The following is a 72,089-nucleotide window of genomic DNA, read 5'->3' on the forward strand; positions in this document are numbered from 1 at the left end:
GCTTATCTGGTCTGCAATTTTCGGCAAATTTAAAAGTATAGGGTAGATGAATAGAACAAGAAATCGGGAAATGGTGACTTTAATTGGGGCGATGGAGGAAGACGCTGTGCACACAATTCTCAAAGCCTCCATATTTCTGGTTAATATGCCTATCTTCTAAGTAGATATGAGATATTTGAAAGCAGAAGTAGTATTTTGTACTTCTGTCCACCAAAGGTATTCTGAGTGCCTAAAGTTTAGACAATAAATATTTTTAGATAGAGGCCTCCCAAAATTTATTTCCCACCTACTATGTACCAGAGATACAAGCTTGATTTAGAAAAGGCAGAGGAAGGAGCGATCAAACTGCCAATATCTGCTGGATCATATAAAAAGCAAGGGAATTCCAGAAAACATCTGCTTCATTGACTACACTAAAGTCTTTGCCTGTGTGGGTCACAACAAATTGTGGGAAATACTCAGAGATAGGAATACCAGACCACCTTATCTGTCTCCTGAGAAACCTGTATGCAGGTCAAGAAACAACACTTAGAACCAAACATGGAACCAGGGACTGGTTCAAAACTGGGAAAGAAGTACATCAAGGCCACATATTGTCACCCTGCTTATTTAACAGGGTACGTATGAAAAGTACACCATGCAAAATGCTGGGACAGATGAATCACAAGCTGGAATCAAGATTGCCAGGAGAAATAGCAACAACCTCAGATAGGCAGATACCATTCTAATGGCAGAACTGAAGAGCTTCTTGATGAGGGTGAAAGAGGAGAGTATAAAGGCTGGCTTGAAACTAAACATTCAAAAAACTAAGATCATGGATCCAGTCCCATCACTTCATGCAAATAGAAGGGGGGAAAGTGTAAACAGTGACAGATTTTATTTTCTTGAGCTCCAAAATCACTGTGGATGCAGACTGCAGCCATGAAACTAAAAGAGAATTGCTCTTGGAAGAAACGCTATGACAAACCTAGACAGTGCATTTAAAAGCAGAGATATCGCTTTGCAACAGAGGTCCGCATAGTCAAAGCTATGGTTTTTCCAGTAGTCATGTATGGATGTGAGGGCTGGACCATAAGAAGGCTGAGCGCCGAAGAACTGGTGCTTTCGAACTGTGGGCACAGTTAGGCCTAAGGGCACAACTAGGCCTGTGCACCACGAGTGCTGAAGCCCACATGCCCAGAGCCCGTGTTCCACAGCAAGAGAGGCCCACGCACCACCGCTAGAGAGCGAGCCTCACTCACTGCACCTAGAGAAAGCCCATGTGCATCAAGAAAGACCGGTCGCCTTGCTTTTTTTAAAAAGGAAGAGTGCTGACTTCAGCAATGCAGGTGTGATACAAGGCAGGAGGAATAGTATCTTGTTGAACGGATAAGTTCAGATAAGTTCATTTGATTTGGCTAATAAGTTTGCCACAGTTTAGCCTGCCTTGTGGCTTCCCTGGTGGCTCAGATGGTAAAGAATTGGCCTGCATCACAGGAGATTGGGTTTGATCCCCGGGTCAGGAAGATTCCCTGGGAAAAGAGAATGGCTACTCACTCCAGTATTCTTGCCTGGAGAATCCCATGGACGGACAGAGGAGCCTGGAGGGTTACAGTCCATGGGACTGCAAAGAGTTGCACACAACTGAGCAACTAACACTTTCACCATCAGCCTACAATACCAAGAAGAGGTAATGCGTGAAGGCTAAACTTCAGTGCGGTATACTGACAAAATTCAAGCAGATTAGCTGATTACTTCAAGGTGCGGAAGGCAACAACCTCCCCTTTAGGGGAAAAAGAAAATAGATTATCTCGTTTACAACTGTATCTCTAGCTCTTACAAGAGATCAGTTCAGTTCAGTCGCTCAGTCGTGTCCGACTCTTTGCGACCCCATGAATCGCAGCACACCAGGCCTCCCTATCCATCACCAACTCCCGGAGTTCACTCAGACTCACGTCCATCGAGCTGAATAAATACCTATCAGTTCAGTTCAGTTGCTTAGTCATGTCTGACTCTTTGCAACCCCATGGACTGCAGCACACTAGGCTTCCCCGTCCATCACCAACTCCTGGAACTTACTCAAACTCATGTCCATTGAGTCAGTGATGCCATCCAACCAATCTCATCTCTGTTGTCTGCTTATCCTCCTGCCTTCAATCTTTCCCAGCATCAGGGTCTTTTCCAGTGAGTCAGTTTTTCACATCAGGTGGCCAAAGTATTGGAGTTTCAGCATCAGCATCAATCCTTCCAATGAATATTCAGGACTGATTTCCATTAGGATGGACTGGTTGGATCTCCTTGCAATCCAAGGTACTCTCAAGAGTCTTCTCCAACACCACAGTTCAAAAGCATCAATTCTTCATAAACACCTATAGATAGAGTGCCTGATGAACTATGGAATGAGGTTCGTGACATTGTACAGGAGGCAGGGATCAAGACCATCCCCATGGAAAAGAAATGCAAAAAAGCAAAATGGCTGTCTGGGGAGGCCTTACAAATAGCTGTGAAAAGAAGAGAAGCGAAAAACAAAGGAGAAAAGGAAAGATATAAGCATTGAATGCAGAGTTCCAAAGAATAGCAAGAAGAGATAAGAAAGCCTTCTTCAGTGATCAATGCAAAGAAATAGAGGAAAACAACAGAATGGGACAGACTAGAGATCTCTTCAAGAAAATTAGAGATACCAAGGGAACATTTCATGCAAAGATGGCCTCGATAAAGGACAGAAATGGTATGGACCTAAGAGAAGCAGAAGATATTAAGAAGAGGTGGCAAGAATACACAGAAGAACTGTACAAAAAAGATCTTCACGACCCAGATAATCATGATGATGTGATTACTAATCTAGAGCCAGACATCTTGGAATGTGAAGTCAAGTGGGCCTTAGAAAGCATCACTTCGAACAAAGCTAGTGGAGGTGATGGAATTCCAGTTGAGCTGTTTCAAATCCTGAAAGATGATGCTGTGAAAGTGCTACACTCAATATGCCAGCAAATTTGGAAAACTCAGCAGTGGCCACAGGACTGGAAAAGGTCAGTTTTCATTCCAATCTCAAAGAGAGGCCATGCCAAAGAATGCTCAAACTACCGCACAATTGCACTCATCTCACATGCTAGTAAAGTAATGCTCAAAATTCTCCAAGCCAGACTTCAGCAATACATGAACCGTGAACTCCCTGATGTTCAAGCTGGTTTTAGAAAAGGCAGAGGAACCAGAGATCAAATTGCCAACATCCGCTGGATCATGGGAAAAGCAAGAGAGTTCCAGAAAAACATCTACTTCTGCTTTATTGACTATGCCAAAGCCTTTGACTGTGTGGATCACAATAAACTGTGGAAAATTCTGAAAGAGATGGGAATACCAGACCACCTGACCTGCCTCTTGAGAAACCTATATGCAGGTCAGGAAGCAACAGTTAGAACTGGACATGGAACAACAGACTGGTTCCAAATAGGAAAAGGAGTACATCAAGGCTGTACATTGTCACTGCTTATTTAACTTCTATGCAGAGTACATCATGAGAAACGCTGGACTGGAAGAAACACAAGCTGGAATCAAGATAGCCAGGAGAAATATCAATAACCTCAGATATGCAGATAACACCACCCTTATGGCAGAAAGTGAAGAGGAGCTAAAAAGCCTCTTGATGAAAGTGAAAGAGGAGAGTGAAAAAGCTGGCTTAAAACTCAACATTCAGAAAACGAAGATCATGACATCCGGTCCCATCACTTCATGGGAAATAGATGGGAAAACAATGGAAACAGTGTCAGACTTTATTTTTGGGGGCTCCAAAATCACTGCAGATGGTGACTGCAACCATGAAATTAAAAGACACTTGCTCCTTGGAAGAAAAGTTATGATCAACCTAGATAGTATATTGAAAAGCAGAGACATTACTTTGCCAACTAAGGTCCGTCTAGTCAAGGCTATGGTTTTTCCTGTGGTCATGTATGGATGTGAGAGTTGGACTGTGAAGAAGGCTGAGTGCCGAAGAATTGATGCTTTTGAACTGTGGTGTTGGAGAAGACTCTTGAGAGTCCCTTGGACTACAAGGAGATCCAACCACTCCATTCTGAAGGAGATCAACCCTGGGTATTCTTTGGAAGGAATGATGCTAAAGCTGAGGCTCCAGTACTTTGGCCACCTCATGTGAGGAGTTGACTCATTGGAAAAGACTCTGATGCTGGGAGGGCTTGGGGGCAGGAGGAGAAGGGGATGACAGAGAATGAGATGGCTGGATGGCATCACCGACTCAATGGACATGAGTCTGAGTGAACTCCGGGAAATGGTGATGGACGGGGAGGCCTGGCGTGCTGCAGTTCATGGGGTCGCAAAGAGTTGGACACGTCTGAGCGACTGAACCGAACTGAAATAGGAATATGATACCCTCCTACTGGAAGCATCATCTCCATATTAGTGAGAATGAGGGCTTCAGAGAGATGGAATGATCATCCCAAGGTCATTTAACAGAAAACTTTGAGTTCCAACTCAAATCGTATCCAAATGGGAGATTTCTGAGGTCTCAATATTAGTCATTCGACCAGACTGTGTTATACCGCTCAGATCTTAGACCCCAGTCTTACCGACACTAGCAAATAAATACACACAAAGAAATCAGTGACTCCAGCCTCTTCACCTGCCTTTGCCCCAAGCCTAACTCAGTCCACCTTCTGTCTGAGGCTCTCCGAAGGCTTTCATGAGAATCACTGAGTTATGTAACCATCCAGATGAGATTGTCCTTCCATCTGTTAAGGGCCATCAGAGCCCCTGTGCACTGAATTTCAATTTAAGGAGTTTCATGTCCCATCTGGAGCAAGAGGATTCATTCGAGAGAGAAAGAGATCGCTGTGATTTTAACCTGGTTTTAATGGAAATGACTCAATTCTAGTTTTAAAATTTAAATGACGTTTACACATGGTATGTTCCCAGAATTATCTTGCCAGTCATTGTTTTCAAAGTCACATTAGCACAGCAGTAAATGCTCTTTAAAAATAAACCATATAGACAAGAATTCTCATGGCAGCTTTGTTTGCCAGAGGAGAAAACTTGAAGCTAACCCACAAGTCTATCAAAGGAAATGAGATAAAGAGATTGTGTTATGTTCCAACCATGAAGCTATTAAAAAGGATGAAGTCCATCTACATGTGCCAAGGTGACAATATTTAACATCTACCGACAAATGAAAAAAGGAAAATGCAAGACACTATGCATGTCTCCAATACTAATGATAACAGCTATAAAGGTCAGTATGTGCAGATCACAAAATCTGGAAGAATATGCAACGAGCTATCGAGAGTAATGACTCTAGGAAATGACATTATGGTATAATTTCATTTTCGACCTTATTCATCTCTGTATCTTATAAACTTTTATAAGCATTACCTATCGCTTCTGTAATTTTTTAATGCTTCTGTCTCATTTTAAATATAAGTAGGTATAATAAATTTAAAATTAATAAGCTGGAAGTTTTCAATGACAATTTATATGGCAGCAGAGCATGATCCTTCTAGAGAGTTACCATGTGCCACAAGCATTGTTCATGCTCTTTGGTCCAGTAGTCTTTAATACAGAAAACCTTCATCTATACAGATGTCTATTACAGTTCTGTTGTATTAGCAGAAAGCTGCAAACAACCCAAGCGGTTACCAGAAAAAAAACAGTGAAATAAAATGCCATTCTCAAAATAGTATGCAACCTTTTAATAAGAAGTGTTAGAAGACTATGAAATAACATGAAATCCTTACATTATAATATGAAGGGTAAATGCAAGATATAAAATCATATATTCAAATGTGTGCAGTCAGATGTCTCAATGGAAAATGAACTAGAAAGAAATTTACCAGGGCTGAGAATAATGTTGTTTTGATGGTGGTGCTCATGTTTATTTTTCTTCCTTGCACATTTTCATCATTTTCAATTTTTCAATTACCTCTTACTGCCTGCATCATAGAAAATAATGCCATCAGTGCTGTTGATAGGAAATTAAAGAAACAGCAGCATTCTTATTACTGGCTTGGTGGAGAAATTCATATTTTTTCTTTTACTCGATTGTCAGGTTCATTTGAAGGAAAAACAAGTTCTCACCCTATGATTGGCCCTGGCTTCCCCTGTGCTCTGGTGCAAACCCTCCCCAGCCTCTTTGCTCCTTAACTGTGAAATTAGACCATGCCATCAGGCTCAATGAGAAACTGAATAGTTTATAAAAGATGAAATTCCCACAAAAGGAGGTCATTTCTTCTAATGACTAAACTTAGCATCACGTGTGAGCAACCAGTGACTGCTAGAGAGATTGACAGTCCCATGTCAGGACAACCGAGCTCCAGTGTCACGTGTGAGCAACCAGTGACTGCTAAACAGACTGACGGTCCCATGTCAGGACAACGGAGCTCCAGTTACAGTTAGGACACTTAGTGAGTATTCTTCCTGTGTTTTCTAATGGCTCCATGTTTCAACTTTTTCACTTGTGAAATAATTGTGTTGAACTAGAATCTGAATTTCAAATGCAGCCTTTTTCTAAAATGGAAGGAATAGGAAGTACCTTTTGGATTCAAGGATAATATTAGATAGCGTTACCTTTATTGGATGCATAAAGAAATGAATATATAAAGAAGGTAAGAAAGTCGACCAAGGTAGCAACTAAGCTAGGATTCCGTTCCAGGCCGTCTGACTCTTTCTCTTTAAGATTTTGTAGGCTAGGGAACTGAGGCTTCAGAGGACTGAATGATTTATCCAGAGTACACAGCAAGTTAGAGTTGAGGCTTAGAATCCAAATTTCTGGAGGCCCGTCCTACATTTACTTTACTTAAAAAAAAAAAAAAAACAGTTGCAGATTCAAGTTACTTATAACCCTCCATTTATAGTTGATTATAATCAATTATTGGTATTGCCTACCCCTCTTGTTTTATTTAATTTTTCCCTTTTACTTCCTATCCTCACTATAACTTAATTTGCCCTCTGGGGGTGTTTCTGAATCTGTTATGGCAGTTCACTAATTTGTTCTTTGGCTATATATTTTCTATTGTGTATCCTAGCTCTCAAATTGGATGTTTTAACCATTTTCAAAATATAATCATTATGTTCAGTAGATTCTCCTTTATAACCTCTCATTCCTACGTCATTTACCAAATATTCTCTATTTTAAATTTTTGATCAATTTTTTTCAATTCCTATGGGCTTTCCTTGTAGCTCAATCAGTAAAGAATCTGCCTTCAATGCAGGAGACCCAGGTTCGATCCCTGGGTCGGAAAGATCCCCTGGAGAAGGAAATGGCAACCCACGCCAATATTCTTGCCTGGAGAATCCCATAGACAGAGGAACCTGGCAGGCTACAGTCCATGCGGTCACAAGAGTCAGACACGACTTAGCGACTAGAGAGAGAGAGAGAGGATAGGGTAGAATGTGCTGTGGTAACAAGTGATACTGGACATGTCAGCAACTAATACACAGTAAGCTTTATTTCTCACTCGCAGGCAACTTTAGTTGCTTTTCTCAGACTGTGCCCCAGGCTGCTTCCACACTGAAACCCCACCATCTTGGAGGTCTTCACTGTAAGTCATAAAAACAGTAGCCCAATTACCATGGAGAACTCACACTCCATTAGCCAGAACTAGTCACATGGCCCCAACCCAACTGCCAGGAAAGCTGGAACATGATAAATGAGCGCATGGACTTTTGGTGAGCACCAATTATCTCCTTGACAAGGGTAGCTTGCTTAATTTGTTGTCTGTGAGCTCCTTTTCGCCTGGGACCTCACTGTCCCCCACCCCCTTTTTGGCTGGAAATATGTATCTGGGGAAAGTCCAGGAGCTGTACATTGGGTGTATTAGTCAGGGTATGCTAACACATATCCCAGGATCCTCCAAATACCACAGGCTTATCATATTAGAGGCATTGCTTCCTACTCATACCGCAGACCAACCATGCATTCAGGTGGGCAGCCCTCCATGTAGTAACTCAGGAAGCTTGCTCTTTCCATCTGGTGGGTTTCCCAAGCAGGCATGCAGAGCAAAGACTCATGGTCACCCTGGACCATTGCACTGGAGAAGCCCTAGGCAGAAAATAAAAGATACACAGTTCATGCTCAAGGTGAGATGCTCTCAGCAAGAAATAAGCCCCAGCCCAGAGGAAACTATTTGTTCTAGCCATTACTGACATCAGAGTTGGGGCTGAGAGGATGTAAGGCAGTATGTGAAAAGCGTCAGATACCCCAGCTTCTACCACATTGCTTACCTTCAAAGGACCGTGATTAAGCCTGCTCTAAATCCATGAATCCCGAGTTTAGCTGAACAACCCGACACACCTAGGATTGAGACGCATAAGGGAAAATGGCAAAAGCAGCCCCAATGTTCTTATCAATTTTAAGCCAATCACAAGCCTCCATTCAGTTCTCCTTGGATATTGAATGCCCTGTCATTTCATGCCCTTGCTATACCAGAAAGTTCTCCCATGCAGCTCCAAGAATTGTTCTCTGCAAGTGTGTGTGTGTGTGTGTGTGTGTGTGTGTGTGTGTGTTAGTTGCTCAGTCGTGTCCAACTCTTTGTGACCCCATGGACTGTAGCCCACCAGGCTCCTTTGTCCATGGGATTCTCCAGGCAAGAATGCTGGAGTGGGTTGCCATTTCTTTCCCTGCAAGGAGGAACCACTTACTGGCTCAGTCATCTTGAGTGCACATACGTGCCAAGGATGCCTGTGTCAAGTTCTGACATCCCCAGGACAAATCCCTACACGTATAAAAGTATGTCTTGCCCGGGTCAACTTTTTCTGGAATAAGGCATTTCTGCTTTGGTCTGCACAAAGTCTGCACATGAGATTTCCATTTCCTAGGAGCTTTACTTTCAAGGGAATAATGCAAGGAAAATGAAAACAAAAAGAAGACAGGAAAGCCTATTTTCTGATCTTCCGGATATCTCCTCCTTTTCACCTCTGAACTCACACCCCAGCTGCTTCCCTGAGTGACTCACTTGGCAGGGTTGGATCAGAGCTCACAGGATGTCCTCATCCATCTAGTCAGGAGTCTCCCAGGGGTTTCGATCAATGTGCCCCTTTCCTTAACCACCAGGACCCTTCCCTCTGGCCTCTGCAGGGTGGGTCTACGAGCAGTACTTCTGCAAGCTTTCCGTAGCCCTGCAGGTGACACCACAGCTGCTGCCAGGTGGGGCTCCTGGCGGCACCATTCCTCTTGCGTGCTTGCAGAACAATTCAATGCAATGCTAGCTTGCTTTAATATTAATAAACAAAATAAGTATTATACATTAATCACATACTGCAGACCAGGCACGACAGTATGTTTTGACCTTTCCTTTTAATTCTTACCTAAGAGGGAGGTGGTATTATTATGACAGAATTCTCTTTAAGAACGGGATAAATCAGTGTGAGATCAAGAAAGAAATCACCTAAGGTCATACAGTTAGTAAATGTCAATCTTAACCACTGTGCTATTTTGCAAATAGCTCTCAATTTTTGGAAGACTAGTGATTAGATCTCAATTTTTAGAAGGCAGACAACATTCCAGGACAAAAGTCTGCCTGTTACCTGAGAAATGTTAATATAACAGAGCTTGGCTCATACTGAGAGTTACACCACCTGTCTCTCCACAAACAAAACTACATAACAAAATAAAATGGGGTTACTGTAAAGAGCTCATGAAAATTTGAGCAGTTTAATCCTTGGGAAAACCCCAAAAGGGCCCATCTGGTTTCGAAATGCAAAATTGGCCAAGCAGAGTCTATGTGGAAAACTTTTAGACAAGATACACAATTGTGCTCAGACACTCAGCTGTGTCTGACTGTTTGTGACCCCACAGACTGTAGCCCGCCAGGCTCCCCTGTCCATTGGATTTCTCAGGCAAGGATACTGGAGTGGGTTCCAGGGAATCTTCCTGACTTGGGGATCAAGCACTTGTCTCCTGCATTGGCAGGAGAATTCCTTACCACTAGCTCCACCTGAGAAGCTCACTGTACACAATAAAGTATCAGGAAGGTTTGGAGTTGTCAGCCAGTGCTACAAAAGGGAAATGGACTCCAGAAGAAGAAGAGTGGGGGGTGGTCAGTGGGGGTATGCACACGTGGACAGAGCCTGCTCATCACTGCTGAGAGTGATGGGAAAACTTACAGAGAAAGCGACATCATTTGAAGTCCTTTTCTACATTTGCTATAGTTATCCTCAAACTTCATAAACATTTGGTAGTCAAAACAGCCTCATATTAGCACGGTTTTGGAGAAGGAATGGAAGAGCAGGTAGAAGTGACCCAACAGCAAAATTGATACTGTTCCCAACAATGATGAGATGCTAAGTTTCAGCAGCAAACCCACCTGAGCTGTGGAATAATTCTGTGTGTGTCCCAAATCCAGGAGACCCTTCGAAGGGGCAGAGAGAACTAGATGCTATCAGCAGATAGAACAGAGGGTGTGATATAATAAGAAATAAGTAGATTTGCTCTTTGTCCCCAATTCTTCTCACCTAAAGCCCTTGGAATCTCCAAAGTGGTGAGTGTCTTTTGTGCACTGAGCTCACTGGAGGCTGGGGGCCCCTGGATAGCTTCAGGACGGGGGCTGGTTTCCAGAAAGACGAAGGCATGGAACTTGCAGCCCCACTCCCTGACCTCCAGAGAAGGGAGCAGGGATAGAGGTTGAGAAAAATCACCAGTGGCCAATGAATTAATCAATCAATGAAAGCTCCATAAAAACCCCTAAATGACAGAATTCCAACAGCATCTGGGTTGGTGAACATAGCCACTTATTTAGTCAGAAGTACAATCGTCCCTTGGTATCCACGGGAGACTGGTTCTGAAACCTCTGTGAATACCCAGATCCATGGATGCGCAAGTCCCTTGTATAAAATGGAGTAGTACAAACAAGAAACAACCTGAGACTTGAAATCGGCTTCAGAAACTGAGCTCTGAAATGCATGTTGTCTGACACCAACTTCCCAGAGTCATTGGATTGAATTCTAAGACATCCAGTTGGTATCTGGAGAGTTGGAAAAAGTGGCTGTTGCGGAAAATATTCCCAGCCCTGTGAGGTCAGAAATGTGAGTAAAAATGGCTCAGAGAGGTTAGTGCCATATATTGAATGGGTGACCCTGGAAAAATGGAGCACCTTAAGTCAGTTGGTTTTCACTGGTTTATTAAAAATTGGATAAAATACAGACCAGCTTTTATGTCCCATAAAACATAGTTGCAAATGCAAACCACACATGTAATTTAAAGGCTTTTTTTAGTAGGCATGTTTTAAAAAAATAAAAAGAAATACATGAAGTTAACTTTAATAATATATTTCATTTAACCTAATATATCCAAAATTATCATTTCAACATGTAATCAATGTCTAAAAATACAGGAGGTATTTTGTATTCTTTTTTTTTTTGCAGTAAGTCTTTGAAATTCATTTTATACTTTACACTTACAGCTCTTCTCAGTTTGGACCAGCCACATGTGAAATGCACAAATCACTGAAGTTTCTCTGGTCAAGATTTGAAATGAAACTTTTTAATAATTTTTCATGGCAATTTGCATAAAAGATAGTACTATAGATTACCATATTTCCTATTTGCAGCTTCTTCTCTATGATAAAAGCAACATACGTTCATTTGTAGAAAATTTGAAAAAATACAAAGAAAAATAAATGCATCTATAAACCCCATTTCAGAAATAATCATTGTTAAATATTTTAATACATGTACTTCTAGGATAACCTATATATATATATTACTCTTTATATATACTCAGCACTTCAACCTAATTCATTTCTCCCCAACATTACCATAAGAGTTACCTCTTTAATCTCCCTGAGTCCAGTCTCCTCCATTTCAATCCATCTTGACTACTAATGCAAAACTAATCTTCCAAAAATGCTATTTTCTGGCTATTGAGGGAAGGCAGGTAAAATGAGAGCTTGCATAGCCAGGTGTGACTGACTCATTCTAACAGAAACATACACTCCGGGAAATGTTTCCTTCTAATGGAAATAGAATTACTCCTCTGTTACCTCTTTCTCATATCTAGCCCATTATGGTGACGCAAAGTCTATTGCAAGATACTTGATAAGATCTCAGAAAGATTTGAGAGTACAGTCTCTAGGAAAGGCTGGAGGCAATAGCAGCTGAGCTCTCTCCCATGAGTGTTACAGCTTCAGGCTATGGCCAAGTATACAGAGCCCAAGAACTACACTCTCATGCTGAAGTACAGACATCGAGACAAACAGGTCTCACAGGAAAATCAGTAAAGATGTAAGGCGAGACCATCCAAGCAAACTGAAGGTCTGGTTAGGGCTGCCTACATCAAGTATGTGTGTGTGAATGCTAAGTTGCTTCAGTCATGTCCGACTCTTTGCGGCGCCACGGACTGTATGTAGCCCACCAGGCTCCTCTGTCCATGGGATTCTTCAGAAAAGAGTACTGGAGGGGGTTGCCATTTCCATCTCCAGGGGATCTTTCCAGCCCAGAGATGGAATCCTGGTCTCCTTCATATTAGCGTACAGCCTTGCGGCTCTTACCTTATAAGCCTCTGACTCTCTTCCTTGGAACACTCATTTGGTTTTACCTTAATAGTGAAGTCGCTCAGTCATGTCCGACTCTTTGCGACCCCATGAACTGCAGCCCACCAGGCTTAAAAAGTGTCTCCCAAATTGCAATTTTGAAGACAGCAAACAAAGCAAAACAAAACAAAACTTTCATTTCCAGACTTTCTCAGTTTTTTTGGTTGACATTACATGGTGTCAGATGTAGATGCAGGCTTTCTGTTTTGTTTTTTTTTTCATTTTTGATTGACAATATTCACAACTGCTGCACATGGTGTCTAAGGAATTTACTATTTTGCCATAGTAAACAACTCACACATTATTGTTAAATGTATACACACATACATACAATGATTCTAATTCTTTACACTGGTAACTATGTGGACACTAAAAACTAAAACTGCAAATAGTTTTCCGATACAAAAAGATTTATGTGATTGTATTCCAATGTGTACAAATTAAATAAACTGTCAACTTAAATTTTGAAATAAAAATTTGATTTTTAATTGTAATTTTTTTCTTTTAAAGTAGCAATTCCAGTATTTTTGAAGAAAATATATGTTATCAAAGCAATCTACTTTTACATTTTTTGCATTTGCCTTATGTTTTTGATGTAAATCATTCAACTTTTGTTCAATGTGAGTACATTTCGCTTTTTAATTCTTTAGATCTTATAGATCTTTTCTATCCTAGAAAATGAACTATGTGAAAGTCTCCACTATACCAAGATAATTTGATTTTGTTGCAATGAGGGAAAGAAAAATTAATCTTATAGAGTAGGTAAAAATGCATAGAGTAGGAAAGGGTTTCAGTACTCATCTAAACACCACTGGTTCAGGAACTCAATGTGCCCCATGATAATTACATTCATCAATCCTTAATATTTTGCCAAGTTTCAATTATGTAAAAACTGTGTAAAACCATGAAAAATCAAGTTTTACACATTTTCTATTTTTTCCAGTCTGAAAGTGTATCTATCAAGTGTAAGGGAAGAAAAATTGTTTTTCCATCTTAGAGTCATAGGCTAGGGCCCTGTATATTAGGCTGATTAAAAAGATAGATTTACAAGAGAAAATCAGACAAGCTTATTAACACGTGCGCAGAACATACACATGGGAGTACTCAGAGAGGAGTTCACAAAGGAGTGGTCAGAACTCGGACTTACATAGCATCTTAGCAAAAAGCAATAACTTTGCAGAGAAGTGGTAAGACAGAGGGAAAGGACTTTGAGCACCTAGGGCAGCAAATTGTGGCAAGGTCAATATATGGAAAATGCAGAGTACATCATGAGAAACGCTGGGCTGGAAGAAGCACAAGCTGGAATCAAGATTGCCGGGAGAAATATCAATAACCTCAGATATGCAGATGACACCACCCTTATGGCAGAAAGTGAAGAGGAACTAAAAAGCCTCTTGATGAAAGTGAAAGAGGAGAGTGAAAAAGTTGGCTTAAAGCTCAACATTCAGAAAACGAAGATCATGGCATCTGGTCCCATCACTTCATGGGAAATAGATGGGGAAACAGTGGAAACAGTGTCAGACTTTATGTTTGGGGGCTCCAGAACCACTGCAGATGGTGACTGCAGCCATGAAATTAAAAGACACTTACTCCTTGGAAGAAAAGTTATGACCAACCTAGATAGCATATTGAAAAGCAGAGACATTACTTTGCCAACTAAGGTCCGTCTAGTCAAGGCTATGGTTTTTCCTGTGGTCATGTATGGATGTGAGAGTTGGACTATGAAGAAAGCTGAGTGCCAAAGAATTGATGCTTTTGAACTGTGGTGTTGGAGAAGACTCTTGAGAGTCCCTTGGACTGCAAGGAGATCTAACCAGTCCATTCTGAAGGAGATCAGCCCTGGGATTTCTTTGGAAGGAATGATGCTAAAGCTGAAACTCCAGTACTTTGGCCACTTCATGCGAAGAGTTGACTCATTGGAAAAGACTGATGCTGGGAGGGATTGGGGGCAGGAGGAGAAGGGGATGACAGAGGATGAGATGGCTGGATGGCATCACTGACTCGATGGACGTGAGTCTGAGTGAATTCTGGGAGTTGGTGATGGACAGGGAGGCCTGGCGTGCTGCGATTCATGGGGTCGCAAAGAGTCGGACACGATTGAGTGACTGAAATGAACTGAACTGAACTGAATGGTAGATAAGGGCTAGTCTGAGTGAATTGATCATATAGATTCCTCAGATGCTGTCTCTGGGCTGCTAAGAGTTCTCTCTGGTGACTACCTTCTGCCCTTCACAGTAGAGAGGGGAGGGGGACACCCTTTATAAACTTATGTCCTGCTTTTAGGCCAAAATGAGGGAGAACAGAGAGATTCTCTCGTATTAGCTTTTTTTCAAAAGCCTTCAGTTCAATATAACCTTCATGCCAAAGTGGTGTATTTTGGGGTGGCATATTTTGCTACCCTTCAGAAAGAAGAGGGATAAACCATATTTTACTTAACAGTATATTAGCTTGATTTTCTCTGGTATAGACCATTTACCTTTCATATGATTATTACTATATTTGAATTTGGGTCTACCGTTTTACTATTTGCTTTCGGTTTGTTTCCTCTGGTTTTTTATCTATTTTCCCTTTGCTGTCTCTTTTTGGGTTATTTGAATATTTTTTTAATTACATTTTACCTATTGTGTGTTTGGACTATGTCTCTTCAGATAATATGTTTATAGATTACTTTAGGGATTACAGTGTACATATTGTTTTTAACATTAGCACTTCAAGCGCAATGTAGAAAACTCACCACCACAAAGATCTCTTTACTTTGTAGTTACATTACACAGACGTCACCTTCAGGTCACCACATGGTAACTACACACTGGCCAGGCCCAGGGCCTCCAGGGACAGCCCTGCCACCCTTCACTCTTTTCTCCTTGGTGACCTCGGAGTGTATGAGACCTGCCTAGAGATCTCACTTCCTAGGGCTTCCCTGGTGGCTCAGAGGTTAAAGCGTCTGCCTGCAATGTGGGAGACATGGGTTCGATTCCTGGGTTGGGAAGATCCCCTGGAGAAGGAAATGGCAACCCACTCTAGTATTCTTGCCTGGAGAACCCCATGGACGGAGGAGCCTGCTGGGTTACAGTCCACGGGGTCGCAAAGGGTCGGACACAACTGACTGACTTCACTTTCACTTTAGAGATCTCACAGCGCCTGCTCTGTGAACCCAAATTGGCTCATGGAAGTCCCCAGGTCCAGTTGTAGGGAGACAGCAGGAGGGCCCTATGTCCAAACATATTCTCCAATTCAACTTTGTCAGAAAGTTCTGAGCCCTGAGGGTAGTTTGGTCCCTGCCTGAAGCTTTAATTTGTAGATATTTCTTTTTCGTTTGGCCTTTTAATCCCTGTATCTAGTCTTTCCATTTATTAAGATTTCTGTTAGGATAAGAGACAGAAACCTTACTCTATCTGATTTAAACAAAAAAAGTTTATTGATTTATGTAAATAAAAATGTTGGTTTCAATCTTTTTTTTTTTTTTTGTATCTCTTAGGCTGATGCCTTGGGCATTTCATTCCTTTGTTCAAGGAACACCTCTGAGTTCACACAATGGACCAGTAACTGAGATAGGTGCAGCGGGCATTCAAAAAGCTCACTGAACTGAACACTGCTAGTATCAGATATCCTTTTATACCAGTAGGTTTCATTTAACACTCAAACTGCCACGTTTTAAATTCCCAGATTGACTTTCTCACTTGATCCACTAATCGGGAAACAAAAGCTCTTAAAGTTTAGATTTAAATGCATTGACTACGTTAAGTGCTACACCCTAGACCTTGTTAATAATCTTTAAAATGCACTCCGGCGCCAACACTCTGAGGGACTTCGGTCCGGGAAAGTCAGGAAAACCCAGGGCAGTTCGGCGGACTTTCCACGAGATTCTAAAGGGCCCCAGGATAATTAATGTCTTTATAAGGACATCAGTGTAATAAATACGCAAATCGTAGCAGTTCCGAGCTCATTCCAGCTCTGTGAAGGCCCACGACCACCTCCTGGTCTCCCTGGTCGCCGTTACGAAGCAGGATGCGGGTTCGATCGGTAACAGACTCTGAACTGTGGTGTTGGAGAAAACTCTTGAGAGCACCTTGGACAGCAAGGAGATCCAACCAGTTCATCCTAAAGGAAAGCAGTCCTGAATGTTCACTGGAAGGACTGATGGCTGAAGCTGAAACTTTGGCCACCTGATGCGAAGAACCGACTCATTAGAAAAGACCCTGATGCTGGAAATGATTGAAAGCAGGAGGAGAAGGGGACGACAGAGGATGAGATGGTTGGATGGCATCCCCGACTCAACGGGTATGAATTTGAGTAAACTCCGGGAGTTGGTGATGGACAGACAGGCCTAGCGTGCTGCAGTCCATGGGGTCGCAAAGAATCGGACACGACTGAGCGACTGAACTGAGAGACTCCCCTCTCTTCCGGCGCTGGCTCCGGTTGACGAGCCCGGCTCCGCCCCCAGCGCGCGCCCGGAGCCCCGCCTCCTCGCCCCGCCTCCCCGCCCCGCCCCCAGCGCCCGAGCGGAGCCCCGCCCCTCTGCCCTGCCCCGCCCCCGGCGCGGGCCCCGAACCTCGCCCGGCGGGCAGGAAAGGGCGGGATCGGCGCCGGCGCCCGTGCTCGCTTCTGCCGGAGGTGTCGGGCGGGGGCCGCGCGTGACCGGCATGAGCGCGCTCCCGGGCCAGTGACCGCGTTGGGGATGGACTGCGGCTCCGTCGCGGCCGAGAGGCCGAAGTGCCCGCCGGGCCGCCGGCGGCTCCTGCTCCTCCTGGCCGCCGGCCGCGCTGGAGGCCCGGGCGGCCGCGGCATCCCCGCGCGCCGCCTCCTGCCCGCGCTACCCGGCGGTCCCGGGGCGCTGCGCCCCGGCGCCCGGGCGGTCCGTGGCGGCGCGGCACGTGCCTCCCCGTTGCTCCTCCTCCTGCTGGTGCCCTGCCCGCGTCGGGCGGCCGCGGCCCCGCGCCGGCCGCCGGCGGACTGGGAGCGCCCGCGCTCCGGACCCCCGGCGCCCCCGGGCTCCCCGGCCGGGCGCGGCGGCGTGTGGAGAAGCCAGCCGGGCCTGGCCCCGGGCCTCGCGGGTGCGGCGGGCGCGCTCCCCCGGTGCCTCGGCCGGGTGGCCGCCCTGGCGTCCTCCAGGAGAGGTGAGGGCCGGGCCGGGGCGGCGGGAGCTGGGCAGGCCGGCCGAGGTCGCCGGTCTTCTCCCGGGCGGGGGACTGTCCGGTCAGGCTGTCTGGGCCACGCGTTAACCTGGGCTTCCCCAGACGGGAAGGTCCGACCCCTCCGGATGCGGGCGCCGGGTGTCTGGCGCAGGTTGTGACTGATGGCTGCGGGAAGGCGGTGCGTACTTCCTCAGATCCCCTGGGTCGGGTGCACACACGGCGTGTAGTAGGCTAGCGATGGGAGGCGCGAAGCTACAGGAAACGAAGGGATTGTTTCACAGTTTAATTTCAGACCCTGTTTTGGGTACGTTACTGTGCCTGGCATTTTTCTAAGTACTCAGGGTGTATCGGTCAGCAAACTCTTTTACTTCTTGGAGCTTAATTCTAGCAAAGGAGATTATATGTATATAATATAATAACGTTATAATATACATAAGTATCATATATTATATATAATTATATATATGTATATAATAACATCTGATCAATGGTGTCGGAAAAAATAGAGGGGGTAAAGGTGGAGAAGTGGAGTGGTCCTCCAGTTACTCATTTAAATGGAGTCCTCGTAATAAGCTTCTTTGAGAAGCTGGCATTTGATTAAATTCTTTGAGAACGTGAGATCAATCACTCCCCTGCATGAGATGAGGAAAGTCTAAGCAGACTCAGTGTACTAGACTGAAAACTGTTGATTAAAAAAAATATCATTTGGGGTAACCGTTATTTATTAGCAAAAGTCTAACTTTGGGGAGTCTATACATATACATCAGCAGCTCTCCCTAACCACACTGATGGCTATTTGAAAAATGTTTTCCTCAACAGAAGTGCTCAGTAAATGTTGGTTGCTTCTGAAATTTAAGAATATCTTTGGCTGGGCAAGAAACTGGTTAGTTTCTTGCAAAGCGTGAAGGAGAGTTGTGTAGGAGACTGGGAAATGAATAGTCAGCTGTCAGTGTGCTACAGTAATTGTGAGTCTTTATTTCTGTACTTTGCCTTTTGTTGCTCTTTTTTTGACAAGCTAGTGACTTGTGATTTCTTTTCCTCTCCTGATCCCAACAGCTAATGAGAATTTTGTTTCTTGATCTTCAGCCTAGTGGTCTGTTTGGTGTCCAGGATTCTCTGTAGAGCTACTTAGACCTAAGGGTGATTTATGAATAGGAACTTTGTGCTTCTTCCTCTGTCCAGGGCTAACTTTGGGCTTCTTTCGTGTATGCTTTTGATGTGCTGAAGGTCCCCAAAGGAGAATTACATATCATAGCTCAGTTTCCTTGTTTCCTGGTTATTAATTCTGGGAATTCATAGTTCTTGGACCTCAATTTGTTGTCACAATAAAGAAGGAAAAGTGGGCCAGAGCTACTTCTGGTGCCAGAGTACTGCTGTGTCCCTAGGCCCTGCTCTGTGATGGAGGCAAGATGGATTTCACCTTCCATCAGCTGGGGTTGGAGGGTCAAGTGGCACATAACTAGGCCGTCTCCATTTTTCAGCCAATAATATTTATTTAAAATAAGCTTGCAGTATTGTTTTAAATTACATGAATGATTATTATTATTAGAAAAAAGGAATTTGGGACTAGAATAATCGTATCAAGCCAGTTCTAGACACAAATATATTTGAGCTCTCTAACCCATGGAACAGTCCAGCACTGTTCTGAAATGGGTGGGGTGGCCTGTAAAGAGCTCTGTAAGAGGTACACTCATTCATTCACCTGCCATCCAATGAGGGCTGTTCTGTGTCCCGGTCTCTTCTCATAAAGGCCGTTTTTGCCCAGGGCTAGCCGTCTATGGGGTTGCGCAGAGTCGGACACGACTGAGGCAACTTAGCAGCAGCAGCAGCAGAGATAAAGGATGAAAAAAGAGGTGCCAGATTTAAGTGACCTCACTTATGTGAAAAGAGAAAACCATAGGTGAAGAGGAGAAATTAGTTCATCTCAAACTTTCTTTGTAGACAGTCTATAGATCTGGATCTAAGAATTCATACAGTTGGATATTTTGTTAAGTTATTTCTGGCCTGCAATGTACCAGGACCTCTGCTAAATGCTAGTGATACAAAAATAACTGACTGGACACTCTTGGGGAGCTTGGAATGAAACACAGACATGGAAATAAATGTAGTAGGTGCTATGATAGGGTTGTCTGTCCTGGCCTGAGAACAGAGATAAGGAAGGAACACAGGCTGCTCCCTTACCTGGGAGGAGTTAGCAGAGAGAACCTTACAGGGTAGCATAATGCCCCGCCCAGAACATAATGGATTCCAAAGAAAGGCAGTGCAAAAGAATGCTCAAATTACCGCACAATTGCACTCATCTCACATGCTAGTAAAGTTACGCTCAAAATTCTCCAAGCCAGGCTTCAGCAATACATGAACCATGAACTCCCTGATGTTCAAGCTGGTTTTAGAAAAGGCAGAGGAACCAGAGATCAAATTGCCAACATCCGCTGGATCATGGAAAAAGCAAGAGAGTTCCAGAAAAACATCTACTTCTGCTTTATTGACTATGCCAAAGCCTTTGACTATGTGGATCACAATAAACTGGAAAATTCTGAAAGACGTGGGAATACCAGACCACCTAACCTGCCTCTTGAGAAATCTGCATTCAGGTCAGGAAGCAACAGTTAGAACTGGACATGGAACAACAGACTGGTTCCAAATAGGAAAAGGAGTCAGTCAAGGCTGTATATTGTCACCCTGCTTATTTAACTTCTATGCAGAGTACATCATGAGAAACGCTGGACTGGAAGAAACACAAGCTGGAATCAAGATTGCCGGGAGAAATATCAATTACCTCAGATATGCAGATGACACCACCCTTATGGCAGAAAGTGAAGAGGAGCTAAAAAGCCTCTTGATGAAAGTGAAAGAGGAGAGCGAAAAAGTTGGCTTAAAGCTCAACATTCAGAAAACGAAGATCATGGCGTCTCATCCCATCACTTCATGAGAAATAAATGGGGAAATGAAACAGTGTCAGACTTTATTTTTGGGGGGCTCCAAAATCACTGCAGATGGTGACTGCAGCCATGAAATTAAAAGACACTTGCTCCTTGGAAGGAAAGTTATGACCAACCTAGATAGCATATTGAAAAGCAGAGACATTACTTTGCCAACAAAGGTCCGTCTAGTCAAGGCTATGGTTTTTCCTGTGGTCATGTATGGATGTGAGAGTTGGACTGTGAAGACGGCTGAGCACCGAAGAATTGATGCTTTTGAACTATGGTGTTGGAGAAGAGTCTTGAGAGTCCCTTGGACTAAGGAGATCCAACCAGTCCATTCTGAAGGAGATCAACCCTGGGATTTCTTTGGAAGGAATGATGCTAAAGCTGAAGCTCCAATACTTTGGCCACCTCATGCGAAGAGTTGACTCATTGGAAAAGACTCTGATGCCGGGAGGGATTGGGGGCAGGAAGAGAAGGGGACGACAGAGGATGAGATGGCTGGGTGACATCACGGACTTGATGGATGTGAGTCTGAGTGAACCCCGGGAGATGGTGATGGACAGGGAGGCCTGGCGTGCTGCAATTCATGGGGTCGCAAAGAGTCGGACACGACTGAGCGACTGAACTGAACTGACCACACTGTCAGATTAGATGAAGAGGGGTAAAAGGGATGCTTAAAATTTACCAGTTGAGAAAGGGAAGCAAGCCAAGCTTAAGGATGGAGTACAGAGTCTGATAGTGTGGGAAACAGAATAGCTTAGTTGGCCAGAACAAAAGCTAAAGGGGTGAGTGGGCTAAACTAGGATGAGCTTTGTGTGCCTTGTCAAGGGCCTTATACTGTAGGCAAGTGCTTCTTTGAATCTAAGCAACTCTCAAGTATTTTTGTTTGTTTTGTTTTTACTGTTTGACACACACATACAAAAGTAGTTGCTGCATTTTATGTTTTGTTGGTCTGCAAACAGTGCTTGGTACAAAGTGATTATTGGTTCTCTGGTCCTTATCTTGGTACAGACTGTGACTGCAGCCACCCCACTCTTTCCAGTAACTTGGGAACCACTGCTGTTGTCTTACAGAAAAGCATCAGATCTGTAGGGTCCTGTCCATGTCACATTTTTGCTTACTTGGAATTTCCTTTGAATGTTTAGGGGATGAGAATAGAATTGATCAGCTGAAGGATGTTTAGGAGAGCTACTGAGAAAACTTTTCAACTCTGAATTAATAGATGACTATTCTGTCTTCTCTCACTCTTCTATACCTGGCATCTTAGAAAGGTAAGAACAAAGATGTAGTAGGTTTTTATATTCAGTAGTGCAGTCGCTTAGTCGTGTCTGGCTCTTTGTGACTCCATGGACTGCAGCACGCCAGGCCTCCCTGTCCATCACCAACTTGTGGAGCTTACTCAAACATGTCCATTGAGTCGGTGATGCCATCCAACCATCTCATCCTCTGTCATCCCCTTCTCCTGCCGCCTTCAATCATTCCCAGCATCAGGGTCTTTTCCAGTGAGTCAGTTCTTCACATTAGGTGGCCAGAGAATTGGAGTTTCAGCTTCAGCATTGGTCCTTCCAATGAATAATCAAGACTGATTTACTTTAGGATGGACTGGTTTTTATATAGCTACGTTTATTACATTTGATTGAAAGATTTTTATTTTATATTGTCCATCTCTGTTTTGCTGTCAGTTTTTGTAGGCTTGTAAGAATAAGAAACTATTATGTTTAAATGGCCTTTCTTGATAAAAATTACAAGTTCATTTTGCAGTTGTTCCCTGTCATTTTAAAACTACTTTTATGGTTTGTGGAATACAAAAACCAGGAAACCATTACTATGCTGCCTCCTTCAAATGAGCACTGGGAGGGACTTCCTGGGCTGTCCAGTGCTTAGGACTCCACCCTTCATGTAGAGGGGCTGCAGGTTCAATCCCTGGTCAGGGAACTAGGATCCCACATATCATGAGGAGTGGCCAAAAACATTTTAAAAATCAAATGAGCATCTTGAAACAAATTTGCAAAACAGGTTGGATCTGTGGTTAAACACACAAAAATTCATGTAACAGGTAATATATGAATTGTTAGAACATGTCTCCCCAAAGGTAGACTTTTACAAAGTAAGGAAAGAAAACTACAGACAAAAATCTGTTATGAAAATACTAACAAACCAAATCCAGCGATGTGTAAGAGGGAGTCAGCGCCATGACCAAGTGGGCCCCGTCTCAGGAACAGCAGGTTCACTTATCATCAGAAAATCAGTTTGTGTAGCACACCACATTCACCGTGTAAAGGAGGAAAACCACACGATCATGGAAAAAAATGAAGACTTTGATGAAATTCCATAATCCATTCATGACAAATCTGGATCAGAAGCAACCTGCCTCACCTGATTAAGGACATCTGAAACACCTGCAGTGAACTTCATACTTCATAGTGAAAGGCAAGATTCTTCTCCCCCCAAGGTCAAGAACAAGGATCTGCTCTCACTATTCAACTGAACACGGTGCCAGAAGTTCTAGCCAGTACGGTTAGGCAAGAAAATGAAAAGGCATCCAGATTGTAAAAGAAGAAGTAAATGATCACTATTCACAGATGACATGACCTTGTACATGGAAAACTCTAAGGAATTCATTAAAATACTTTCACAGCTAATACACAAATTTAACAAGATTGCAGGAGACAAGATCAGCATACAAATTCTATAAAAACAAAACTCAGTTGTATTTTTATATACTAGCAATGAACAGTCTGAAAAATCTAAAGAACAACCCCAGTAACAGTAGCATCAAAAAGAATAAAATCCTTAAATTTAACAACAACAAAAGCACAAAAGTTATATTCTGAAATCTATATATAACAGTAAAGGAATTAAAGACCTAAATAAATAGACATTCCATGTTCATGGTTGGAAGACTTTAATATTTTCAAGATGGTACTGCTTCCCCAAATTGACCTACAGATTTAATACAATCTCTATCACAGTTCTAAGGAGCTTCTTTGCAGAAATTGATACGATATAATCCTAAAATTTATATGGAAATGCAATGGACTCAAAATAGCCGAGACAATCTTGAAAAAGAACAAAAAGAACTCACTTCCTGGTGTCAGAACTTATCACAGAGCTACAAGTAATCAAGAAAATGGGGCACTAGCAGATGGACAGACATACAGATCAATGGACTAGACTGGAGAGTCCACAGATAAACCCACCCACTTAAGATCGGTTGAATGTTTGATGAGTCACAAGACAGTTTAAGGGAGAAAATAGTGCTGAAAGAACTGGACATCCACATGTGAAAGGATGAAGTTGAACCCCCGTCTCACACCATATACAGAACTGCCTCAAATGGATCAAAGACCTAAACGTGAAGACTAAAGCTGCAAAACCCTTAGAAAACAGATGTCAATCTCTGTGCTCACATCTGCCAGTGGCTTCTTAGTTGTGACACCAAAAGCAAAAGGACCAAGAAAAAAGATAAATTGGACTTAACTTATCTTAAGATAAAAAAAAAAACCTCTCAGTAATAAAAAGATAGCCCAGTTTTTAAAAAATGGGCGAAGGGTCTGAAAGTATATTTCTCCAAAGATATACAGATGGCCAGTAAACACATAAAAAGATATTCAGCATCAGGGAAATGCAAATCAAAACTACAGAGAGATACCACTTGACACCCACTAGGATAATTATAATAAAAAAGACAGATAATAACAGTGTTGAGGATGTGGAGAAATTAGAACCTTCATACAGTTAGTCCTTTAACTGGTGACAAAGTTTAAAAAAAAAAACTGGCATATCTGTACAATGAAATATTACTCGGCAATAAAAAGATACTGACATAGAACACAGTGGGGTGAACCTCGAAAATACCACTCTGTGTGAAAGAAACCAGTCACAAGATATCATATACTTAATGATTCTGTTCAAATGAAATGTCCAGAGTAGGCAAATTCATAGAGACAGAAGATAGATTAAGGGATTGCTGAGGTTGGGGAGCACGGAGCAGGGAAATGAGAGAGGGTAGCTAGAGGGTCTAGGATTTCTTTGGGATCGATGAAAGTCTTCTAAAGTTAGTTGTGGGTCAATTGCACAGCTCTGTAAATATACTGAAAACAACTGAAGTATGCATTGCAAATGGGTGAGTCATATGCATGTGAGGTGTGTCTCAATAAAGCCGTTGTTAATTTAAAAAATAGGCCTTTGAGGTGTGTGCCTTGTGCGTTTTTGGTTTTTTTTTTTCCTGATGCTGAGTTGCCTTTGCCATCAGGTCCTGTTTTGAACCACAGTGTCCTTTCCTTTCTAGACCTGAGCCTCTGTGCTGGGAATCTGCAGCTGGACAGCAGAAGGAGAGAGTTCGCCTCTTCTGGGAACAGGAAGCTGTACTTTGACACCCATGCCTTAGTGTGTGTGCTCGAGGAGAATGGTAATCCTCTGCCAGTGGTCACTCGGTGTCATCGAGAAACACTGTACCTCCCGGCTTCCTGATGGTCTCACCTAATTTCTCATATTTCTCTTTGACTTTGAAGTCTACAAGTTGCCTTTTGATCAGTCTCCATGTTTTTAAGTTCCTTGTTTTTTTTTCTGTTTAAGGGCATTTTTGCTTCATCAGTACAATTGAGACTTTTCTCCTACGTTTTCTCTTTGTCCAAGTGAAGTGTATGTTTATAACATCACTCTGGAAGTTAAAGATTAGTGTTACAGGTTAAAAATTAGACACAAGCCAGCAAAACTCAGGAATGGCTCCTAGGACAGCTGTCTAAGGCCGGAAGGGACAGTTTTATTCCTGTGCATCTCGTGTGCTCTAAAATTTTTTGTGAAATTAAAATGTTGCGGAGCAGCAGTTATTGATCGTTTCAGCTTACTGTGGTTTTAAAAAAATATTCAGACTGACATTTTCTCTTACTGCTCTTGAACCAACTGATGTAAAAGATTACTCTGATATGTATGGCAGCTAATGAAAGTACACTTAGTATATAGGTAGCAGTCTCATATTTAATCTTGTCTAGACAAATGCACCGGAGAAGGCGATGGCACCCCACTCCAGTACTCTTGCCTGGAAAATCCCATGGACAGAGGAGCCTGGTAGGCTGCGATCCATGGGGTTGCTGGGAGTCGGATGCGACTGAGCAACTTCCCTTTCACTTTTCACTTTCATGCATTGGAGAAAGAAATGGCAACCCACTCCAGTGTTCTTGCCTGGAGAATCCCAAGGACGGGGGAGCCTGGTGGGCTGCCGTCTGTGGGGACACACAGAGTCGGACACGACTGAAGTGACTTAGCAGCAGCAGGCAAATGCAGAATGTAAGTTTAATACATATTATATTGATAATTCTTTAAACCGTGAACACATATACTCTCACAATCAGAATCTCAGATACCATAGCTTATGCCTTTGAAATACATCAGTCTGTGCTATAGTACAGTCATCCATCCGGTTATGCGTGTTCATATCTGCAAAGCTGCCCTGTGTTAATGTGCTTTATCTACCCAGAACACGGTGATGGGGTGGGTCCTTCTGTGCGTACGTGGGTTAGTTAGCGGCTCTGGTTTCAGGCTCTGCAAGCTTGCAGCTGCTTGGCCTCACAGTCTTTCTCCCTTCTCAGTTCCCAGCCGCCCACCTCTGGAGCATGGGTGTACTAAGAATTCCAGAGAGCCCTTGTGAGTGTTAAGCAATGTCCTGAATGCACGTTGGGAAAACTGTCACATGCTCTGTGATAATTTTTACAGCTTTTTCATCTCAAACTTGAAACAGTCAGCCTTTTCCACCACGACTTCTTTCTACTCAGAATTTTAGAAAGAAAAGTAGAAGTAAGAGGGGCATCTAAAATTATCTGGATAAGCAGAAGTCTTTTTTCCACTTTTCTTTTTCTTTCCTTTTTTCTTTTTCATGGATCTTTTGTATTCGAAGTAACCAGTTGTAAAAAAGACATTCCAGAGATAATAGGAGCGTATCTACATGCGCTAGATGTCTGACGTGTTAAGAGGACGTCATTTATTTTGTTAAGTGTGACTGCGGCCAGGTAGCTGCAGTGGACCCAAAGCCTTTCTCCCATGAAAGGTGGGGTTTGTTTCTCCTGCCTTTCAGAATCCGTTTATTTATTTTTGACAAAAATAATAGATGTTGAATGTTTCAACATATGTAATTCCTACTTTTCTTGATTTAAAACCCTGGCCCGTGAGTATTTGCCTATTTCAAAACCAGTGATGTAAGGACCCCAGTGGGTGTAGGATGTGAAAGTGCTTACCTGGATGATGGCTGGGTTAGGGTAAGAGCAGGAAGGACCCCTGGGGGAATGCTCTGTCCTTTATCCTTTTTTATCCCCTCTGGAGTTATGGCTCCTGATTCATAGAACTTCCTCTGTCCGTAATCTCACTGGCCCTGATTTTGTCCCACCTCCCTTTCCTATTAATAGAAAGAATTCATTTGGATCTGGTATCCCAGAAGTTTTCAGGCTTAACTTCTCCCTGTTCTTATCCTTTCTCCTCCTGTAGGTGGTTCTAAATTATAAGGCTGTAAAGTTTATCTCTTTTCTTATCAGTGTAAGTCCACTTTGGTTTCTCTTTTTCTTTTCTTTATAATCCTCAAGCCTAATTATGTTTAATTATGAACTCTTATTAATAAATTTTAAAAATTGCAAAAGACTTGTTGATTTTTTTAAAATTAGGAAAACAGGAAAGAACCAAGAAAAACTACTCTGAATCCCAGTCAGAGCTAAACTGTTAACATTTGAGTGATGTTTTTTTGCTAGCTGTTCATGACCCACACATTAAAAATAAAAGGATTTTGAATAAAGTGAAAAGAATAGGTTTTTGGAGGTCTTTTTGTCTTCTTTGAATTTGTTTCTTTGTTCTTTTTCAGTATAGTCCCATGCTTAATCTCATCCAGATTGAATCAGGTATAACTTTATCCAGACAAATATGCCATGAACTAATTATAAGAATCAGTACATTCTTCTGAAGTTCTTATAGATGAAAGTATTTAACAGAATTATATACCAGGTACTTATGCATCTTAAATATTTAAAATTAAGCATTTTAATTAGAATTTTCAATGTGAAATATGTTAGTACCTATAGTTATTAAAAATAGTAGCACTGCTAAGTTGAGTCTTTATATAATTCAGTTCAGCATCATTTATTGAATATAAAAGAATATATTCTTTCCAATTTGGGCTTTCCTCACTAGTGATTGAGGAAGATTGTGGAGGGAAAAATGTAAGAACTGATTTTTGTCTTTTAACATTAAATTAACAGCTGAATTATTATTGTATAGCCATTGACTTGACCAATTTGTGCTGGAAATAAACTTTCTCTACTTGATGTAATTATTTTTTACTAATATATACACTTTAAAATTGAAGAAGTCATATCCATTGTAGAAAATTAAGACAACACAGAAGAAAATAACAGCTACCTAGACTCTTTCATAAGTTACAAAAGCAATAACTTGTATAATATCTGTATTTTTGAGTCTTGCATCTTTTCACTTGACCTTGCAGAGCAGATATCTCCTGTCATTAGACATTCTCTGAAAACATGGTTTTTGACCCTTTGGAGGGACGTCAGAGCTCAGTCAGCCCCACCCCTCATTTTACATGAGGAAACAGTCATGTAAACACTCATGTGTCCAACTTGTCCCAAGTGACAGATACATCACAGCCTGTGACTAGACTCCAACCTCTTGCCATGCTAAACTTTCCAGCTGCTTCTAAATTCAGACATTCACCTGCAGGTGTAACTTTGTCTTTTCTCCCTTTCAGTGAAGGATTTTTTTTTTTTGGATTCTGACAACTATGGTCTCCTGAGTAATTGTCTTTGTGTGTTTGCCTAGGGTTTACTACTCAACAAGCAGAAGTCGTCGTATCTGCCTTGATGAAGATCATGGAGGCCAACATGGATATCGTCTACAAAGATATGGTCACCAAGATGCAGCAGGTAGCTTTGCTGGGGCTCGTGAGCAGATAGAGCTAGTGGGCCACCAGGGAAGACCCAGCATATAGCAATTTTAATATAGACGAGAGGCAAATGGCTAGAGTGGCATAAAATCTACTTATTCAGAGCTGTTATTTCAACTTCTATAGAATCATTAAGTTTGAAAACTAACTCTTCTAGTCAGCTATGCAGTGGACATGCATTTGAGCAAACTCTGGGAGGTGGGAAGCCTGGCCTGCTGCAGTCCATGGGGTCGCAAAGAGTCAGGCACACCTGAGCAGTCGAACAGCAGAATGCTTTCATAAATGGAAGTGCAGCCCGAATTGTAGCTGGCGGTCCTCTGACTGCCACTGTTAACCGTGATTCATCTGGTGCTGATACTGGCCTAGAGTTCTTCCTCTTTTCTCATTTGGAGACGGAGGAGGACGTTGCTGAACCTCTTTCTACGTGCCCATGTCCTGGTTTCTCATTGAGATGATCTCAGGTTGAGGTGGTAGGAGGTGGACTTCCTAGGCCAGATGAGGTTTATATGTTTCATTTTTCTTTTCCCAGGAGATCACTCTTCAGCAAATAATGTCTCAGATCGCTAACGTGAAAAAAGATATGATTATTTTGGAGAAGAGTGAATTTTCAGCCCTCAGATCAGAAAATGAGGTAAAACTAAAGAGCCACTCATATTTATCAAGTGCTTTTCTATTAGGATATGGAGGTATAATGCGTGTACACAAAAGTGTACAAAGAAGTGCACACCTCAGATGAAGAAGTGGCCCTTGGCTGGCCCCCCAAGACCTGCCGTCACCCACTCTAGCCACTCCTCCCACAGCCAAAATCACTATGGCCAACTTACATGGCCGTTAACTGGTTTTGCTCTTCCAGAACTTTATCAGTGGAATCACAAGTGTGTCTTGCAGCAATAGGTCACTCTATTCCATCGTTCATAGTATTATCAGAACATGCTGCGTTATTCTACTGTGATCCATACTAGAGTTGTTCCCAGCTTGGGGTTATTACGAGTAAGTGCTGCTGTAAAATATCTCTTCAAGTCTTACGTGGGCGTATGAGACCAGTGTTTAAATAGGTACTGTCTCCACATCTTCCTTTTGTTTTCAGTCCTGTTTAGAGTCCCGTGAAGGAAGTTCATTTATCACCTGTTGGTCTTGATCTTACAAGAACCCACTTAGCAAACAATTCCTTCTTTTGCTAGAAAAAAAAGATAAAGTTTGAAACTGTCTTGAAGTCATTTATTTGAGGGCAGAATTAGTTACAAGGAAACTTGAAAGAGATACTAAAGCATCTCTGGAGGGAAATGAGACTATTGAAGACAGTTGTGTTACTAATTGTATGTGGCCTTCAACATGAATTGAAAGCCCTCAAGACACACGATGACTATAGTACCATCCTGGCACGACCAGTGATCATTTCTGCTTCTGAGACTGTTCAGTTACCGTTGTGTTCTAAACATGGCTAAATTCATGTTGAATTGAGGAAAGAACTTGAAGAACTTGCTCATAGATGCATGCTGTAATATATGTTTATTACCAAGTCTTATGTTTTTCTTCTAACCTTCCAAACATATCCTTGACTGACCTCTTTTTAATGTTTCTTTAGAAAATAAAACTTGAGCTCCATCGGTTAAAACAACAAGTAACGGTAAGATCCTCATTCCTGTTTGCTTGCTCGTTTATAATTACGCAAGTTCAGTAATAAATATAATGTCCAAAATATTTATGTATTCTTAAGAACTTGCTTCTGTGTTAAATATTTGTGTGATATGTCTCAAAAGTACATATTGGAAGATGTAACCGAGAACATAGCCAAAGAATAAGTTACTGATGTCTGTAACCAAATCCATTAAGAAAATTGTGATCCAGAAGGAATGAAGTCATTTTTAAATAAAATTTTTCTAAAACAGCCACATGGAATCCTTACATTCTCTTAGGAGAGACTGTCTTTAGAAGAATTACATGTGATTTTAAAATGCTGACTGCAGGGGTCCAACCCCAGTGGATCCAGGGTAATTCGAAGTGGGGATGGCGTGGTGAGGAAAAACTTATTTATTTAGAAATATAAAAAGAGATTAGGAAGAAATAGTATAGTAGGAAAATTTAGTGGAGAAAAGAGGCTGAATAACTTGGTTTACGTGGAAAACTAATAAAGTTCCAAGACCAGGAACTTGCACCGTCTACGTTAGGCCACCGGCGCCCACTTGGATAGCAGAGGGTGCCCCGCCTTGGGCTCCCTCTCGTGTGGGTCTTAGAAGCCAGGGCAAGTAAGTACACTCAGAGAGCCTCCACGCCTCAGATGGGAATTCAGCCTGAAAAGGAGAGGGAGGTAGAGGAAGAAAGAGAGAGAGATTCGACCCGGGGGAACCCAGTCTTTCCAGTGACTTGCCCCCCCTCTATTGTCCAGAAAGGCTTTTTATACTTTGGGTTGTACATAGAGATCAATGGATAATACAAAATTATGCAGTGTCAGCAGCCCTGACTGCTATCGAGACCAGGCTTTCTCTCTGCATACTTAGCTGTATACACAAGTCTTAGGTGATTTACATCATCTTCTGGCCAGAAGGCCAATTAACATTTTACGGCCCTTTTCTGATAAGGGTCTGTCAACCAGAAAACTTAAAAGTGTTGTTCTTTCCAAAGCCTGGTACCACTCTCAGAAAGCACTAAATAAAGTTACATTCTTACATAGCAAGGACACAACAATTTATAACAATGAAAGAGGAATACAGTGATTTATAACAAAGAGAAAATTAATTAACTGAAAAGTCTAGTGTTACTAACATCAAAACTACTATATTCCTTTTTCTATATCCCAATTACATTGATTAAGATCCTTCAGGTGCCTAAAAGATAAAGAATGTGGAGGCCTGGCAGCAGTCATTGACTCAACAATGAAAACCCATCACCAATGTAATTCTTAGCTGTTTAGAAAAGGCTCTATATCTTTAAGATGCTTTAAGTTTCGTGTGTCTCGTGGTTGAGGGGCTGTAAATAATCACAAGTTGTAAAAGTCCGGGCAGACCGGTCAGGTAAGTTAGAAAGCCATCAAAGGAGTTTAAACCGAGACATTCTTTTTATATGCAGGAGACTGTTAACTGGAGCTCTGAGTTAACTCTTTCCAGAGAAAGGTGGTCGGGGACAGCCCCTGTTATGTCAGAAGAGTGGAAAGCCCAGTACATTAAGGCAGGCAGACTCTGGTTTTGGGGGTAGATGTTCAGGAAAACCCAGGGGGAACCCCTGAAGCCAAATCACGCCTTTGCATATGTCAGACTTCCTTCCTCTTGACCTTTGCCACGGGCGGGATTCCTCATGCTGGCTCCCGGCAGCTGACTAATGCCAGCTGCTTGATTTTTTTAAGTGGAAAGAACATTGGTGTTAAATAAGGAAAAGGTTTTGATGAGTGTCAGAAAGCTTTATTTGAACCAGAATCTAATATTTCACTTGAGTCCACCTCTGCTTCCAAAGTTGTCCAGAGAACAGCTTGATTCATAAATTCTACAAGGCGATTTTATTGGGAATCTTGATGTTAAAAGCAACAGTAACCCACTGTCATCTGACTTCAACATAAAAGGGGGTTATCTGTATAAATAACCAGGAAGTCCCCACAGATGCGGCTTAACCAGTCTCTTGACCTGACTCGTCTCCAGCTCCATCTCTCCGCACAGCCCCGGCCCCTACCCTTGACCCCTCCGGTGAAGTAGTGCAGACAGTGGGCCCAGGCTCATGTCCACACAGGCTTTGGGTCTCTTACTTTGGATTTCTTTCTGTCTTTGATGTTTGCCCTCCCACTAGGATGAAGTGATCAAAGTCCGAACAGATACCAAATTAGACTTCAATCTAGAAAAGAGCAGAGTGAAAGAACTGGTATGTTTCTTTATTTAAAAATAGAACATGAATTAATTTCTTTGCAAGACGGAACATTTGGTCAAGTCTAAGGTTATTTACAGGTCATAAGTACTGTTAAATATTTACCTGTATATGATTGTTACACATGGTGTTTCTTTATTTCAACTGTATTTTGGATTAGGACTTTAAAAAGCAACATTAAAATTAAAATCTTGGTCAAGTCAAGTTTGAATCTTGTTTGTTTCAGAGATACTAAACTCTTTGTCACTTAGACATGAATAAATTGTTTTATCTTGATCTCTTCGATATTAACCTAAATCTCCACTGGTCCTGATTTTGCAGAAGTTAAGTTGATTATCTGACTTAGATCATATTAAATTGTAAATATTAAATAATGTTAAATTCTACATTAAAAATTGAGGGTTTGAAAACTATTTCCATATATTGTTTTGAAATGCAGATTCTAAATGATTCTTTAAGTTATGCTAAATTGAGATTTTTAGTTAGGAAAAATAACTGAAAAATAAAACTTTCATTACTGAAAAGATACCACGAAATATGGGTTGTATATAAGCAGAAGGGATATATATATATATATGACATATGTTTGTTGTTGTTTACTTGCTAAGTCATGTTTGACTATTTTGCAACCCCATGGACTGTAGCCCGCCAGGCTCCTCTGTCCATGGGATTTCCCAGGCAAGTGGGTTGCCATTTTCTTCTCTAGGGTATCTTCCCGACACAGGGATCAAACCTGTGTCTCCTGCATTGGCTGGCAGGTTCTCTACCACTGAGCTACCAGGGAAGCCCCCATATGATATGCAGAATAATTATTATGCCAGTGTTACCTGCCTTTCTAGTCTTGAAACACTTTTACCCATGAAGAGGAAATCACTTAGTGTTGCTAAAATATATAATGATCACTAGCATATGACTAGTTTCTAGAAGATGAAAAACTCCTTTGGTTACCTTTGCCCTTAAGGGTTATAGATAGGCTTAGCAGGAATTCTGAATCCACTTGATGTAGGATGATGCCTCTAGCAACGAAGTCAGGAAGAACTAGATCTCAGAGATGGGGGATGTGGGCTGTGAGCATGGATTAAAGTCAGTCCATTTGTGTGACTTATTAACCTAGCTGAGAAGTCCTTTTTGGAAATCCTGAATTCAGATTACTCTGAAGTGCAGGACAGCAGTCTACTAGTCTGCAGCTAGCATGAGTTTAACTTGCACTGAGGAAGATGAGCTCTCCAACCCCGTCATTCTTTTGTTTAATACACTTAGAATACTGTTTCAACAGCATTGACTGTGGTGATATTTACAGCCAGTTTCAAATGCAGTACAGCCTATAAACTGCTTTGGGGTAGAGGGAGATGGGTCCAGATAGATGCTACTTTTATAATCATGGCAGTGTCGAGATTTAGTCTTTTCTCTTGTGGCTGAGTCAGTATTAGTGAAGGCTGGAATTTTAAGGGATGCAGAAAATCCCATTCCACCCTGCCCTCTGGTGGTAATCTGTTGCATAGCTCTCTCTGAAACCCTGGAGATGAGCATTCTTTGGTCCTGCAAGTAGTTCTTGGTTTGGGGTTTGAGTTGTTGTTTCTTTTAACTCCTAAGCAATGCTGTTTTTATACTCTATCCCCCTGGTAGTCATAGGGGGTCATTTATAGCTAGAAAGTTTCTAGAGACTTCAAAAGCATTAATTTCCCCCCATAACAAGTGTTAATTTATTGAGGATTTTTTTAATTCTTCACTTAAATTACAAATTTTTATTTGCCTAGGCAAATCCTAATGCCTACCACTAAGGAAACATGCCTGATTTTGGTTTCAGTATTGACAGAATCACACAGTCATTAATAGCAAAAAAGGCAAGGTATCATTTTAATTCTGAGTAGAACTAGTCAATTCCCTTAATAACATTGGATTGTGACAATGCCCACATGGATTTGTCTTTTGTTTTTGTTTTTTTTTTCAATTAAAACCAACATGTGATGGTTTAGTGTATTTCTTGAATCTGTGTATTTATGTAGTGTTTTATAATCAGAAGGCAGCATCTGTGTCACAGAATAATAATCCTTGAAATTATTTTTTTCCCAACTTTATGTCTTTTCTCTTTTGTCTAAGCTTCAAATAGTGCCAATTTTGTTTGTAGTTAAGATGGGATAGCTTAAATTGAATTGTTAACCCTACTTTTTTCAACCCTCCCAAAGCTGAAAAGCCTGTGACTCAGCATCCATCTAAATTGGTCCCAGGCAATGCTAGCATAATAGTGGGAGGGACTTAGAGACATCACAGCAAAGAGGTGAAAACCAATCGAGAGAGAGGTAGAAGATGACGAAAGGGAATCTAGATGTTGAAGCAATGAGTGAATATAAACAAGATTTTAAAAAGGTCAAAAGGAGAAAGCAGGTAGGCTGCTTTATCCTAGGGGTGACTGCTCATGGTACATATTCTTGGAAGTACTGAGACCAGAATATTTAAGGTACCAGAGAAGGAAGAAAGGAATAAATCAGAATCTAACCTGTTACATGTTTGTTTCAGTATTCGTTAAACGAAAGGAAGCTGCTGGAAATAAAAACAGAAATGGTGTCACTGGTAAGAAAAGATTCAGTTCTCATCTTGCAAAACTGAAACTCTACCCATTAATCGCAGTAGCTCTTTCTTCCTCCTGCTGGCTACCATCATTCTATTTTCTGCCTCTGTGAATTTGACCACTCTCAGTCCCTCGTGTAAGTGGAATCATACAGTATTTGTCTTTTTGTAACTGGCTTATTTTGCTTAGCTTTCTGTCCTCAGGGTCCATGCATGTTGTAACATATGTCAGAATCCCCGTCCTTTTTAAAGCTAAATATTCCCTTGTATGGACATACTACATTTTGATTATCTTTATGTCCATTGTGAATAGTGCTTTAATTGTGGGCTTGTGGATATCTGTTGGAGTCCCTGTTTTTAATTCTTTTGGGTATACATACCCAGAAGTAGAGTATCATGGGAATTTTTTGGTGCTTAACAAAGTACTTATTTTAATTGAGGAATAAATAAGGAATGGAGTTGTTGTTGTTTTTTACTTTATTTTTAATTCATGGCATGGATAACTTCTTTTCTGTCCTTATTACCTGGGACCTCTGAAACCTGGAAGAGACTTCCATGAGAGAATACTGAACTCATCCTCTGGAATATTTTACTCATCCATGCGTTTATTTCCTTATTCATTACCTGAACTGTTCACCACAGGGGACTACTTACTTGCCCTGGGATTTTTAGGAAGTATTTCCCATGCTTTAATGCATTTACATTAATGAAGTGTTACAAAGCTTTATAACATCAGCCAAACTCACTACCCTTTGGGTGTTAACTATGTATCTGGTTTAACTATTATATTTGGGAAAGAACTCATAAAGGCCCTTGGTATAGCCATGCCTCATAATAAAACACTTGGTATTTGAATTATAAAAGAAGAAAACTTTTTAAAAATATGAATAGAAATAGTGTCAGCAAGCGCTGTTGCTTTTCGATTACCTACCTAAGATTCCATTCATTTTTTAAAGCATGTTTTTTTAATATAAATTTATTTATTTTAATTGGAGGTTAATTACTTTATAATATTGTATTGGTTTTGCCATACATCAACATGAATCCGCCACAGGTATACACGTGTTCCCCATCCTGAACCCCCCCTCCCTCCTCCCTCCCCATACCATCCCTCTGGGTCATCCCAGTGCACCAGCCCCGAGCATCCTGTATCATGCATTGAACCTGGACTGGCGATTCGTTTCACATATAATATTATACATGTTTCAGTGCCACTCTCCCAAATCATCCCACCCTCACCCTCTCCCACAGAGTCCAAAAGACTGTTCTATACATCTGTGTCTCTTTTGCTGTCTCGCATACAGAGTTATCATTACCATATTTCTAAATTCCATATATATGTGTTAGTATACTGTATTGGTGTTTTTCTCTCTGGCTTACTTCACTCTGTATAATAGGCTCCAGTTTCATCCACCTCATTAGAATTGATTCAAATATATTCTTTTTAATGGCTGAGTAATACTCCATTGTGTATATATACCACAACTTTCTTATCCATTCATCTGCTGATAGACATCTAGGTTGCTTCCATGTCCTGGCTATTGTAAACAGTGCTGCGATGAACCTTGGGGTACACGTCTCTTTCAGTTTTGGTTTCCTCGGTGTGTATGCCCAGCAGTGGGATTGCTGGGTCATACGGCAGTTCTATTTCCAGTTTTTTAAGGAATCTCCACACTGTTCTCCATAGTGGCTGTACTAGTTTGCATTCCCACCAACAGTGTAAGAGGGTTCCTTAAAGCATGTTTTGAATACCTTTTATTGAGAGGAATTCAAAAGGAGGAGGTATATTCATTGCCATTGAGAACAGACCAGCTTTCTAATCTTAATCTTACTTGTAAAGCTGCCTATAATTTACAAAAGCTTTCTTCTATCAGTAATTGCACTTGATTCTCTAAACAGCCTTTGTGAAGACAGGGCCAATGTTACTTTTTATCTTTGTTTCAAACTGAAGGAAACAGGCCTAGAGATAGCTAAGGCCCTGACTAGCAGAATATAGCATGAAGCTATTCGAACTCAAGACTAAAGCCCAGGTCTCCTTAATCTGACCATGGGTGTACCTTGATTGCACCCTGTCGGGAAGGGACTCAAGGACAAATCCAGTGTGGTTTAATGCTGTGAATCTCTTTGTTTTAAAAGCACGCCCAGCAGGATCGGGCTGTCACACAAACAGACAGAAAGATAGACACCGAGGTTGCTGGCCTGAAAACCATGCTTGAGTCGCACAAGCTTGATAATATTAAATATTTAGCAGGTAAGCCATCTTACATTTAGATAGTTTAAATGAGCTGAAAATAAATTTTAAAGTTTTTTGGCCGAGCCACGCACGATCTTAGTTCCCCGACCAGGGATCAAACCCACGTGCCCTGCAGTGGAAATGCAGAGTCCTGACCACTGGACCACTAGGGAACTCCCAAGATAAACGTATAAATTAAGTCACAGACAGATATTGCGTTTTATTGATTCTAGCACACGTTTTTCGTGCTTTAGCATCTCTGAAATTAGAAGGCATCTTACAGTTTCCAATAGATAAAGTATCATACTATTAATGTCATTTTTTTTTCTTTCTTTGTAAAGTACCTGACTTTCTTTGCTACTACTCATGGCATCTTAAATTTGATGTGATGCTATCATCAAACTGTAGTTATTGGTAATTATTTTTAGTGACATTCAAGATGGAACATTTTACACATAGTGAAGTTGTGATCTTTCTACTTCAGTGGGTGACACTTCTTATAAGGAGTTATTTTGCTTTCAGAATTTGTGAGCCAAAAGAGGGAAAAAGATTCACGTACCAAAAAAAAATTACCTAACCATTATTTTAACTCAAGTTTAACATTCTGTATCAATATTTTGAAGTAGAAGAGTATTTAAACATAGAATTTTGCTCACAGAGTTAAAGGGTGTGTCCCTCTGTGGTACATGTGCCTTTACTTTGCTGCTGCTAAGTCACTTCAGTCGTGTCCGACTCTGTGCGACCCCATAGATGGCAGCCCACCAGGCTCCCCCGTCCTTGGGACTCTCCAGGCAAGAACACTGGAGTGGGTTGCCGTTTCCTTCTCCAATGCATTTACTTTGTGACCACAGAATTCTTGGGATTCTATACATTTATTGAGAAGTTTCCTTGGATATTGAACGCATTTGTACTTCGGAGATGACGATATCAGCTGTGGGGTTTTTTAATAGGAAGGTGTTTCATGGAGTGTGGCACATCAGTGGACAAGCCAGGTTTCTTGGGTTTTACTTTCTTAGAGGATAAATGCCTGTTTTGTTTTGTTTAATTTGTTTTGTTTTGTTTTTAGTAAAATGATGTTCCTGCAAGTAACTTAATAGAACTAATACTGTGCACAATTGTTCTTTTTCTTCCAGGATCTGTATTTACGTGCCTAACAGTAGCTCTGGGATTTTATCGCCTGTGGATATAATAAAGTGTCTATTTAAAGAGCATTCTATTGTTCTGCCTTAAGAACACCAGATTCTTGCTGTACTTTTTTTTTCTCATTTCTAATTATAATGCTGATTTTTTAATTTAATGTATATTATTTATTTTATGCAAATGATGGACAAATAACCAAGGCAGAGAAGTAAGAAATTTCAAAACTGCTTCTTTCATCTCTTCTATTTAGTTAACTTTATAGCTCTGAGTGGTGGACAAGGCAAGGAGGACTCCACTCCCCTGGACCAGTGAACTCAGTCTAACTTGCAGGACATAGCAAAAGTAAATATGTGTATAACTTTGCAATTTTAAATCTTCTGTCTCATCAAGGATTTGGGGTCTCCATGTAAAGGCACGGAAGCTTTGCTAAATGCTGAAGAATCACGGTAACCAAACCAAGAGCATCGAATCTTCTTCACCTGCTGACCCAGACCGTGACATCAGCCGGTCCCTGTGTCAGAGGCTGTGTTTCAAGTCCAGTCAGTCGGTAGCCTCATGCTACACTGTACTTGACACCAGAGAGAGATTTTTTTTTTTCTTTTGGTTTCCATTATCTTCGTTATCATTCTGCTTATTGTTTATGTGCCTTCCAGCTGGAAAATCTCGTTGCCTAATGAAGTATTATGATTAGGATGGAGACTGTCCCAGCCTCCTGGTGTGCAGACTCCCTCTGCCTCCTTCCCCCTCACTTGGTCCCTCCTCCTCTCCCTCTTGATTTAAGAGCTATCATAATGCTCCAGGGATGACACTGTCTCCCTAGAAAACATGCTTAACTCTCAGCATGGAAGTCGCCTTCAGTGTGTGTGATCGTCACCCTAATGGCCTTCTTCAGCTTGTACACGATACAAGGGCAGCACAAGGCATGATGTCTGTAGCAATACTGAGATAGTTAGCTAGTGTAGGTACTGCCCAGAAATATCTTTAACGAAGATGCCTTTGCCTATTACAAGCTCAGGTCATAGGCTTTGAAAATTAGAGAACTGTCCTGCCGGGTATCAGCCTAATGTGGGTTAATTTCTTTGGTTGTTAAAGACATTCTCCTGGCGACCTTACCTCTGCATTTAAAACAGATTACTAGATACAGCTAGGGGGTGGGGGTGGGGGGTTGGAAATGCACATTCTCGTCTTACTTGAATGACCTGCACGTGAAGAGAATAAGCATTCAAGAAATGATGACATCAGATGTCTCCTTCCTGTCTTTCTCACACGTGCGTGTGTATATCTGTGTGTACCTCGTCCAGTGGAAAAACCACATAGAGACTTCTGGATCACACTGGTAGAATAACGTACCCATCATCACTCTTCCATCCACAGTGGTGACTAAGTTGTCCTCTGTCCTTTGGATGCCATTTCCAAACTTTGTAAGTCATTGCCTTGTTTGAGAATATTTGTGTAACTTAAAGAGTCTGAGCTCCAGATTAGTATGAAAATCAAATACTTTGGCATTCGTGGTATCAATTTCAAAGTGAAAAATAATCTTTTTTCAACTAGATCCAAAGTTGTCTTAACTGCCACAAAAGATACTTTATCAATATATTCTTTCCCTTTCAGAGAAGGTTCTCCAGAAAATGCTGTTCATTTAACAATTGCCCTAAGTATTAGAGAGTGAAGTAAGTGACCTCCCATTAAGCCCACCTTTGCAACATAACTGATTAGGGAGAGCCAGAAGAAGGATGGAGCCACACATGCTCCACCAAACTGAAGTCCCAGGAGGAAAAAGCACTGTCCGCAGTCCTCTTTCAAAGCGAGTACCAATGCATTCGCAAAGTGACCTTATATTCCGATAAAATATTTTTTAAATAACATTCAGCTGGATGACTTTCTGTCCTCTGCCAACAGTATTTCATGTGACATTCCTCCTAGTGAGGGTGGGCGGCACCCACCTGTCACTTGGTCCGGGCTGTCACTGGCTGCAGTGGATTCCTCCAAAGTACCAGCCCACACCTCCCCAGCCTTGGGGAACAACGAACCCTGCTCTTGGTGGCCTGGACTGCCAGTTCGGGACCGTGTTCTCTATTTAGTCACATATATTCTATTTGAAAGCACAGGAGCCAGAAATGCAAGTATACCCCTGCCAGCACTCACCCAGCCGTCTGTGAGCCTGTAAGTGGCCGGGGCTGGATGCTGTGCGACAGTTCCTGAGCTCAGCTGGCTTAGAGGAAATTCGGTATTAGCACTCAGAAGGGAGAAGATGCCTGATGAAACTCCCTGCGTCTAGCACATGGGGGAATTGGCCATAGCGAGGTCCTGAAGATCACCCCTCCAGACACAGGTTCCTAACCCTGAATGTCAAGTGGCCTGAGTCCTTATTTCCAGTTCACGCACGAACCATTCAGAAGGTTCCTCCGTACCTTCTCTACACTCCCCTGCTTTTTATCTTTTTTAAAAGAGCTTAAACTGCAGCCCGACTCCTTTCCTGTCCCCTTCACCAGCAAGCCTGTTTGTGTGCATGGTTCTTTAGAGAAAACGTGAATTCTGACTTCCTTGCTGGTTTCAGCCCTCCTCTAAGTACTTTTCCAGCTCGATAGCTAACAAAACTACAGCTGAAGGTCTTCGTCATCTTTCCGCTTAAGTATGTCAAGTACCAGTCGAGAAGTCTCTGGTTCAGGAAGAAAGGCTTGACTCAAGCCAGCCATCTTGCTCTGAGCTCTTTGAAAACCAAACTCCTGAGCCGCAGGGTCTGTGGCCGAGCCTCGGCCGTGTCCCTTTGCTGCCGTGTCCCTTTGCTGCCGTGTCCCTTTGCTGCCGTGCAGAGTGACGAGCTCTTCCTTCTGTCCCAGGCTCCTCCGCAGCCTCTCCTCCTGCTAACCAGCTGTGTCAGCGTTGGCAGGGACCTCTCTCCCCCCGATATGCCGTGTACTGAGAATTTTGGCGTCATTCCTGAACAAATGTCGTATAGACAGCACTATGGAACTCACGTCTCGAAAACTGGCTGTTAACATACGTTCATCACATGTGTTGTGACTTTGCTGACACTGGAGCAAAAACGTTAATCAGGAGTGATTTACTCTTTATAGAAAATGTTTGAGCCTGTTTAGCCTTTTATCGGGGTTTCATTCGGAAAATACCAACCTTCCTGCAGATCTATAACTTACGCTGCTCTCCTTATAACCCGAATCATTTCTTAGCCCTTTCATTACTTAAGCAAATATTCAGTTACATTTTACTGTATAACTGAGGGGGCCTAATATTCTTATGATCTAAAATAAAATATTTAATTCTCTGTGATTAGAATACTCTTCTGTTTGTTCACATTGAATGTGAAAAACTAGAACAACTTATGCCTACACTGTTTCTGCTGTTTTTTTCCTTCCAGTTGTATATGATAACAATGATGTATTATTTTAAAAATCTAAAACCTAAACATTTGGATTTGCATACAGGATACATTTGAAAGTGGTTATCTGATTTAAAAAATAAATTTTTATTCCAAAGACTCTCTTATTAGCATGCTTGTAGTGAAGTGTTTTAACTCCTGGTTTGAGGGAAAATGCAGTTTTTATGCAAGTTTCTACAAAAGCCAAAGGTCAAGTTGCAAGTGATAGAAATCTGAATCAGATGAGCTTGAGCAAAGAGTTGCTTTTCTTGGCCTAGATCAAAATTCAGGAAGAGCGAGACGAAGGCACCATGGGAACTCACCCCCCGGCACCTCACACTTCCACTCCTTACCAGGGCGGGTAGTTCTCTCAGACCAGCTTCACGGTGGTGAAGTTGCCAGCACACGCCCTGCGACTTAGCACGGGAGCGTCGCACCGTGAAAGGGCCTGGGAGGAAGAAACCGAAGTAGGCGGCTGCAGGAGCAACCAGAGGAGGGGTCCTGAGAGGGTTCTCCACGCTCCTTCCCCAGGACCCACCTGTCCGACACAGACGCCACCTCTGAAAGGTGGGGCTTTTCTGAGTCACCTGCACAGGCTTAGCTTCTGTGTGACAGACGCCTGCTCGAGAGGGAAGCAGGGGAATGGCTTGAGGTAGTGGATAAATGAGAGAGCACCTGGAAACTAATTTGGGCCCCTTTCATTTTCTCCAACCAGAAAACTTTTCCTTAAGTTAGGGAGTCACCAAGAACTGGCTAGATTCTAGGCGGGGTGAGGGGGGGGGGGCATCCAGTTTCTCAAAGCCCCTAAGTGATCCACAAACGCAGCCTTCCTGTGAAAACCGTGTCATTGAAGTCCAGACGTCAGTCTTCTGTCCGCCTTCTCACCTCAGTCCCCCTTCCACCTCCGTGGTGCGCAGACAGACTAAAAACCTGCTTTTTACCACGGCTCTTTGATTTCTTTAAAACTAAGAAAATTGTTTTAAAGAAAGACATTTTCTAAAAACAGCGCTGTCGCTGGACTCTAAACCCCTGGCATTCCACAGCAGTCTCGCTGCTCGTTGTGCTGGCAGCTGTGTTTCTACTCTAGTTCTGCAGTTTCCAGGGAGGATCAGACTAGGACCCCAGCAAGGGCCCGTGGTGGCCACTGTCAGCCACAGGGTCTGAGCTCCGGCATCTCTACGTTTTAAATAGGGAGCAAGGTGACGGCACCCCACTCCAGTACTGTCACCTGGAAAATCCCATGGACAGAGGAGCCTGGTGGGCTGCAGCCCATGGGGTCACAAAGAGTTGGACATGACTGAGCGACTTCCCTTTCACTTTTCACTTTCATGCATTGGAGAAGGAAACGGCCACCCACTCCAGTGTCCTTGCCTGGAGAATCCCAGGGACGATGGAGCCTGGTGAAGTCGGACACAACTGAAGTGACTTTAGTAGCAGCAGCAGCAGCAGCAGCAGTGAGCTTCCACTGTTTTGCACTTCACAGGTACATGGGGAACTATTTTTAGGCCAACACTCAGGGGTAAGAAGTTGATACAAGCTCACATTTTATAAGGTCCTAACTATTCCTTTCAGTTTTATTTTTTGTTTCTTTTTGCACGCAATCTGTTTCAGTAAACCCTGATCTATTCATAATTCTGAAGTTCCAAGTCAGCTTAACATAAAGCCCAAGAACTGCACTCAACAGCTTCAGGTCAGCGTGGTGTTTCTACACTTACCATCTCTCAGGGAAGGCTTTTTAAAAAACTTTGCTCTTCAGCCATCTCCGACTCCTCAACATCCATTCCCCTAGGAGAAAAACTGCTGCTTAGCAGCCTCTTGTCCCTCAGCATGAAAACTAGTGTCTACCTAACACACAGATATTTTTCACTAGTTTTATACTAGTTTATGGCCTGCATGAACCTGAAGTGCTGTATCAGGCAGTGACTAGCTCAGACCTCAAGAACTGCTACCTGTGAAAACAGTGGTAAAACTTTGTGGGGAAAAGATAGAAGCTTGGGGGAATCAAAATACTTAGTGATCCCATGAGAGCACTTAGAATTGTTTGTTTTGTTTTTTCACATTTGTATCAGTTGGATGCTTCCAACTGTAAGTAGCATAAAACTAACTGATCTATACCTCATGCCGTTTACTACTCAAGTCTAGAAGCAGGTGATCCGCAGGACTGGCTGGCAGTTTAACCCTTCATCTTTCCACTCTTGCCTTCCTCTACATTTTAGTTCAGTTTAGTTCAGTCGCTCAGTCATGTCTGATTCTTTGTGACCCCATGGAATGCAGCACGCCAGGCTTCCCTGTCCATCACCAACTCCCGGAGCTTGCTCAAACTCACATCCATCGAGTCGGTGACACCATCCAACCATCTCACCCTCTGTCGTCCCCTTCTCCTCCTGCCTGCAATCTTTCCCAGCATCAGGGTCTCTGTACATTAGCTTTCAACTTCAGCCATGGGATTGCTGATCACAACGTGACTGCCACAGCTCCAGGCATCGCATCCTCACATAGCATCCAAGACAAAAAGAGATAGATTCTTCTCATAAAAGGTCTCTCTCCTTTTAATCCGGGAAGAAGGTTTTCCACCCCTCCCACAGAAATTCCCTTATGTCTCATAGGCCAGGACTAGGTCACATGGCCATCTGTAGCCAGACAAGTTACCGAAGGGAATGTGAAGCTTTCCAGCCCTTCTAGTAGGAGGTGGGCAAGGAAGAAGGAGTTTGGAAATGGTTGTTGGATTGTCATTCAACAGTGTTGTTTACAATGTTCGTGAAAATTTAATGAAACACAGGCTACACAGTAAAGACAGCCATAGGACAGCTTGATCTGAAATTCGAGTGGCTGTAGGAAGTGTGAAAAATAAGTCTACATTTGGTAGAATTCAAGGTCAGGGAAGGATGACTGAGACAACAGCCCTCAGGCTTGTTCAGGATGGGTGGACCTAGAAGGCGTCTTGCTCTCTACAGAACACTATGTCCTTTGTGAAATACTGCAAATTATTGGTGTATCTAATTCCTTCTTGCAACCCAGAATAGGTGTACCTGCAGAGTCTACTGACACATGTATGCAATGAAATCACAAGGTCAGGGGTTCATGGAACGAAAGAAAAAAGTGGCTCTTGAACCAAGCATGGACAGTGAGTTCTCGGTTTTCTGCATAAATATTTACGTGAATGCCTTGACTTGGCTGTGAACGCCAGCAAGTGGGACCAGCAAAGCAGCTGCAGGTCCACAAAGTTTAAGAAAACTCTAAGGGAAAAAGTGAGACATTAGACAAAAGTCTACTGATGTCTTCCTTCCAATGAATAAAACCACGATTATTTTGTCAGGGCAGCACAATATCTTGGTCTGGTCGCTACACACAAGTTTTTACAGGCAGATCATTTCACAACCACGGGTAGGATGAGTCAGGAGCCCTGGTTTCAGCCTCCAGCCTTACCACTTGCTTTGCTCTGGCGAAGCCATCTGACATTGCCGATCCTCAGTCCCACATTTCTAAAATAGCAGCATCAACAACAATAATGATAATGGGAATAATTTTAGGGCATTCATTTACTGTCTTAGAGGCACAGTTCTAAAACCTTGGCATGCTCTGTCGCTTCAGTCATGTCCAACTCTTTGCGACCCTGTTAACTGTAGCCCACGAGGCTCCTCTGTCCATGGGATTCTCCAGGCAAGAACACTGGAGTGGGTTGCCATTTATCTTCATCGCATCCCTGGGAAGTAAGTATTATAATGATCTCTGTTTTATGTTGAGGGAATCAAGAATGAGAGAGCAGAAAAACTTGTCTGAGTGCACCCAGCTACTAAGTGGTGACTCCAGGTTCAAGCCCAAGCCTCCCGACTCCAAGGAATAGAGACCCCACCCAACTGAGAACACTTGGTGAGGATCAAGTGAGGCCAAACACATGGACACGTTCTGTAAATTGTAAAACCATACATTCATGGAAAACATAATGCAGTCCATGTGTGATAACTGGAATCACTTACTAGTAATTACTAGGCATATTAGTTACACCACCGCCCAAACAAGTAAATTCCCCTTAGTATGCTCCCTAGCAACCACCCCAGAGCACCAAGACAGACGATGCCATATCCCAGCAAAAGAACATCATCATCCTTTGAATGGCTGGTATAGAGATTGCAGTAGATATTAGAGGAATGTAGATAGTCTAGAGGAAATAAGTGTTATACTACAGCAGCCCTTCATATAAATCCCAGAGTAATTGTGACTGTTCATACTTCTTTTTGGAGGTCTTCCTACCAAAGAATTGGTGTTGGCATGGCGCCCACTGTCCAAGCCTTAGCTTCATCTGACGTTTGGGCCTTAGGTAATTCCTTCCTGCTTAGTTCAGCACCCTTCTTTCTGTGACACGATCATTAACTAGGATATTTCATTCTTAATCAACGACATCAACCACTACATGAGAAAATAAATTTCAGCCTCTTTTCAAAAGTTTCCCAGAAAACTGGGCTCCCCAGATCCTGACCCAGGCCCCTTGGGAACACTCACATCTCATCTGAATTCTATTTTATTTGTATAAAACCCTTCTTGCTTGCTCTCAGCTTTCCACGGAAACTCAAGCCAAGCAAGATTTCAGATCTCAAAGAGAAGGGAGGAAGAATTGGTACCCTTACAGGTCACACTATGCTTTCACCCCAATCTCTTGTGCATTAAAAAAAAAATTATATACATGTAATTATATAGATTAAATTTTGTAAATAATATGTATGTATTGTACACACGTATACACAACCTCACAAGAATAGGCAAATCCATAAAGCCAGAAAGTAGACTGATTGTCACCAAGGGCTGGAGGCTGAGGATGGGGGGAGATGAAATGTGAGAGCTAATTCTACAGGCTTGCTTTCTGGACTGATGAAAATATTCTAAAATCCAATTTTGAAAAAAAAAAAATCAGAGGCTGGGGGTGGGAGACAGGGGGCACAAGGGCACTGAGACCTGGATGTGTTTTTCTAAATTAAGTTGGAAAAGCAAAAACAAAATAAAAACCAATTTTGGTGATAGTTGTGCGGCTCGGTGAAGATACGGAGAACCACTGGATGGCACATTTTAAATGGGTCAATTGCAAGTTGCATTCTAGCTCCATTAAAGCTGTGTTGTTGGTTTGCTTCTTGGTCTTTTTTAATGTCCATTCTACACCTCCGGTTTACAGATGAAGCCCTGAGGCCTGAGACTTGTCCCTTTGACTGCATGAGTCACACAGCTGTGACCAGCGGCCCGGCTGGGATCTCAGAGGCCAGCTCCTCCTGTGGCCTCATGACTCCTGACTAGTCTCCTGAGGTGATGCTTTGGTTGCTGTTAAGTCCTAAATCACTTTTTATCAGGTTTCATCGATGCCATAATATGGTCATCCTTCTATTTGTAACGTTTTACAAGGGGCGACTCCTGGTCAGTTCAGGGAGAGAAGCGGGAACACGCCCATTTGTGAGTCTGTCTCCTCAAGGGCACTGGACCCACCCCCTGGCCCGGGTACTCCAGAGTCAGCGTCAGGACTTGCTCGTCTCATCCCCAGGATGCCGGAGAGGTGGTACCCACGTGAGCGGCGAGGGTGGAGAAGCCGCCCATGCTGACCGCAGAGGCCTCTTCTAGGGAGCGAATGAAGGGGGCGCAGTACCAGGCAGGAAGGCTGAGACGTCCACCATTCGTGGACCCCACCGCTTGGCTATAACAGGAATTCAGTGATTCCATCCTCACGCCTCCAAATCTGGACTAACCCAGGCCTGGGTAGGCAAGATCAACGTTTCATAATTCCCCAGGGAATCAGGAGGCCGGGGCGTGCTGGCCTGGGCACCACAGAATCGCTTTCAGCTTTAGTTTCTTTGTAAAATAAGGAGAGTGAAGCTGGTGGTTTTATTGTCCTTTCCAGACTCACAGCGACCTTTTAGAAACATCTTCGGAAGAACTGGTCCCTAACTGTTGTCCTTTCCCCGTGTCAAAATAATGCCCAGCACTGCCCAGTTGTTGCTTAGTTCCTCAGTCCTGTTGGACTCTCTGAGACCCCAGGGACTGTAGCCCGCCAGGATCCTCTGTCCATGGGATTTCCCAGGCAAGAATACTGGAGTGGGTTGCCATTTCCTTCTCCAGGAGATCTTCCCAACCCAGGGATCGAACTGGCAGGCAGATTCTTTGCCACTGAGCCACCGAGGGACGTCCACGGAGAGTCTTCAGTTAAATGTGCGTGCTGTTTCCTACAGGAATCTGTTTAAAATTAGGAGAAAGTCCAACACTGGATTTTTTTTTTTTTTTGACTGAAAGAGATCATTTGGTTTTAATGAGAACCAGAGAGGTTAAGTGACTTACTGAAGTTACTCAGCTAGTTAATGATAAAAGCCAGAATTAGAATCCCGTTCTTTGGCTACCAGCCTGTAGTATTTCCATAATGTCACAGTACCTTGTGAACTTCCTTTTCCAGCAGAGACACAGGAACAAACTGAAGTGAGAAAATGAATTTAGGTAAAGCGACCAATGAAATTTTTATCAAGAGTGATCTGCCCCTATTCCCAGGTGGCGCCATCGGTAAAGAATCCGCCTGCCAGTGCAGGAGACGCAGGAGACAGGGTTCCATCCCTGGGTCAGGAAGATCCCCTGGAGGGAAATGGCAACCCACTCCAGTGTTCTGGCCTGGAGAAGCCCATAGACAGAGGAGTCTGGTGGGCGACAGTCCGTTGGATCGCAGAATCGGATACAACTGAGCGATTGAGCACACATTGTAAACTCTGGATATTTGTTGCAGAGAAGAGCTGTCACCTTCTCATTTGCCTTGCTCTCCTGAAGCCTGACAGTGTCCTTTAGCTGTGCCACTCGAGTACCTCGGGACTGCCCAAAACAGGGCTTCAGATTACAGGTTAAAATTGGCCTCCTCCCTCTCTGAAGACCAGAGGAGGTGGGAATGTGGTGGGAGTGGGTGGCATAGTGGGAATAGAGGCGAGCGTCCCCCTCAGATGTTGGCATCCAAGGAGGGGGCAGGGAGCCCAGAGATCCCCGGGTTATAAAAATCCTGACTTCATGTCGTGGCTCGAGTGTCTTTGCAAGGTCTGCTGCTGCTACGTCTCAGCAGCATTGACAGCTGGAATCCTGCAGATTGTTCCCTTTGTGATTATAAACTGTCTCTGGAGTAGCGCGCTGTGGGCGGTTGCCGTTTATATTAATAGAACTGCCTGGGCCAATCAGCCTGCTCCTCGAAGGAACACGCGCCTTCCAGTCTTCCAGGATTGTTCTTCCAAAACGACATGCTGTGCCGATCTGTTTGGAAGGAAAGGAGGAGAGAGAGGGCATCTTCCAACTCAGGGACATAAAGAAATACCGGAGCCCAGGCCAGTCCTGAACAGAACTCAGTGAGAACCGTCTTTTATGTATCGCCTCTGCCCGCCTCCCACCGCCCACTCTCCAGGCCTTCCCTTCTTCCATGGTCTCCACCTGCTGTCAGATGCCCACTCCTTTCGTCTTTTCTCAGGACGCCAACCCACCAAAACCAAACCCCAAACCATCTACTCTCAGGAATAGTGCACATCTCACCCTTTGGAGGCGGCCTTATGAAGGTGGGACTTTACAAGGAGTGTGCGTGCTTAGTCATGTTGACTCTTGCGACCCACGGACTGTAACCACCAGGATCCTCTGCCCATGGGATTCTCCGGGCAAGAACACTAGAGCGGGTTGCCATGCCCTCCTCCAGGGGATCTTCCCAACCCAGGGACTGAACCTGCATCATCTCCTCCATTAGCCGGTAGCACCACCTGGGACACCCAGCAACAAGGAGAGCTGAGTTCAATCCTCACTCTTCTGCTTCCTAGTTGTCTGAATGATTGCAAATTACCTTCCCTCTTCGATGGAAAATATAGGTCGTGTGTGTGTGTGTGTGTGTGTGTGTGTGTGTGTGTGTGTGTGTGTGTTAGTCACTCTGTCGTGTCCAACTCAACCTTAGCCCTCCAGGCTCCTCCATCCATGGGATTTCCCAGGCAAGAATACTGGAGTAGGTTGCCATTTCCTTCAAAGGATCTTTCTGACCCAGAGATCAAATCTGACTCTCCTGCATTGCAGGCAGACTCTTTACCGTCTGAGCCACCAGGAGCCATACAGCTCATAACACTCACCATACCTGGCAGTATGCTTTCAGCACCAAGTAACCAAAAAGTCAGCCCATAAGGAAACGTATGGACCCATATAATCAGAAGTTCAAAATCTATTTTTTTAAGGGGAAAATATTTTAAAAAATAAAATATAAAGTCTTGAGTATGAACATAAGTGAAGAACTTACCATAATTCAGTGCTCGGGAAATGAGTATTATTACTATTCTTTTCAGGGAACTTTGCTTATTACACTTGATCTGTTATTGAGGAATTTAAGATTCTCTCAACTAATAAACAATTTTCAGGTCCTAGTCAGCAAGTAAGGCAGCATTTTCTCAGAAAATGATCTTGCCAGAGTCCCTCAAAACCATGCCTATAAGTAACTATTTCCTTAACTGGGAATAAGACCTGCACTCATGAGTATTTCTAGGATACAGTGGAAAGGTATCCTTTTATTGGCTTCCATGTGGCTCCTGTATTAGAATGCTGGCTTTTGATGAGGCTCCTACAGATTGACTGATTTTACTAATAATTATGAAGGCTCTTTTAATTCTGTGTAGTACTTAGGTAAAAGCTAGTCCACCAATGTCCTCATTCACATTTTGTTATGCCCAAGGTCCAAATCCCCAGAACTGAGAGAACAAGACATCCACGGCTATGCAAACGCAAAAAGGGAATTTATTGCTAGCTTAAGCCAGGGCCCCGGCCACATCCAACACAGTGGAATAGAGCCAGAGCCCCGAGCCCTGGATTACAGTAGTATTTATAGGTTTAGGACAAAGACAGGGAATTGGCAAGGTTGGATTGGTTACAAGGGTTTCTTTGCATCTACTAATTGGCTAGATTATCGCACGCACGGGCTTTCTTAGGAGATTTGCATCCTCGTCCCGATTGGCACAGACCAGGCTACGGGGAGCATGCTGACAGGCAGAGTCCTCCCATCACCGGCGGGGGTAATTTTGATCCTGCCTGGGCAGTGTCTCAGCTGTTTCCGGGATGCTTGCTCCGGCCTATTTTAGTCATGGCCTCTATCAGGCCTCAACAATTTCAGTTATGGCAAGTCTCTAGAACCACAGCTTATCAAGGTACCAGTCAGGCATCTCCACCCTGAAGACAAATACACCTTCCCAATCTGAACAACATTACCCATCCCGTGGGCTTCCCAGGGGGCCCCAGGGATAAAGAATCTGCCGGCAGTGCAGGAGACGTGGGCTTGATCCCTGGGTGGGGAAGATCCCCTGGAGAAGGGAATGGCTACCCACTCCAGTATTCTTGCCTGCAGAATCCCGTAGACAGAGGAACCTGACAGGCTACAGTCCATGGGGTCACAAGAGTTGGAGATGCCTTAGCGACTAAACCACCACCCAGTACCTGTCACTTAGCTTCAGAATAGTCTGGTGGATAGAACAGTTTTTCTTATTTCTGCCAAACCTATACATATATATCCTAACTTGCTACTTCCCGGGTTGTTTTTTCCCTTTCCTTCCGAGTGTGAGAGTCAGGTGGGTTTTTATCCAACTCTGTGACCCAGAGTAACTTGAGGGGTTCTTGGTTTCTGCATGTTGCTGGGGATGGGGGAAGAGCAGGTGCCATCGAGAAGAATCTACCAGTTCACCGGGAAGAAACCAGGGGAGCCTGAGGACCTAGAGTGTTTCCTCTGTCAGCTAATGTATGCCTGCAGCCCTGCCAAGCTCTGATGTGTTTAAACTTGAACTTCACAGGGAAGGTCGCACAAAAAGCAAGTTCCTGGGATTCAGTCTGTAGTCTGAGTGGGCTGGCGTGTTCTTGCTGGGCTATTTCTGTACAAAAAGCTGTCTGGAACCATCTGAGAATCACTAACCGCTGCGGTTTATGGTAATATATTTCCTAGTCACTTTCTCTTGCATCATTTCCTCTCCATTTTATGCTAAAGAGAGTGTGTGTGTGTACTTGCCTGTGTGCGTGCGAGTCTGTGTTGTGTGTGTTCCCAAGTTACGTTACCATGGAGAGGTATTTGGAAAAGGTGTCTTGTGAACCACTTCAGCTGATGTATGAAACTGTGTTTTAGAAATCAAAGCTCCTCTTCCGTGTGTAGCTTCTGTCTGGAAGGACACATGAAAAATGGTAACAGTGCTTGTCTCTGGGGGAGAGAACTAGGGGTTCAGTGGTTAAGAGACACTCATTCTTCAGTGTGTATTGTTTAATTTTTTTTTTTTTTACCATGAGCATGTAATCCTTTCTAAAAATGAGATCTGGTGATTCAGTGCCAAGGCTTCTCTTGGAAAATAGTCACTGACTCAAATATTCCTCTTGGGGGGCCTCCCTGGTGGCTCAGTGGTTAAAGAGTCCGCCTGCCAATGCAGAAAATATGAGTTCGATCCCTGGCCTGGGAAGATCCCACATGCCTCAGAGCAACTAACCCCGTGCGCCACAACTACTGAACCTGTCCTCTAGAGCAGGAGGAGAAACTGTTGAGCCCAGAAGCCACAACCCCAGAAGCCCCTGTACCCTAGAACCTCTGCTCCACAACAAGAGAAGCCACTGCGATGAGAAGCCCTCGAACCTCAATTGCAGAGCAGCCCCAGCTTGCCACCGCTAGAAAAACAGCCTGTGCACACCAACGAAGACCCAGCACAGCCAAAAATAAATAAATATTTTTAATATACTACTGTTTAAAAAAAACTCCCCTTGACTCCTGCACTCAGCTCCCCAGAAAGAATTTGGGCATCTCCGAACAATCATAAAGTGAATATGAAGATGGAATCTGACTGCCTTCTTGGGTGCACATGACTCATCATCAAGGATACTGTCCTCAGCCCCGTCCACTGGGATGGATAAAGGTTGTTGACTGGAGAGATGATATCTGTTAGATTCAACAGTAATCAATAGTAGCACTGAACACGTTCTTGCTGGCAGTATCGCAAAGAGAGTGCAGCTGGTGGTGAATGTGCCACCTGCTGACTGCAGGGAGCCGGGCATACACCTGAGTTTTTGCCAAGCCAAACCGAGATAGCTCATCCAGGCTGGACAGGGAAGCCCCATGCCTGGTCACGTAAAGAATATTGAACACTTTCATGATTTTGATCAAAACACTACACATGTTTTGATTCCGCGAGAGATGATGGCTTCGACTTCAAAAGCTGTGGTGACCTTACGGTGTATTTTTATATTCTCTGTGCTGAGTGGATGACCCACTTCCAAACCAAGAGTGCAAATTACAAACGAATGTCCCAACCGCATGTCGTTTTCCATCTTCACTAGACTGGGAGTCCATGAAAATAGAGTGTCAACACAGCACCTCCCATGGATGCTTGACATTCAGTGTGGGCTAACTGGATTGCGCTGGACGCGTTTCTATTCACTGGAAATCATCAGCCAGCTCAAGAGGGAGGAAAACATTGCCCATCACAAAAATAACTCGAGAATTGTGCAATCTGCCAACATCGGTCATTTGTGTTGAACTTGCTTTCTGCACTCTGCTAAATATACCACACCCTACCACGGAAACGATCATTCCCTTCCTTTTGAGTTGCAAAGTGGTGGGAACTAGAAAAGCTTCTGTGAATTTGGCAAGGGTTAGGATAAATGTTTCCAGTCCCTCTGGCAAAGGTGAGGCTGGCAGAGGGAAACGCGTCTATTCATCATGCCTTAGTGCCACTTGTTCATTAAGGGCTATGCTCTGGGGGTAAAGCTGGGCTTTCCTGCCCCTGAGACAATGCCTGGACCTCGTAAACATAACTGACAACATAATTTTGCCACACAGGTTATTGTTGTGTTTTTCCAATATGCTTGAAGTGATCATGAAACTTCACGGTATGCTGAACGTTTTCCCACGGGAAATACTTTATTTTGCACACAGAGCCACCCGGTCTGAGAGTCCCCTGCTGGGGACACTGTGCTACTCCACTGAACACGAGGGAGCAGATGTTTCAGAGGATTTCGTACAGTTGGGAGGAATTTTGCTGACTGCCAGCCGTGTGCTAGACCCTTCTGCGTTCTTCAGGTCTGCACGCATTGTTGACAGCCTCTCTGCAAGGCTGACGTCACTGACTGCCGTCTAAGGGCAGAAGGCGGAGCACAGGGAAGGGAGGGGCTTGCCCGAGCATGCCCCACTGTAAGTGACAGAACCGGGGTGCTGCACACCCAGGCCGTCCTTGTCCAAATGCAAACTTCTTTCCCTACAGCAGTGACACGGCCCTCCAATGCTTCTTTGAGGCAGAAGAGCAAGGTCTGCTCACAGTTTGGATGTGACTTTCAGGAAGGCTGCCCAGACCATGGATAGGACATTGATGAGAAAGAACTTGGATTTTTTTCTTTTTTTTAGGAGAGTGTCCACAAATTGCTAATACAATGACATCCGGAGAGTGAGAGGTGAGACTCCTGCTCTGCGAATAGCAAATATATAGAGAATGGATCATAGAGGCAGGATTGCACTCTCTAGAAAGACTGAGGAGGAGATCACAAGGCGGCCCCTGAGTCACAGAGGATATAAGCCAGGAAGGCATTGACTCAGAATCAAAAGGATCAAAGGAGCCAAGATGGAAACCCGCAGGGAGCACGACATTGGCCATTCATTGATATGAGCAGCCAATGACCAGAACCAGCAAGAGCAACTCTGGCCTGCTGTGTGGCAGGCACTATTCTAGTTGCTACGGAAATAGCCATGAACAAAATAGACGAAGTGCTTGCCCTTATGGAGCTACGAGTATACAGATGATAGAATGGCATGTAGTTTGAAAACAGCTGAAACACGGGGCAGGAAAGTCATTTTCCAGATGTCACTGAGCAAACCTAGCCGAGCCTGGCATCAAAGCAAGAGAACAGGCGTTCAGGACCAAAAGGCCAGTCCACCCCAGGGCCCAAGGGAGATAAAAGGCACCTTAGCAGACATATGCAATGGTTTCAACGCTGGGGTAGTAGGCTGTCTTTAAAAATTTAAGGACCAGCATCAAATATATAGACAGGATCTTGGCTAGCAGCCTGGGGCAAAGGATCAGAAGACACCCTAGAATGGCTGCAGGGCAGACGGGGTGATGGCTTCAGTTTGCACTAAGGAGAGGATGCCCATTCCATGCTTAGAGACTCAAGGCAGGAGAGGACCACCTTGGAAATGAGATCCTCAAAATTAGCGGGCCTCCTCAGGGCCTTTGATGCACCGTAACCTCTGAACGTGGCCCACCTGCCCTTCCCTGAAGCCCTGGCTGACTCTTCATCCTTCCGGTCTCATCTGAAATGTCATGAGGTCAGGAAAGCCTTTTACCTCAGCCAGCCTCCTTCCACCCAAATCCAGTCGTGAGGCCAGTGAATTTGAAAGCTACCAATATTTTTTTCTGTGCAATTTAATGAAAATCCAAATTTTAAAGCAGGCAAGCATGTCATTCTCATCAGGTATCATTGAGGGCAGAACCAATGCTTTGTGAGCTGGGTCAGTTGTATAGATGCTGGAGGCCAGTATAATATTCTGGGCCCTTCCACATCTCTTGGGATTGAGGTCCGTAACGTTTCTGCCCAAAGCGCTCTTTCTGCTTCCCTGGTGGTTCAGACAGTAAAGAATCTCCCTGCAATGCCAGAGACCCAGGTTCCATCCCTGGGTCGAGAGGATTCCCTGGAGAAGGGATGGCAACCCACTCCAGTATTCTTGCCTGGAGAATTCCATGGACAGAGGAGCCTGGTGGGCTACAGTCCATGGGGTCTCAGAGAGTCGGTCACGACTCAGCAACTAACACAACAACAACAGAGCTCTCCTCCTGCAGAGGTCTAGAGAGCCTGCCCTTCCTGAGTCTGCTGAGCATCATCAGAGCGAGCATTCCTGAACTCTCTCTCTAAAAATACCAGATGTACCCAGGCCACCCCATCGCCATCCCTTTAAGCTCCCTTCGTGGTTCTCCACTGCTTCTGCTGGCATTTTCACATGTCTGTTTATTGACCAACTTCCTCCTTCCCATGAGGGCAGGGCATGTATCGTTTGCCATTGTGTCCCCAGGGCCTGGCGAGGAATAAGAGCTTAATAAATATCTGTTGAATGAATAAGAGGATTAATCAATGTCAGACGACAGGGAGAACAGGCTGTCTGGGCACCGATCAGCCTATCACATCCCAGGCCCCAGCCCCCAGGCTCCAGGTGAGGAAGCTTCCAGACTTCCCCTCATTTCCTTTTGTTGCTTTTTCTGCAGCAGAAGGTGGTCTGTGGTCTCCTGGATTTTTTTCCGTTTCTTGGTTTGGGTCTCACCTTGTCCTGGCCCTGATTTTCTGGTTCCTTTGGGATTAATTGACTTCCCTTAGTGGCCCAGATGGTAAAGAAAATGTCTGCAAGGCAGGAGATCTAGGTTCGATCCCTGGGTCGGGAAGATCCCCTGGAGCAAGAAATGGCAACCCACTCCAGTATTCTTGCCTGGAGAATTCCATGGACAGAGGAGCCTGGTGGGCTACAGTCCATGGGGTCACAAAGAGTTGGAGACGACTGAGTGACAAACACACTGGGATTAAAGCAAGGCTCTGGCAGCCTGTTCACACGCTGCTGTTTCCCTTGGCTCCAGCTGCCCGTCTGAGGTCAGTCCCACCTGTTCCGTGGGACAAAGCATCTCAGCAGCGCCCTACCCAGTTCCTGAAAAGATGCCCACCTGTCTGCTAGTCATGCTGGGGAAAATATCGCAAGGAAGCCCCTCACTCTCCTGGCTAGATAGTGATCACCAAAGGCTTTCCTGCAGGTAAACATTCCAAAGATCGCTGAGAGGCACTTTGATCTGCGTTGAGGTCACGCCTAAAACTTCCCATTGCTTCACGACCACCTTCCTGTGTGGAATTTTGAAGAGATTCTGACCGAAGCACCAGCAGAGAACAAACCTGTGGGAAGAAAGTTCACGAGGTTCCACGTCATTTGCTGTTTCAAGTATTCGGCTAGAAAGAGGAAGATCAAGAGAGGTGAGGGGGTTGTCTTCTGAGGCTGCCACTCAGCGGAGCTGACTCTCCCTCACCATAATTAGGACAGGACACAGACCGTGAGCCTGTAGTAGGATGTCCTTCTCCTGAAACAAAGCAGGGCACCCAGCTCTCCTAGCCCTGCTGAATTTCTGCCGGGTCTTCCTTCTCTCCCAGAGACAAACGTGCCTGAGACCCTTCAGACCCCAGCAGCCAAGGACTTCCGATGGCTTTGGTTTGCGGTCCTGAGGCTTCTTCCTAAAAGGCCAGGGAGCCGCCAACTGCCTTCACCCACTGAGACCACAAGCTATTGCTTGTTACCACTTTAGGTATTAGGGCTCAGCCACAAAATGCCAGCTGCCACCAAGCCACCCTTTGTTTACTCCTTGAAAGCAATGCCATCCACAGGTATTAAAACAGGTAAAGAGGGCTTTGCAATCACTGAGGAATTAAGAAGTACTACTCAGGCTCTGTGCCTGCATCTTTACACGAGTGGCTGTCAGAAGCCTCCTTACCAAAGGCCCCCAGTGCAGTGCCATTTAATAAGCACTGGACATTTTTCTGCGTGAGCCTAGGAAGAGGACACAAACACTCTTTATCCATTGTTGAACATCTGGCACCTAGCAGAGTGCCAGGTATAGAAAGATCAAATAAATATTTGTTTAATGAGCAAGTGAAATTTTCAGAACGGTCTTTGGTGACAAGGCTGCAACCTACTACCTGAGTAACCTTAGGAAATTTATGGAACTTCTTTAAGCATCAGTATCTCTAGATGTAAATGAGGAAAGGAAGGTGGCCCACTGCAAGGCTGTTTCAGAGCCTAATTGTGATTGGACAAGACAGCGTGTAATACGTGGGCACAGCAGCTGGCACGTGGTAATGGCTCAATACAATATCCTTATAGTGTCATTTTCATACTTTCAACCCTGTTCTCCTCCTAAGGCCTAGAATTCTTAGATCATAGATTCAGGAACCAAATAATAAGAACTGCTATCTTTTATGTCAGTGGCATTGTGGTTCAGTGTCACATAACTGTGCTTTCGTGCTCAGACGTTCAGTCATGTCCGAGTCTTTGCAACCCCATGTGCTACAGCCTACCAAGCTCCTCTGTCCATGGGGTTTCCCAGGCTAGACTACTGGAGTGGGTTGCCATTTCCTCCTGCAGGGGATCTTCCTGACCCAGGGATTGAACCCATGTCTCCTGGGTCTCCTGCATTGGCAGGTGGATTCTTTACTGCTGAGCCATCGGGGAACTACTCCTTTTCAGTTCCTCTTGTTGAATGTTTCTGTAATGAAAAATGAGATTTAGCTAAAATAGTTTTTCAGGAGTAAAGGACTTTCTTGTTGAAGGTGTTCTAATCCCATCCAAAAACACTCAGAGACATGCACTCAGAATAATGTTTGACCAAATATCTGGGTCCCCGTGGCCCAGTCAAGCTGACCCACAAAATTAATCATCACAGGAGAACAGACTAATGATGAAGCAAAGAAGCATGTTTGTGTTGGAGATGCTTCCTACTTGAGTTTTCCTAATGGAAAGGAACCTAAGAAAGAAATACTCCTCTTGGACAAAAGAGTATAAGTGTTCCACTGAGGGCTTCCCTGGCTCCCCGAGCACTTTTCATCTGAATGTCTGGAAGGCAGGGAGCTACTGCCCGCAGGGAGCAACCAATGATGATTGCAAATGGGTAGAGAAATACCCCAGCTTCCTCACCGCTCGTGTCAGGCACATCTAACGTACCTGTGTACCGTCTGCAACAGGAGCTTAGTGAACCTGGGCCCCGGTTGTCCAATGGTAACTTCAATCTTATTAATACACCGTATCCAATTCCTTTTTTTGTCTAATTCTCCACTCCCCTACTGGGGCTACCCAAGACATCACCTCTAAAATAAACTACTGGCACTCAGATCAGGTCTCAGGGTCTGTTTCCAAGGAAACCAGACTTACGATAAGAGAATAAATTACAGTCATAAGTTCATTTTTACATGGATTTAAGATTGACATTCACATACATGGTTCTCCCAAAAATCCTACGTGGAATTTGTGTTTAATGTAGGCCAGAGCAGTAAATGAGGCCTGGAAAAAAATGAATGCAAAATCTCTGATAAACACATTTTCAATACAGGCTTCAGTGAATTATCAGAGATAGTTTTCCAAGGGAAAAAAGTCACAATAAAGCTATCTCAGAACATACAAGGATTCAAGTCTTCATGCTTAAGAGTCCCTAAGATAAAGAATGAAATTTTTTTAAGTGAAAAAAATATTAATCCATAGATTCCCTGAACTCTCTTTCACAATCTCAGCATGTTTTTTGAAAACAGTGACAAACTCATTTTTAAATTTATATGGAATTACAGAGCCAAAAGATTTTGAAATAGAAGAACAAAGTTGAAGGAATGACAGTAACTGATTTCAATACTGGCTATAAAGCTACAGTAATTAAGACAGTGTGGTTTTGGTATAAGAACAAGCATACAAATTAATAGAATATGGTAAACAGTCTAGAAACAGATCTTCACATATATAACCAATTGATTTTTGATGGAAGTACCAACGTAATTCAATGAGCTGAGGATATCTTTTCAACAAAATGTCCTGCAAAAATTGGATAATTGCATGGAAAAAAAAATTAGTCTTGGCTTTTATTGACCTCAAACCCCAAGATTAACTTGAAATAACCAAAGACCTAGACCTAAAAGCTAAAACTATGATATTTCTAAAAGAAATGATAGGAAAAGGTTTTCACCATCTCGGATTAAGCACTAAATGCTCAGCATTTTTATTCATCAGAGAAATGCAAATTAAATTCACTAGAATGACCAAAATTTTAAAACTGACACCACCACCAAGTATTGGGAAGGCTGTAGAGCTGGTAGAAATACAAAATGGAACAACCACACTGAGAAACAGTTGGACCGTTTCTTAAAGTTACACTAATCATATGACCCAGCTATTCTGCTCCTTTTATTGTACCCAAAAGAAAGGAAGAATATGTTCACCCAAAGACTTGCACATGAGTGTTTGCAGAAGCTATATTCGTAATATCAAAAGCAAAACAAAACTGAAGTTAACCAAAATGTCTGTCATCAAGTGAGTCAATAAATGTGTTTTGGTATGTTCTACCAAATATAATGAAATACTTGTTTCACTAGATTGTTTGACTACTAAGTCATGTCCAACTCTTTGTGACCCTATGGACTGTAGCCCTCCAGGCTCCTCTCTTCATGGGATTTTTTCTGGCAAGGATACTGGAGTGGGTTGCCATGCCCTCCTCCAGGGGATTTCCTTCACCCAGGAATTGAAACTGCATCTCCTGCTTGGCAGGCAGATTCTTTACCGCTGAGCCACCCGGGAAGCCCCTAATAGAACACTACTCAGCAATAAAAAAGAGCAAACTGTTGGAATACCCAACATGGGTGAATTTCAAAAACATTACACTGAGTGAGAGAAAACAGATACCAAAGTGTCTACACTCTATGATCCCATTTATGAAGTTCTAGAAAAGAAGAAGGGAACTTACAATGACAGAAACATTCTCAAGCTCATGCACAGTTTTTAAAAGGCAAAAACCACAGTGGGGTATGCTTTTTTTTAGTCGTCAGGATAGCCAAGGTATGTGCTTGAACAAAGCACAAATCAACAACAGGGGTCAGAGGTGGAATTTAGAAACTGACTCCAACGGACCTTGAGAGAATATTTTGATTATGGTGGGATACCCAAGAGGATACATTTGTCAAAATCCAACAAAATATACACTTAAAATGAGTTTTATCTTAAGTCAATTCTACACCAACCAGGGGAATAGGAAGTTACTGTTTAATGATCGTTGAGTTTCAGTTGGGGAAGATGAAAAAGTTCATCTTTTTTCGTGGTGGTGATATATGGTACTTCATGTGAATTTCTAAAACAACAATGTGAAAATACTTAACGCCATAGAACTATACGCTTAAAAATAGCTAAAATGGTAAATTTTGAATTATATATATTTTACTACAACAAAAAAAATTATACCTCAATAATACTGATTTTGCAAAAATGAAAAGACGGAGTTCAAGGTAGAAGTTTGAAAATGAATGAAATACAATGTCTGGAAATGAACATAGGGGTTTCCTTAATGGCTCAGCAGGCAAAGAATCAGCCTGCAATGCAAGAGACACAGGGGACATGGGTTTGATTCCTGGGTCAGGAAAATCTCCTGGGGGAGAAAAATGGCAACCCTCTCCAGTATACTTGCCTGAAAAATTCCATGGACAGAGGAGCCTGTGTGGTCCCGAGGAGCCTGTATGGTCCAGTCTGTTCGGTCACAAGGAGTCGGACACAACTGAGTGACTGATGCACGCTCATACAGAAATGAATATAGAATATTTGGAAACATCTATGGAGGATATGTTAGCAAGATGTTAGACGCTGTCGAAGAAGACAAAAATGGCCACCACAGAGTAGAAAAAGAGCTGACTTAAAAAGCCAGCGTTCCCTGTGTCAGCAGGTCACATATTCTTTCCTCCTTGAGCTTCAGCTGCCTCACCAGCAACATGTGGGGGATGGACTGGTTCACACCCAAGGGCCCTTCCAGTGCCAACACCCTCTGCTTTTATGTTCACTGGGGATTTACTTTCTTACAGAATAAGAGATGGGAAAACGAAGAAGCAAAGCTGGGGTTAGACCGACGTAGCAGATTGCAGGTGGCGCTAGTGGTAAAGAACCCGCCTGCCAGTGGCGAGGTAAGAGATTCAGGTTCAGTCTCTGGGTCGGGAAGATCCCCTGGAGGAGGGCATGGCAACCCACTCCAACATTCCTGGTTTAGGAAGATCCCCTGGAGGAGGGCATGGCAACCCACTCCAGCATTCTTGGTTTAGGAAGATCCCCTGGAGGAGGGCATGGCAACCCACTCCAGCATTTTTGCCCGGAGAACCGCATTGACAAAGAAGCCTGGCAGGCATCAGTCCGTAGGGTCGCAAAGAATCAAGACACAACTGAAGTAACTTAGCACGCATGCCCAAGGAATGCTTTAAAGAAGTGAAGGATATTTGCATTCATGAAAAAAATAATTTGTCTTAAAGAAGTCATGCTAGTTTTTTTTTTCAATTAACTTTTATTAAGCACTCATGGTTTATACCAGGCTTCTCTCTCTCTTTTCTCTGACTCTGTCTCTCTCCTGCCTTCCCTCCCTTTCTCTGATTTTCCTTTCTTGTGACTCAAGTGTTAGTCGCTCAGTCGTGTCCAACTCTTTGAGACCCCATGGACTATAGCCCTTAAGGCTTCTTTGTCCATAGAATTCTCCAGGCAAAAATACTGGAGTGGGTTGCCATTTCCTCCTCCAGGGGATCTTCCCGACCCAGGAATCGAACCTGGGTCTCCTGCATTGCAGGCAGATTCTTTAACATCTGAGCCAACAGGGAAGAATCAAGCCTCCCCCAAACCTGCTCTACCAAAGGTCACAGTGACCTGCTTCCTCATTGCCGATTCCAAAGCACTCTTAAATCTTCATTTTACCTGAGTTCTTGGCCAAACTCAACACTGATAACTCCTCCAATCTAATAAAACTTTCTACTCCTGGCTTCTCAGCTGCCGGTCTGTCTGCTTCTCCGCCTATATCCCTGACAGCACCGTCTCAGCCTCCTCTTTTTCTCTTTATCCCAGATTCCAGGAATTGACAGATGTTTTCCATAAAAGGGATGATGGTTCATATTTTAGGTTTCACGGGCCACAGGGTCCCCACTGCACATTCTTTGTTTTTTTTTGTTTGTTTGCCTGCTGTTGTTTAAAACCTTGTCTAATGTTAAAAGCCCTTCTTAGATAAGTGTTTCTGCTCTGTGTGGGTGCCCCCCCCCCGACTCTGAGGGTTCTTCATGGACCACTCCACCCACTGCCATTGTTCCAACACCTGTAACCCAATGGCCTCAATAGCAATGCCTTTTAAATTCCATCTTCCCATCGAAGGGTATTAAGGATGTCCCGTTTTCTGCATTCCAAGAAAAAATTATGGTTGTGCAAAAGAGAAAAGGGCCAAGTACATCAACAGATGATTTTAAGCATATGAAGACTTTCAACCTACGTGATAGAAGAAAGGCAAAGTCAAACTACAGTGAGATGTGGTTTCACAATCTTGCAGACTAACAAACATGGAAGAGGAAAAGTGTTGATGGGGTATTGGAGAGATAAGCATCCTCCTTTTCAGTGGGCAATTTAGCAATATCTCTCAAAATCTGAAATGCACACCTCTTTGGACCCAAAAGGTCCATTTGTAGGTAGTTATATGAGAATGGCAGAATGGAGAATACCTGGGTGGCATGTTACTGCTTGTATACGGAAGGTACAGGGACAACAAATGCATACTCAGCAGACTGTTAAGAGTGCTTTGGGTGGGGAGAAACTGGAGTGGACGAGTCAAGGGTTGGGGAGAAACTGACTTTTTCATTGTTGTAACTTTCTGTATTAGAATATTTTGGTCTTAGGCATATAGCATTTTTGCCAAAAAATTAAATAAATGAGAGGATAGATAGAAGAATCTGATAAACATGAAAAGGAATAGTTGAGTTACAAGGGGCCTTTGTTGTCATTGTTGTTCCGTTGCTAAGTCGTGTCTGATTCTTTCTAACTCCGTGGACTCCAGGTTCCCCTGTCCTTCACCATCTCCCAGAGTTCACCCAAGGTCATGTCCATTGAGTCGCTGATCCTAGCCAACCATCTCATTCTCTGCTGCTATCTTCTCCTTTTGCCTCCAATCTTTCCTAGCTTCAGGGTCTTTTCCAATAAAAGTCAGCTTTTCATATCAGATGGCCAAGTATTGGAGCTTCAGCTTCAGTATCAGTCCTTCCAATGAGTACTCAGGGTTGATTTCCTTTTAAGATTGACTGGTTTGATCTTGCAGTCCAAGGGATTCTCAAGAGTCTTCTCCAACACCAGAGTTCAAAAGCATCAATTCTTTGGCATTCAACCTTCTTTATGTTCCAACTCTCATATCTGTACATGGCTACTGGAAAGACCATAACTTTGACTATGCAGAACTTTGTCAGCAAAGTGATATCTTTGCTTTTTAATATGTTTTCTAGGTTTGTCATAGAAGGGACTTTCAGTTCAGTTCAGTTCATTTCAGTTGCTCAGTCGTGTCCGACTCTTTGCGACCCCATGAATCGCAGCACACCAGGCCTCCCTGTCCATCACCAACTCCTGGAGTTCACTCAAACTCATGTCCATCAAGTCGGTGATGCCATCCAGCCATCTCATCCTCTGTCGTCCCCTTCTCTTCCTGCCCTCAATCCCTCCCAGCATCAGGCTCTTTTCCAATGAGTCAGCTCTTTGCATGAAGTGGCCAAAGTATTGGAGTTTCAGCTTTAGCATCAGTCCTTCCAATGAACACCCAGGACAGATCTTCTTTAGAATGGACTGGTTAGATCTCCTTGCAGTCCAAGGGACTCTCAAGAGTCTTCTTCAAAACCACAGTTCAAGAGCATCAATTCTTCGGTGCTCAGCTTTCTTCACCATCCAACTCTCACATCCATGCATGACTGCTGGAAAAACCATAGCCTTGAGTAGACGGACCTTTGTTGGCAAAGTAATGTCTCTGCTTTTGAATATACTATCTAGGTTGGTCATAACTTTCCTTCCAAGGAGTAAGCATCTTTTAATTTCATGGCTACAATCACCATCTGCAGTGATTTTGGAGCCCCCAAAAATAAAGTCAGCCACTGTTTCCACTGTTTCCCCATCTATTTGCCATGAAGTGATGGGACTGGATGCCATGAGCTGAGTTTTCTGAATGTTGAGCTTTAAGCCAACTTTTTCACTCTCCTCTTTCACTTTCATCAAGAACTCTTTAGTTCCTCTTCACTTTCTGCCATGAGGGTGGTGTCATCTGCATATCTGAAGTTATTGAGATTTCTCCCGGCAATCTTGATTCCAGCTTGTGTTTCTTCCAGTCCAGTGTTTCTCATGATGTACTCTGCATAGAAGTCAAATAAGCAGGGTGACAATATACAGCCTTGACGTACTCCTTTTCCTATTTGGAACCAGTCTGTTGTTCCATGTCCAGTTCTAACTGTTGCTTCCTAACCTGCATATAGGTTTCTCAAGAGGCAGATCAGGTGGTCTGGTATTCCCATCTCTTTCAGAATTTTCCACAGTTTATTGTGATCCACACAGTCAAAGGATTTGGCATAGTCAATAAAGCAGAAATAGATGTTTTTCTGGAACTCTCTTGCTTTTTTGATGATCCAGCAGATATTGACAATTTGATCTCTGGTTCCTCTGCCTTATCTAAATTCAGCTTGAACATCTGGAAGTTCACGGTTCACGTACTGCTGAAGCTTGGCTTGGAGAATTTTGAGCGTTACTTTACTAGCATGTGAGATGAGTGCAATTGTTCGGTAGTTTGAGCATTCTTCGGCATTGCCTTTCTTTGGGATTAGAATGAAAACTGACCTTTTCCAGTCCTGTGGCCACTGCTGAGTTTTCCAAATTTGCTGGCATATTGAGTGCAGCATTTTCACAGCATCATCTTTCAGGATTTGAAATAGCTCCACTGGAATTCTATCACCTCCACTAGCTTTGTTGTAGTGATGCTTCCTAAGGCCCACTTGACTTCACATTACAGGATGTCTGGCTCTAGGTGAGTGATCACACCATCGTGATTATCCTGGTTGTGAAGCTCTTATTTGTACAGTTCTTCTGTGTATTCTTGCCACCTCTTCTTGATATCTTCTGCTTCTGTTAGGTCCATACCATTTCTGTCCTTTATTGAGCCCATCTTTGCATGAAATGTTCCCTTGGTATCTCTAATTTTCTTGAAGAGATCTCTAGTCTTCCCCATTCTGTTTTTTCCCTCTATTTCTTTGCATTGATTGCTGAAGAAAGCTTTCTTATCTCTCCTTGCTATTCTTTGGAACTCTGCATTCAGATACTTATATCTTTCCTTTTCTCCTTTGTTTTTCACTTCTCTTCTTTTCACAGCTATTTGTAAGGCCTCCTTAGACAGCCATTTTGCTTTTTTGCATTTCTTCTTCTTGGGGATGGTCTTGATCCCTGTCTCCTGTACAACGTCACTAACCTCATTCCATAGTTCTTCAGGCACTCTATCTATCAGATCTAGTCCCTTAAATCTATTTCTCACTTCCACTGTATAATCATAAGGGATTTGATTTAGGTCATACCTGAATGGTCTAGTGATTTTCCCTACTTTCTTCAACTTAAGTCTGCATTTGGCAATAAGGAGTTCATGATCTATCTAATCCAACTGCACTTTTTGCAGATGAGGAAACTGGGCTCAGAGCAGTTCTGTGACTTTCCTAAGATCTTCCTGTTACTGGCCGAGCTTGAACTTGAGTCCAGGCCTCCAAATTCCAATCTGGCCCTGATCCTCTACGTATACTACATTACATTTCTAAGTTGATCCCCTTGATTCAGGAAGTTTATCTACATAATTTGAACATGACAGAGAAATTAAGCATTTGTAAAATTAAACATTTGCAATGTATTTTCTTTAAAAAGTCCAGTCTTGTATTTTATAATTATCAAAGTACACGCGTACCTCATTTTATTGCCCTTTGCATTTTGTGCTTCACAGATACTTGTGTGGATGTGTGTTTTACAAATGGAAGGTTTGCGGCCATCCTGCATTGATATTGGTGCCATTTTCCCAACAGTATTCACTCACTTCAAGGCTCTGTGTGACATTTTAGTAATTTTCACAATATTTTACACTTTTTTGTTATTGTTATATTTGTAATGGTGATCTGTGACCAGTAATCTTGTACTATTGTGAAAAGATTGACTTCCTGAAGGCTCAGATGATTTTTTTTTTAGTAATAAAGTATTTTTAAATTTATATTTAAATAAAGATTGAAGGCAAAAGGAGAGGGGGTGGCAGAGGATAAGATGGATATATAATATTACCGAATAAATGGACATGAGTTTGAGAAAACCCCAGGAGACAGTGAAGGATGGGGAAGCCTGGTGTGCTGCAGTTCCTGGGGTCCCAAAGAGTCAGACATGACTTAGCGACTAAACAACAACAACAGTTTTTAAATTAAAGTGTGTACATTGTTTTTAAAAGACATACTCCTGTGGCACACAATAAGACTGCAATGCCATGTAAACATAACTATTATAGGCACTGGGAAGCCAAACATTCAGGCTTTATTGAAATGTTTGCTTCACTGCAGTAGTCTGAAACTGAACCTGTTGTATCAGTTCAGTGTTCAGTCATGGCTGTATCAGATGATTTAGTATCTAGAGAATTGACAGAAAATTTAAATATTGCAGAAGTATATTGTAGTGGTTCCTCTACAAACATTCCAGCCCTTTCCCATCAGGTGGCAGCTATGAGTGATTTGCATGGGACTGACCCTGATTGATCTAAGCAAGTCTTCTTGCTACATTCATTTATTTAGAGTATATAAGCCTTAACCAATCAGCATTGGCCATTCCCCTGGCCACAGGAGTTCATTCAGGATTGGTCCAATCAGTGTCAAATCTGAAGAGCTTTACTGAGAATCATGGGACACAAATATACTCTTCTTCTGGATACCATGGTGTGTATATAACAAGCTTGGAACTGTTGGAAACTTTTTGCTACCGTGAGGGAAACTTGACTAAAAATTCAGCTGACTCAACAGAAGGCAAACTAGAGAGAAAGACACCAACTCCTTCAACACATTATTAAGTTGCTAAATCACACCAATCCCAGCATTGTCAACAGGCCAAGTCATATCAGACCTCTGGAACTTCAGTTACGTGAATAAAATTCCCCTGTGTATATTAGAGCTAATTTGATTTCAGTTCAGTTCAGTTGAGTCTGACTCTTTGTGACCCCATGGATTGCAGCATACCAAGCTTCCCTGTCCTTCACCAGCTCCCAGAGCCTGCTCAAACTCATGTCCATCAAGTCGGTGATGCCATTCAGCCATCTCATACTCTGTTGTCCCTTCTCCTCCCGCCTTCAAACTTTCTCAGCATCAGGGTCTTTTCTAGTGAGTCAGTTCTTTGCATCAGGTGGCCAAAATATTGGAGTTTCAGCTTCAGCATCACTCCTTCCAGTGAATATTCAGGACTGATTTCCTTTAGAATAGACTGGTTGGAGCTCCTTGCAATCCAAGGGATTCTCAAGAGTCTTCTCCAACACCACAGTTCAAAAGCATCAATTCTTTGATGCTCAGCTTTATTGCTCAGCTTTATAGTCCAAACTTCACATCCATACATGACTACTAGAAAAACCATAGCTTTGACTAGACAGAACTTTGTTGGCAAAGTAATATCTCTGATTTTTAATATGCTGTCTAGGTTGGTCAGAGTTTTTCTTCCAAGAAGCAAGTGTCTTTTACTTTCATGGCTGCAGTCACCATCTCCAGTGATTTTGGAGCCCAAAATAATTAAGTCTCTCACTGTTTCCATTGTTTCCCCATCAATTTGCCGTGAAGTGATGGGACTGGATGCCATGAGCTGAGTTTTCTGAATGTTGAGCTTTATGCCAACTTTTTCCACTCTCCTCTTTCACTTTCATCAAGAGCTCTTTAGTTCTTCTTCACTTTCTGCCATAAGGGTTGTGTCATCTATGTATCTGAGGTTCTTCATATCTCTTCTGGCAGTCTTGATTCTAGCTTGTGCTTCATCCATCCAGTAGGTCAGCATTTCTCATAATATACTCTGCGTATAAGTTAAGCAAGCAGAGTGACAATATGCAGCCTTGACAAACTCCTTTCCCAATTTGGAAGCATTCTGTTGTTCCATGTCCAGTTCTAACTGTTGCTTCCTGACCTGCATACAGATTTCTCAGGAAGCAGGTCAGGTGGTCTGCTATTCCCATCTCTTTAAGAATGTTCCACAGTCTGTTGTGGTCTACACAGTCAAAGGATTTGGCATAGTCAACAAAGCAGAAGTAGATGTTTTTCTGGAACTCTCTTGCTTTTTTGGTGATCCAGCAGATGTTGGCAATTTGATCTCTGGCTCCTCTGCCTTTTCTAAATCCAGCTTGAACATCTGGAAGTTCACGGTTCATGAACTGTTGAAGCCTGACTTGGAGAATTTTGAGCATTACTTTACTAGCATGTGAGATGAGTGCAATTGTGTGGTAGTTTGAGCATTCTTTGGCATTGCCTTTCTTTGGGGTTGGAATGAAAACTGACCTTTTCCAGTCCTGTGGCTACTGCTGAGTTTTCCAAATTTGTTGGCATATTGAGTGCAGCACTTTCACAGTATCATCTTTTAGGATTTGAAATAGCTCCACTGGAATTCCATCACCTCCACTAGCTTTGTTCGTAGTGATGTTTCCTAAGGCCCACTTGACTTTGCATTCTAGGATGTCTAGCTCTAGGTGAGTGATCACACCATCATGGTTATCTGGGACATGAAGATCTTTTCTGTATAGTTCTTCTGTGTATTCTTGCCAACTCTTCTTGATATCTTCTGCTTCTGTTAGGTCCATACCATTTTTATCCTTTATTGTGCCCATCTTTGCATGAAATGTTCCCTTGTTATCTCTAATTTTCTTGAAGAGCTATCTGTTCTTTCCCATTCTATTGCTTTGCTCTATTTCTTTTCATTGATTGCTGAGGAAGGCTTTCTTATCTCTTCTTGCTATTCTTTGGAACTCTGCATTCAAATGGGTATATCTTTCCTTTTCTCCTTTGCCTTTTGCTTCTCTTCTTTTCTCAGCTATTTGTAAGGCCTCCTTAGACAACTATTTTGACTTTTTGCATTTCTTTTTCTTGGGGATGGTCTTGATCACTGCCTCCTGTATAATGTCATGAACCTCCATCCATAGTTCTTCAGGCACTCTGTCTATCAGACCGAATCCCTTGAATCTATTTGTCACTTTCACTGTATAATTGTAAGGGATTCAATTTAGGTCATACCTGAATGGTCTGGTGGTTTTCCCTACTTTCTTCAGTTTAAGTCTGAATTTGACAATAAGGAGTTCATAATCTGAGCCACAGTCAATTCCTGGTCTTGTTTTTGCTGACTGTATAGAGTTTCTCCATCTTTGGCTGCAAAAAATAAAATCAATCTGATTTCGGTATTGACCATATGGTGATGTCCATGTGTAGAGTCTTCTCTTGTGTTGTTGGAAGAGGGTGTTTGCTATAACCCGTGTGTTCTCTTGGCAAAACTCTATTAACCTTTGCCCTGCTTCATTCCGTACTCCAAGGCCAAATTTGCCTGTCATTCCAGGTATCTCTTAACTTCCTATTTTTGCATTCCAGTCCCCTATAATGAAAAGGACATCTTTTTTGGGTGTTAGTTCTAGAAAGTCTTATAGGTCTTCATAAAACTGTTCAACTTCAGCTTCTTCAGCATTACTGGTTGGGGCATAGACTTGGATTACTGTGATATTGAATGGTTTGCCTTGGAAATGAGCAGAGATCATTCCATCATTTTTGAGATTGCATCCAAGTACTGCATTTCAGAATCTTTTGTTGACCATGATGGTTACTCCATTTCTTCTAAGGGATTCTTGCCCACAGTAGTAGATATAATGGTCATCTGAGTTAAATTCACCCATTCCAGTCTATTTTATTTCACTGACTCCTAAAATGTCGATGTTCACTCTTGCCATCTCCTGTTTGATCACTTCCAATTTGCCTTGATTCATGGACCTAACATTCCAGGTTCCTATGCAATATTGCTCTTTATAACATCAGACCTTGCTTCCATCACCAGTCACATCTGCAACTGGGTGTTGTTTTTGCTTTGGCTCCATCTCTTCGTTCTTTCTGGAGTTAGTTCTCCACTTATCTCCAGTACCATATTGGGCACCTACCAACCGGGGGAGTTCATCTTTCAGTGTCCTATCTTTTTGCCTTTTCATACTGTTCATGGGTTCTCAAGGCAAGAATACTGAAGTGGTTTGCCATTCCCTTCTCCAGTGGACCATGTTTTGTCAGAACTCTCCACCAGGACCCATCCATCTTGGGTGGCCCTAAACTGCATAGCTCATAGTTTCATTGAGTTAGACAAGGCTCTGGTCCATGTGATCTGTTTGGTTAGTTTTCTGTGACTGTGGTTTTCATTCTGTCTTCCCTCTGATGGATAAGGATAAGAGGCTTATGGAAGCTTCCTGATGGGAGAGACTGACCGACATAGAAACTGGAACTTGTTCTGATGGGTGGGGCCATGCTCAGTAAATCTTTAATCCAATTTTCCACTGATGGATGGAGATGTGTTCCCTCCCTATTGTTTGACCTGAGGCCAAACTTTGGTGGAGGTAATGAAGATAATTACTTCAAAAGGTTCCATGCAGGCACTGCTACACTCAATGCCTCCAACCCTCAGCAGGCCACCGCTGACCCAAACCTCTGCCAGAGACTCCTGGACACTCACGGGCAGGTCTTGGTCAGTCTCTAGTGGGGCGGCTCTGTGGTGGGGTTAACGGTGACCTCCTCCGAGAGGGCTTATGCGATGCCCAGGTCTGCTGCACCCAGAACCTCTGTCCCTGTGGCAGGCTACTGCTGACCCATACCTCTGCAGGAGACACTCAGGCACAGCACTGGCTCAGTCTCTGTCAGGTCTTTGGGTCCTGGTTCACACAAGGTTTGTTTGAGCCCTCTGAGCATCTCTGGAAGGTATGGGGTTTGATTCTAAACATGATTTCACCCCTCTTACCATCTTACTGGGGCTTCACCTTTGCTCTTGGAGATGGGGTATGTTTTTTTGGTGGGATCCAACACTCTCCTGTCGACAGTTGCTCAGCAGTGAATTGTAATTTTGGAGTTCTTGCAGGAGACGATGAACACACATCCTTCTACTCCACCATCTTGTAGTCCCAAGTCACCTAATTTGAGTTTGGTGTTCCTTTACTTCTATGCAAAGAAATAGAGAAAAACAATAGAATAGAAACAGAATGGGAAAGACTAGAGATCTCCTCAAGAAAATTAGAGCTACCAAGGGAATATTTCATGCAGAGATGGGCTCAATAAAGGACAGAAATGGTATGGACCTAACAGAAGCAGAAGATATTAAGAAGAGGTGACAAGAATATGCAGAACTATAGAAAAAGATCTTCATGTTCCAGATAACCACGATGGTGTGATCACTCACCTAGAGCCAGACATCCTGGAATGGGAAGTCAAGTGGGCCTTAGGGAACACCACTACGAACAAAGCTAGTGGAGGTGATGGAATTTCAGTTGAGCTATTTCAAACCCTAAAAGATGATGCTGTGAAAGTGCTACACTCAATATGCCAACAAATTTGGAAAACTCAGGCCACAGGACTGGAAAATGTCAGTTTTCATTCCAATCCCAAAGAAAGGCAATGCCAAAGAATGCTCAAACTACCACACAATTGCACTCATCTCACATGCTAGTAAAGTAATGCTCAAAATTCTCCAAGTCAGGCTTCAACAGTTCATGAACCGTGAACTTCCAGATGTTCAAGCTGGATTTAGAAAAGGCAGAGGAACCGGAGATCAAATTGCCAACATCTACTGGATCATCGAAAAA

The 72,089-nt window shown here is 43.1% G+C and overlaps 1 protein-coding gene across 1 annotated transcript; it reads left to right on the forward strand.

Moving 5' to 3' along the window:
• Positions 1 to 17,187: 17,187 nt before the first annotated feature.
• Positions 17,188 to 41,775, forward strand: MCUR1 (mitochondrial calcium uniporter regulator 1). The gene is made up of 9 exons (XM_068994325.1): positions 17,188 to 17,626; positions 24,863 to 24,982; positions 28,390 to 28,493; positions 29,043 to 29,144; positions 30,099 to 30,140; positions 32,288 to 32,359; positions 34,880 to 34,933; positions 37,067 to 37,181; positions 38,297 to 41,775. Exons 1-9 carry the CDS (start codon positions 17,188 to 17,190, stop codon positions 38,350 to 38,352), a joined length of 1,104 nt encoding a protein of 367 aa, XP_068850426.1. The 3' UTR covers positions 38,353 to 41,775.
• The last annotated feature ends 30,314 nt before the right edge of the window (positions 41,776 to 72,089 follow it).

The sequence above is a fragment of the Capricornis sumatraensis genome, chromosome 22 (assembly GCF_032405125.1).
Source record: "Capricornis sumatraensis isolate serow.1 chromosome 22, serow.2, whole genome shotgun sequence".
Taxonomy (NCBI): domain Eukaryota; kingdom Metazoa; phylum Chordata; class Mammalia; order Artiodactyla; family Bovidae; genus Capricornis; species Capricornis sumatraensis.

What these genes read in the sequence shown, in the direction of transcription:
- MCUR1 (XM_068994325.1), top strand. Translation starts at nt 17,188, where the DNA reads ATGGACTGCGGCTCCGTCGCGGCCGAGAGGCCGAAGTGCCCGCCGGGC. An exon ending in CCTGGCGTCCTCCAGGAGAG is followed by an intron (nt 17,627 to 24,862) that starts GTGAGGGCCGGG and finishes TTTCCTTTCTAG; the next exon opens with ACCTGAGCCTCTGTGCTGGG. An exon ending in TGGTCACCAAGATGCAGCAG is followed by an intron (nt 28,494 to 29,042) that starts GTAGCTTTGCTG and finishes TTCTTTTCCCAG; the next exon opens with GAGATCACTCTTCAGCAAAT.